This window comes from Amblyomma americanum, chromosome 1 (assembly GCF_052857255.1).
Source record: "Amblyomma americanum isolate KBUSLIRL-KWMA chromosome 1, ASM5285725v1, whole genome shotgun sequence".
In the NCBI taxonomy this organism is placed as follows: domain Eukaryota; kingdom Metazoa; phylum Arthropoda; class Arachnida; order Ixodida; family Ixodidae; genus Amblyomma; species Amblyomma americanum.
In genome coordinates this window covers 9,895,946-9,968,034 of record NC_135497.1, presented here as the reverse complement: position 1 = coordinate 9,968,034, position 72,089 = coordinate 9,895,946, and the positions used below count along the sequence as shown (strand labels likewise).

Here is a 72,089-nt window from a genome sequence, read left to right as displayed (position 1 = left end):
ATATATGAGTGCGAGAAGTCTACATACCGGCATATTATCTAAAGAAATGAATGCTTTATTTTCTGCGCATATTGAAGATCAAGCTCCAGGCATCAAATATCCAGTTGCAGTAAAGGCTGACTTTATCATGACAGTTTACTTTGTATGCCGATAACGAAAATCTGCACCAATTCCTACATTCCATCTGAAGGAAAACGGCAGGAAATCAGTGATGGACCTACTTGTGAGCATTGAGAACAGCTGAGTCGACCTGAGTCGAAGTCGCAAAGCCGCAAACGAATACATCTGCTTGCTATATTGTAATTAGATAGATGGCAGAAGAGTATATATTTGTCTTGATAGAAAATTTATGACAAATACATGTGTCTTTGTCACAAATGTGTGACAAATAACATTTTACATACGCAGCTGTGAAGCTAATTGAGTGTTTTTCATTTCTCATTACAGCTGCGCTCTATAAGATTGTTGGTACTGAAATAAGGAAGGTAAAAGTTTAAAACATAAATAAACCTGTGTAAAGATAAACGTTTACTGAGAAAGACGAGAACGCACAACGCGACACAGTTGTTGACATTAGTACCTATATAAAACCTTTAAAATGTCGGTTAATGACTATTTCTTCTAAATAAATGCCCCGTAAAATGCCTGCTGCTTACACTAGCGTTTAGCTGAAGAAAAGTGTGGATTGATCAATGGAAGCTTGTTTCTGCTAGGTGGTCCCAGCCGCGATTTCACCAACTCCGCCAGAAGTGATGGCGACTGTGCGCATCTTTTCGGGACATCACGGGAGGAGTACTCAGGCCTTCCAAAATTATGTGGAGGGTGTTGGTTTTGGTGCAGTCGACAGTCTCTGCCGAAAGTGGTCGAAACGTAGGTCTTTGTACTTGCTTAACTGACGCATCAGGCTGTTTTTGTTCTCACTATAATTCAGAGACATTCTAAAAAAGCTTCAGTGCTGATGTTCGCACTTCTTTGAGCACTGCTTCCACAGAAAGCTTCGCTATTGCATCCGTGGTGGCCTCGATCATTGGACAAAAAGTTCCACCGCTGGCAGTGTAGTTGCTTGGATGGCATTGTATTGAGGCGTCAATAGCCTCGGCAAACGATCCACAGGTGTATCAAAAACAACAATAACATACTTTTTTTAAACATCTTTATTTTGGTTTGCATAACAATACCAAGGGAGAGCAGGCAAGAGGTGTATCAAAATCTGACGAAGGCCTATCCACCCTGTTAACAGATTGTTTACAAAATAAGTGCAAAAAGCATCGCAGTACAATATACAATACAACATACAGGATACACAATAAAATATGCACAAAAGTTACAATGGAACATAGGCTATGTATAATCAAATTAAATGTAAAGGATGTAACAACATATTACTATGAGAAAATAAAATGCACTAAAGGGATACCTAAATGAATACAGGCCATCAAAGGGACAAACGTTCAGACACAATAGTCTTGAAAAAGAAATATGAAATTCAGAAAGTGCGGCTGAAGTGTTCGGTTAGGCTTCTAGAAGTAAGCTGACCATGCATTGCGCTTTTTAAATTGCTGATTGCTAAAGTTTTCGAGGGCTAAATCCAAGATTTGTGGATAGGTGTGTAACAAGCTAGGTATGAGGTATGTCGGTCTCCCAAAGCTGTAGTTTGTTCGAACATTCGGGACGCTGTACTTCTTGTGACGTAGACTTAGTAGGATGAAAAGTTGGGCTAGTTGGGTTACGTTCATTTTAAAGGAAAATACAGCGCGAACAAAGGCGACAAACGAAGAAGAGGTGCACAACACAAGCGCTGTCTCGCAACTAATATTTTGTTCAAGAGAAAAAAACACATATAAAAGCGACCGATAAAACGGCGAAGTAACCAATCACATGAGTCAATCAACACAAGGAACAAACACAAAAACTGAACAGATAGCGCGGGGAACCCTTTTCTATGACCCATGGCAAATCAGGTATTGCCCAAGAACCGTATCTAAGCATCACATAATGTAATAGAGAGTTGGCTGATGCACGCGCTAATTTTCCACTTTATGACAAAAGCTTCCATAATCTCTAGAGAGATTATGGAAGACGTAGACTTAACTGGAGTGCGCGAAAGTGTCTTCAAAATTTTGTCTGTTTGCGTTAATGAGCTTGTGTACATGATTTGCAAGCTTTTTTTTTTGTAAGTCTATTCAATGGAAAGAAGGCTCTGTTTCAGGAAATGCTTTTTCGTGCTCTCTCTAATGGGTATGTTTGCTATAGCACTTATAGCTCTTTTTTGCAGTAGAAATCTTTTTTTTCGGTTTGTGTTGTGGTTCCCCATACCATTAATCCATACTGAATGTGTGAATAAACAAGTGAATAGTAAAGCTGTCTTTTTAATTTCACTGCTAGCAGAATTCTTAACTTATTTATAATGCCGATAGACTTAGATATCTTACTGCTTAAAAAATCTAAATGATCAGACCGTAGCAAGTCTTCCTCAAAAAACACACGTAAGAAAATTGCCTTCAATCTTAATCCAGAAGCCGTCTGATACAGTTTTACCTGCAAGAATAGTCCATCAGCTTCACTGCTCATGTCAGCACCATCTTCGTAAATGCTTTTCAACACAGTGGCTCCAGACCATTCAAGATGACAGTCAAGAACCGCTCATGAGAAAGACACCATGTTTTGCCTAGCTGTACCAGTTTCAGCTCGAATTAGAGAACATCTTCGATTTTTTTTAGTACACTTAGACGTTTAGGACTCTTACTAAAGAAATAGTAGTGAGACGAGACTAGATTATTAGCCTTTTTGATTTCCTTCGACGACTCTGCAGCACACACTAGGACAATCTAAAGAAGTGACGTCTGCGATGGGCATAACAGAGATGAGGGCTGCATTTCTGCTTAAGCAAAGCCTGTATCCATCCGCGCCAACCAGACAAGTTAGCAGCGCGCACAAATGAACAAGAAGCCATCTTCGTTGAGCCGAGTCCAGACGTGCTCAACTCGTTGAGGATATGCGTGCACGGTTGCAGAAAATAATTTGAGGAGACACTTACGCTCCGTCTCAAGGCTATGATGCGATAGCATAATGGGCTAGTTAATGCTCATATATACGGAATTGGTCAATCCCGACTTTACATTTACATATCCCTGGGAGTCATCACACCACTCTTGGCACAGTGGTGGAGCGGTTAAGCAATATGTCACTGCCCTGCGATGGCAGGTGCTGCCACCGGTGCCACTTGTGTAGCCCAGTTTGCTCTTCCCGAGAGAACAATAATTAATTTAACTGCCACCTGCCACCGTGGTCAGTTTGCTCAGAATGCTGTGAGCAGGTTTTGATGACGCCTCAAGGAGCGCCGCACTCTGGCATGCGTAATTCGACGGATTGGGTTGAAATTTTAGACGCGCATATCTCAAGACACAGGCGCGTAACAAAATTCGTAGCCAATGGAGTAGTCATGAAATGCCACTATCTCTAATTTTTCAATATAAACATGCAGGCTAACTGCAGTGAATAAAAAGTTAATCATTGCATTTAGTTAATTACTGATCTCACAATGACAATCCTCACAATTTGCGTCCGCCTGGCCGAACATCCCATGTACAAAAGCAAATTTTGCATACTGATCTTTGTATTTGTTTTAAAAATGCTGAAAGTCCAACTTTGAGCATGTTCACATTTATTCACCAAGAAGTAACGCGGTTTTGTGGCTTATGAGTTGCGTGCCCCGCTTCGCAGTCTCAAGGTCCTCGCCTCGATTCCCCGCACCTTCGGAAGACTTCTCCAAGAAAAATAAAACGCACAGTGTGCCACGCGTGAACTTCTCCCATCGTGTGGTGCCGACCTCCCTGGCGGCCTTCCGCGCTAGGAAGAGGTCTTGCTTCGCAGGTTACACCTGCTTGTCACCCTCAGCCCAGTGCACCTGGTCGTGGCCAGTACAGTACCATGCCCCATTCGGTGATTCCTGCCCCTTCCGTGCCGCTTCTGTCTGCGAGACTCCGGACATGCCCCTCCTTGCACGCCATTGGGCAGAAACACCAGCTCCGATGCGGACCGCCCCCAGCTGATCTGGAAGACTGGAATCCGCCGTGCACCTATATATTTAAGCAATAATTTATGCCACAAGGCACGCTGTCACAATAAAAAACGATTTTTTTCTTTGCAGATGACATCATTGAAGGTTTTGTGGACCACTTTTCCAGGACGCCGACGAAAGACGCCGGACATCGTTGGTAATAGGCACTTACTTTAAAAGAAAGGATGCTGCAGGCATGTTTTTTCTCATGACCTTAGTTTGATCGTCAGCACTTTTTTCAGCCTCATTGAATCTCATTTCTGAAATTGTCGGCGACTGGCGTCAGATGTTTTCAGCATGTTTGTGTCATTTGTGTAGTCCTGAGGCGTCGTGCTTCGCGGCCTTTTCGCAAAAGGATTCATTGGGCTTGCTGACCGGCTTTTACCAGTGGATGCATCCCCGGAGGTGCACGCACGGGAAGGTGGCCGGAAAGTGTAGGACACGCACACACTCATCCAAAATTATCCTTACAGATAATTGGCTTGGATAATTATCCTTGCGGATAATTGACCCAACGACCTCCAGACCGGCCTCTGCCGTGCTTGCAGCATTTCGCACTTCTTGGAATCACTAACGTGCCTCTCAATAAGTCAACCATTCAGCGTAATATTCCTATATGCAATCATGCAATGCATCACATCCAAGCCTGACGTAGACATTTATCTACTTCACATGCATTTTCGACACCTAGACAGTTTTCAAATGATGCTTTGGTGCACAGCGACAGATGAGTGTTATAACATTTGTCTCAGATGTTTGGTTTGGTTTAACGTCCCAAAGCGACTCAGTGTATGAGGGACGCCGCAGTGCAGGGCTCCGGAAATATCGCACAGCACTCGGGCCTCTAGAATTTCACCTCCATCAAAATTCGACCGCCGCGGCCGTGATCGAACACGCGTCTTTCGGACCAGCAGCAGGGCGCCATAACCACTCAGCCACCGCGGCGGCTGTCTCAGATGTCAATTCTCCTACATGCTGTACAATGAAAGGTAAAAAACAGCTCGACTATGTTGTCTGCTAATTTTTCTTAAGATTGCATGGTTATCCTCAAGTGGAGCTTCTCATAACTTACTGCCTCAGAGCATGAAAAGAATAGTGATTAATAATTCTAATCACTTTGCAATGTGATCAGCTTGTCCGTCACCCTTCGTCTCCGCACACAGGGAACGGAGAAACATAACTGCAACATGCGGGTCCACACAAACGGGTAACTGTAACGGGGTCGGTTCTGGGGCCACTCCTCTTTTTAACCTACATGAATGATATATGTTGCGGTATTTCTTCAAAAATGCGTCTGTTCGCAGACGACTGCGTTCTATACATGGTCATTCATACTTCCGACGATTTCATTGCCCTGCAGAATGATTTATCCTTGATTACCAACTTGTGCAATACTTGGCGCATGGATATTAACGTGAAAAAATCTGTGTGCATGTGTTTTACTAGAAAAAAAAATTCATGACTTTTCATACTGTATTAACGCGGAAACATTGTCAAAAGTTTTCAAACATAAATATCTTGGTGTATACTTTACTGCAAATGTATCCCGGCGTCCCCATATAGATTACATTACCAGCAAGGCTTCCAGAGTACTGAGTTTTCTTCGCATAAGCGAAGAATTTACCGCCCAATGCCAAAGAGCTCCTGTATAAAACAAACATTAGACCAGTACTTGAATGTGCTTGCTGTGTCTGGCACCCTTGGCTGCAGGTAGGTATTCACAAGGATGAAAGAATCCAGAATTTCGCTGTGCGATTTGTTAATGCCAATTTTTTCAGGAATTTTAGCGTCTCCACTGCAAAGAATAACCTTGGATGGGAATCACTCCAGCAGCGAAGTAAACTTCTTAGACTAAAATTTCTCCACAATATCTTTCATAATAAAACTGGCATTAACCGGGAGCATTATCTTCGTCATCCCGACTATGTCTCACCGCGTCTTGATCATGCCCTCAAAATTAAAGAGATCAGGTGTAAAACGAACTTCTTGAAGATGTCCTTCTTCCCCCAAACAATTCGCGAATGGGATAAACTCCCACATGATATTACTACCATTACCTCCCCTGATGTATTTTTTTCCTCTTTGCGAAATATGCATTGTAATTAAGCCGTTGTTTTTTTCTTCTTGTTTTTATTAAAGTGTTGCCTGTATGCTTGTTTGATTGAGTTGCTTGCCTATTTGCTTTTTATCTGCATTTCCTGCTTTTTCGATTGTGTTTGAGTTGTCTTGCCCCCCCCCCCCCCCCCCCACTGTAATGCCTCACGGCGCTGTGGGATAGTGATCAATAAATAAATAAAAACATGTAGCTCGCTTATAATTTCTCCACACCTGCTGCGTGCTCATGTCGATCGACTGGTCTGCTGGTGAAAACGTGGTTCATTTTGGGCATGAAGTTGGGAAATATGTTTTTATAAAACAATTTATAAATCCTAAGAGTGCTCGTAAACATGTACTGCGAACGGCAAAATGTCGGGCAACGGGACCCCGCCGTGGCCGGTGTCGCCGTTTCGGCAGCTGAGGGTTGCGATCGAATGGGCCTAAAGTGTTAGCTCTGGATTCGAGCAACTCGCACGCAGCACAAATTCCGGAGGAATAAATCGTTCTGTCCTTTCCCATATTGTCGAGCGGCAGTGACGGAGGCCAAGTAGCACATATCTGCACACCTACGACCGCGCGGTGCTACCGCCGGCCGTCATGCGACAACGGCTTTGTCCGAAGTTGTCCGAGCGAGAAATTGGTGCTGCTCATAAAGAGAAAACAGCCTACTTAACCAAATCCAGAAACTTCCACAACGCTCTGAAACGTTTACCGCCAACAGAATGCTCGAAGCAAAGCCAGGGGCTTTCCGTGGAGCTCGTAGCAGGCAGCCTGCCAGTGGATCGCAACGGCGTAATGTTTTCGCCGTTCACTACTTGACGGCACTCGGGACATGTTGCATTCCGTTGCTCTGAAGTTGCTGCAGTTTGAGGCAGCGCACAACACCATTTTTTTAGCAATGTTAGCATTAGCATTAGGGAAAGAAAGGTCGAAACCATACATCTGCAACGCGACCTATTGTATAAAGTGGTCTGCAAGCAATGCAACGGCAGGAACGGCCCGGAAGTCTAAATTCACGTGACAGAGCTCAGCCGTGACGCAATGTCGCCTTAATTTGGACGGCACCTATAAAAATGTTACAGCAACATTTGCTTTGTGAAAAATGCAATGTAATGAAGTCAGCAGTTTGAAAACGTTTAGACACAGATAGACAACGGTACAACATTCCCAATTGAAATTGAACACGAGCTGAAAATAATTTGCAAACGTGAAGAAAGTGCACAGGTTGAAAGCCGAACATCCAGCTGGCTGCCGTTTGGTAAGGAAACGAACGAGTGAGATAACCAAGAGCATGGGCAAACAAGTCTGTGAATGCAGTGCAATGCAGCTGTCACATCTTTGCTACACAACCATCAATCAAAAATGCTAACTCTTTTACGGATAATAAAAGCATAGAAGACACAATAAAATATTGCTCACTGCATTGTTTTAATTTTGTAGGTACCCATTACCAACCACTCACGCCTGCTCTTCCTGTCGATAAATAAAACTGTCAAAAAGCAGCAAGCAGCCGTAACTGCTGCAATGACAAGGAAGATGTGCACTGTCAATGCCAGAAGGCATTGTTTCCTCATCCTGCGTAGGAAATAATAGCAGTTTTGTTTGGAAAGTACCCTGAAAGCATGAATTTTCTATCCCCTTTTTATTTAGCTTGCACCGACACGACCCTTTATGTACTGAGCAGCTTTGACAAACATGTGGGCTAGCTGACAGCCACATAAGACTGTAGAACCTTGCTAACTTACAAAACACCAAGGCTCAGAAAGAAAAAGCTGAAAAAAAGGCGTTTCCTTATTCGCACTGTATTTTATATGGTACTGAGAATGTGGCTAAGACATTGCATGAACATTGTTTTTTCTGCTCAGTTACAAACATTCTAGCCTGTGCTAACATCACTACAATGTAAATAATAAAAAATACCTGCACTGTAGAACATGCTCCAAGACTTGCGAAATACTCCACCTACAAGACTGCCATATACCTCTTACATGCGGTAGAGTTTATATCGACCAAACTAGCTGGTCTGTAAGATGAGCAGACAAGCCTTTGAGATCTGAAGACATGTACATCCCACGTAATTAGAGTGGTTGCACACTTCATTTGCTCGGTATGGAAGGACCAGATATCAAGAACTAGACATCTAGTTTTCAAGCACCATCACAGTCAGCAATGTGCCTTGGCTTTTCTTCTGTCCAAAAATGGAGTTTCATTTTCCATTTTGTGTTCACATAACTCCTTGCATATGCTCATTTTGGCTTGCTGGAATGTGCTTTCCTCTGTGAAACTACATTTTTAACTCTGGCCTCAGTCCTCTGCACCTTCTTAGTTTTTGCTAGTGTTCAGCTTAAGTCGTGTACCAACTCGTGCGGATCTATACTTTTCCAAGTTTCCAACTGTCCCATTCCCCCCCCCCCTCCGTCGTGTCCATCACTGAACCCGACGCCTTCAAATCTGCTGCGTATAATCACCATAATTAATCTGCCTATTACACACTTTTGTTAGTCACCCACTCCTCTCTGTAATGTCCACCGGCCCCGAGAGTAAAAAAAAATGATGTGAAATGTGGTCTAAGCTAAGTCTAAGCAAGCATGCATTATGTTCAGTTCAGTTTATTTTACCATGTTGACCAGTAGAGAGTGGAGGAAAAAAAGCTACTAAGTGGAGCTTGACATGCCCCTCACCCCTACACTGGAAAGCAGCGGGCACCAAGGCATACACAACCACTAACGACCACAGAACGTGCCAAGTCATTCACTAATGTTCCTCGCATTTATCACAGTTCATACTGGCTGCTCAGTAATTCATTCCCCATTAGATATTCTGCAAGAAGAGAGTACAATGATGTGTTGTGTTTGAACATGGCACCATAGTACAATGACAATCATTAACCCTGTGCCAACAACACAGCCAATAAACACAACAGGGGTTCCTTCCCTGCAACCGGCGACCTTTGCAGCCATTGTTCGAAGCCCACATTGCATGTGGGCGTTCCATACCCACTACGCTCCAATTTTGTGACACTGCCAACCGCTTACCTCATGGGCAGGATCTTCTGCGCATGACCCGTGAACAGCATGAAATCATGCTCATGAGATACAGAAGCCAAACCAGCGGCTATTTATTGGACACTGTCTTTTGTGCCCTTCAGTGGACACGGTAGCCCAGCTGTGATGATGTCCCCTCACGTCCGCTTCTTCGTGCAGGTTGGTGACAAACGATGTGGCTTTCACAGCGACAGCTTGTGTTTAGCCGTGTGTGTGTTGTCTTCTTATGCCGCTTTTAGCGGATTCCTTCGCATTATGTTTAGTCGTGTTGCAGTGTCCACATACCGTGACGAACTGTATCTGTGAATGTTTTGTTTGTTGTTTTCGCTGTCTGGTGACATCGAGGAGAATCCTGGCCCTTTTTCGGAGGAAATGATTAAAGAATTGCTCGATATGCATTAGACAGTCTTGTAAAAAAAAATGACAGAAATTCAGGAAAAACAAGCAGGGTATGAAGCTGGCTAACGTGCAGGTAAAAATAGGCTGACGACCATCGAAAACAAGTTGCAGGCCCTCGATAAAACCAACAGGCTTGCCAACATTGAAGAGTCTTACTGATAAACAGGTGGAATTTTCTGCTCTGTGCAAAAGGGTTGATGAATTAGAAAATCACTCTAGGAGAAACAACTAATTGTGAGAGGTGTGAAAGAAGATAATGAAACAGAGCACTTGTTAATGAAAAAGGTGGATGACATCTCTGACACCATACTGAAACAGAAACTGAATTCTATTGAAAGAATACATCGATTAGGAAGAAAAAGTCCAAGCAAACTATTCTATAATCCCTAGAATTGCTGAAGAAAGGGATAAAAGAAAGAAACTCAGCAACTGTTACATGCTTAAAGGTACCAATTTTTCTATTAGAGAAAACTACTCAAAAAGAGTTGCCACAATTTGGACGAACTTGTGGGATTCTTTGGTGCAGGAATGCTTCAGAGAGCGACAACGCATGACCTTGTAATCCTTCAATCAATGCAAAAGCATAGTAAACAAGGCCAACGACATCGAATGCATAATGCTTGAACATGAACCTCATATCATAGTAATTTCCGAGACCTGGCTACACAAAGATATTCTGGACGCTGATGTTACCCCGCCCAATTAAATTATACCATAGTAACGAAAGACAGAAATACTAGAGGGGGAGGTGTAGCACCATAATTCCACAACAGAATTCCCTTTACTATTTTTGATGCTCCAAATGACATTGAGACTGTATGGATAAAGATCAGGTTGAACAATCGCACTACGTAGGAGGCGTATATAGGGCTCCCAAGTCTTCATCTGATCTGCTCGAAAATCTTAAAAACATTTATAGAACTGAAACTGCATCCAGACGACAACATAATCTTACTAGGAGATTTTATCCTTCTATGAATTGACTAGACTTCGCACTCACCCGGTGAAACAGAAGCTCTCAGCTGCGAACGCTTACTGCAATTTTCATTTGCCTTCAATTTATTGTAAGTTGTGAAAGATTACACGAGAATCTGTGCTACCTCTTCCTCTGCCCTCGACCTCATTTTTATATCTTTTCACTTGGCTCCCATTCTCCGTAACTGCGAGACTTGCAATGGCCTGTCAGATCACAAAATGGCAATGACATCCTTCAACGTGCCAATAATTTCCACCTCTCTCGAATGCGAAATGATTTTAAACTTTGCTGCAGCAGACGATGTAAGTATTCTAGACACACTCCACTTGGTGAATTCAGAGAATTGCATGAAACATATTCTGGCACTGATGTACTTTGGCAGTATTTCTCTGAGCTGGTTACGTTACGTGTTGAGCAGTACATTCCTATACATTCAAGGAAAGTTAACAAAAGAGATCCCTGCATTATGCAAGAAATAATGCAAGCAAAAAAAAGGTACAGCGAAAGCGTAAGGCTTGCACCATTAACCCTAGCTTTCAACTAAGAGAAACCGTTCAACATAATAGTAAACACTTAAAACATCTAGTGAAGGACTCTCAAAAGAAGTTTTTGCAATATTACCTTATGCAATATTATAACCGAGGCGCCCGAGAAATTCTGGAGGTTTGTAAACCCCTCGGCTAAGTCCAGTGGACTCAGACAGGAACAATCAACCAACCGACCATCTGCTCAAGCCTTTAACACATATTTTTCAACAGTCTACTTTGGCGATCTCCGAATTTCACCTCTCCTGAGGATCGACCAGCCATAAAAACAGTAGTAATCACTGAACAAGGCGTACTGAACCTCCTACATAACGTTAAGATAAAGAAAAGCCCAGGGCTCGATGGTATCCCAAATGTATTTCTTGACCGATACGCAGAATGGAACTCAAAATAACTTACTCTTATTTTTCAGTCTTCAGTCAGTAATGGCTCGTTTCCTGCAGCGTGGAAGCTAGCAAAAGTTATCCCGATATTTAAAAGTGGCAGTGCAGCAGACGTAGCTAATTACCGTCCCACATCACTCATAAGTACATGCTCAAAGTTACTAGAGCTCGTAGTATCAAAGCACCTGCAATCTTACCTTAAGAAATATAATTTATCTAATGCCCAGCACAGTTTTCGGAAAGGGTTATATAACTTTTATGCTGACTGCATTAATACATGACCTTCCCAAAACAAGTGATTCATGTGGCCAGACACATACTATTTTTATGGATTTCGCCAAAGCCTTTCACAAGGTATCACACCCTAAATTATTAACAAAATTAATGCAACATTTAGAAATGAGTCCATCACAAATAGGTTCATCTCATATTTACAGGGCCGTAACCAGTGTGTTCAGATGGGAGAAAGCAAATCTACTCTTTTATGCGTTGCCTTAGGAGTACCCCAAGGAAGTGTTCTGGGCCCCGTTATTTATTTTTATTATTGATCTCCCTGAAAACACTGATGTACCAATAAGGCTTTTTGCCGATGACTGCATAATTTACGACCCTATCAAAACACAAAGCCACGAGGTAAAACTAAACTCAAGTTTGCAAAAAGTTAAAAAATGGTGCGTTGAATGGCAAATGGTCCTAAACCCGAAGAAGACACTCTTAATGGCAATAACTGAGAAAAAAAAGTAGATTGATTTTTCATACAACATAGAAAATGAAGTAAAACAAAAGACAATGCAGCATAAGTACTTAGGTCTATATTTACCCCCGATCTTCGCTGGAATACTCACATAGATTTTGTGTGCTCGAAAGGCACTCTGTAGCCTTAGGCAACACATATACCATGCAACCCCAGAAATAAAATGTCTAGGATATAAAAGATTGATCAGACCAATCATAGAATATGCAAAGCTTGTCTGGACAGCATGCACGAAAAATAATTGCTAAAATATTGACAAGGTCCAGTGTCTTGCTGCCAGGTTTATATTTACAAATACCGACATTTTCCCCACCTTCTGATCTCTGTTCACAGGCTGGTCTACATCCATTAGAGTCGCGTACAAAGCTTGATAGGCGAAAATACTTGTACCAAATTATCCATAATCAAATTAATACCAACAGACTGCAATTTTTCTAAATTCATTCTAACGAGACATCACAGCATTGTCATTCTAAGTTTATTCCAGCCCCATCTTTCTGAACTCATTGTTTTAAGTAGATTTATTTCCCAAGAGTGATTGATGCGTGGAATTCTCTACCTGACACTGCTGTACAATGCACATCTGTTGAAAATTCATGAAAAGCATCACAGACACTCTTGTTGTTTCCAGCAAATCAGATTCTTTCATTTGCAAGTGCATCCAGCATTTTATAGCTGCTATGTAATCTTCTAATTTATTCTGTGCCAACTGCAAATATTTTGTTTCTAAACCCAAGTGTTAACCCCAGGTGTTGTTAACAGCCTGCTTTATTATTATTACAAATATCTGCAATTAGATGTGCTACTTGTTCTTCACTTTTATTATTTTTTCCACTCCTGTAAAAACCCCATACAGGGCTGACAGTATCAATGAATAAAAATTCTTCCCAAAAAAATGCACAGTCTACAGTGCAACCAACAGGCAAATATAGGCAACATTGGCACATATTTAGAAAATATACTCAGAATAACAATGACCTTTTGAGCAGCCGCTCATTCTCCCGCCCCTCGCTTAAAAAAATGAAAAGGGGTATTCTTCAGACGGCACGTCAGAACGATGCGGTTGCAATATTTGCCACAGTTCTACTACGTGTGAAATTATGATATAAATATTAACGCCCATGCATGCAGATATCCAGGATGCGAGGCGGCAGGGCGCGGGCAAACATTGTCTTCAGATATCGACTGATTCCACCTCCTCAGGGTCACTGTTTAACGAACAGCACTCATGGCCCCGTTCACATCCAACGAGCTTGTAACAAACATTAGAGAGGGGTTTATCATGATGCAGCAGCAGTTCGTCAGTGCTGAATTTTTTTGGCGTGATAAACGGAATCATCCACCGAAACGCGTGTCGGCTGTTCCTCGCCAGATTCTTGCGGTCTCACGAGGAAGAGCAGCTTTTCCGTCGGCTTAAGGTCTTCTCTTTCGTGCAGGGCCACTGGCATTGTAACGCACATTCTGCACGTTCGTTCTACTATTCATCGACGCCGCATGGAACACGAAGTACGGTGTACTACGTATGTACTGTACACTCCAATGGGGCGTACGGGCCGCACATATACACACACACTAACGGCACTACAATGCGCAGGACGCACGCAGCGAACAGGGAAGAACAAAAACTGTTCCAAAACTCCAATTCACTCAACTATGGTAACTCTCCACCATAGTGAACTAAAATAGCAGTATTTTAGATACTCTTCACAATTGTCTCCACACTCCTAACATTGCGCACTTGGCGGCTTGGCTAGCGCTTCGACTTTGCCGTGGCTACAACGTTCATGCATCGAAAAAGAAAAAAATCAATGAATCAAACCATTCAGGTTGTAAGCTAAACAAGCTACCGTAAAATTAAATATATCTTATATACTTTTGTCGTTGTGCGCATTTGCCCTTTTGCGACGTCAGCGACGCGAGCTTGGACGCGAATATGCGAATGGCTCTATGAATTAGCCGTGCTGCTCTGTAAATGGCGTGCTTGAGCGCGGCAAACTTGTAGTGAACGTTTATCGGTGCGAACAGTTTAAAGTTTAATCGACTGAAATTGCTCAAGGAAAGTCAGCGGTACTGGATTTTTCTTGTTTCTGTGCATCGCGAGCGACTTTGGCGGCAGCCACACGACATCATCTGTTTTGGCGAACTTGTGACAAGGTGAGCATTTTGTTTTCTCCTCCGCGCAGTGTTCATGTTTGTGTTGTAACCCTGCGTCTCGTCGCATGTTATGTTCACGATAACATCAGCATGACGTGCATGCTCTTTTCGTCTCTATTTTAAGCCCGACCAGCTTTATTTTTATGTAACGTTGGTCGATCAAGAGTAATCTTTTGGATTATAATCTTTCCATGTTGGTACTGCGTGTCGGATGGGCTTTGAGGTGATTCTGCGCACGAGGTGCTCCTCTGATAATTTGTTTATTACCAGAAATAGTCTAGAGGCTTAGAACCATTCATCGCACTGCAACAACGCTGAAAAGCTGTTTTGTGTTCATGCATCTGCTCTCCTTACACTTAACTTTTCAGTAATCAATTCGCGTCGTTCCTTCGGATATGGACAAGTGCCTACTGTTGCTAGGGGCACCCGGCAACAGAGCCCCTGGGAACGCCCAGTGGGTCAGTTGTTTGTCCAGGTGCCAAGCTACCCAAGGTTCCATTCTTGGTTTTTTCTTCCCAGTCCATCAACCTCATGTTCCTTGCAAAGATTACAGTATGTAATCAGGCAGTAAAAAAATTAGGAACTTCGACATTATTCAGGACAGTTCAGAGAAATGCACATAGACTTTCTATGACCTGGATTCAATTCTTCTAGGAGAGTGGCAAGCAGTAGGTCAATGGCACACAAATTTATTTGCCTCTGGTGCAGAGTAAAGAGTGCAGACATTATAAGACAAGTCCCTAGTCCGTTTCATTCTCACTGGATTTGATCAAAGCATAACGTGAAGTGCTGTATCTCCTATACCCTAGTTTCCTTTACTTTGCACAGTAGATATTCACAATGAACAGCAAGGCAACTCCACTCGCTGACGATTATGCCTCCAGCAGCAAAACAGGGAGTACCTTACCCCAATGTGTTATCTTGACATAGACTCCAAACTTCGATGGACAGCTGTGTCCACAGCTGTAATCACCTCTCATGAGAATGCACACGTAAGACACGTAAGGGTCATTCAGTGTATAAATTCTTTTTTTTGTCCAGTAAATCCTTGTACATTATTTTCAAGCCACTGAGTCATTGCTCCTTTCACTCGGCCCACCACGGGCCAGCACTATAGTGTTTAGAAGCGTAGCAGACTGGGCGAGTTGGTGTTCCATAGTAACAATACAATTTCAAACAGCGCTAGACAACAGGACCAGAAAGAGGAGACAAACACGGCGCTGAACTTGCAACTGATTTATTTGAAGCAGGAAGTCAATTTATACATGCAAGCACGGGCGCACACGTGCCAGGTCATACAGGGAAGATCAGATACACACTCACCAAAATGCCACCATACGCACGTGATGTAACTGCCTTGCAATCTACCCTTTATGCAGCAATGGCATTTCCTTCGCTGACAAGACTAAAGACGTTTTGCTAATGCAGCCATTAGATTTTCTGGTGATATGGAATGCTTCGGCGACTTCTCTGGTGGTCTTGTCACAATGAAAAAATAACAATTCTGTATCGTCAAAGAAAGGTACGCATTTACAAAAACTGCAATGCTTAGCCAGGTTAGTGTCTTTTTCCTCCAATGAATTGGCATGCTCCATTAGTCTAATGTTAATGCAACGGCCTGTCTGGCCTATGTAATTTAGACCACAAGATAAAGGAATTTGGTAGACCACGCCCTTCTTGCAACTGATGAACTTATTGCTGTCATTTTCCTTGCAGGCAGTACTTTGTTTAAAGCCATCCTGGTTCCTCTGAACTGCTGCCCCTACCTTACCCAGCTTATTAGGTGCAGAAAAAACGACCCTCACGCCATACTTGGCCCCTACCCTTTTTAAACGATGTGACAAGGCGTACACATATGGCATGACAACTTTTTTCCGGCCAACATTTTCTTTGGGTTGTCCCGAACATTTCAGCGCTTTAATAATCTTATTAGCACCAGCCACAAGTATAGAATCTGGAAAACCAGCCTCTCTGCATCTCTGGGCTTGGACTGCCAGGCTACTGGACATTTGATGAAAACACGATTTTTTGACAGCCATACCAATACTACCCGTCACAGTTCCGAGTTTGACAAGCTTAGAGTGGCAACACGCATAGCTCACTAGACATTTTTCACTCCTGGGAGCGTAGCGCCAGCATACATGTTCAGACAAGAAGGTCAAATTCAAATCTAAGAACTGTAAGACGTTACTCTGAGGGATCTCATGTGTAAAGCTCAGTCCTGACCCGTGCTTAGAAAAAACATCTAGTATGTCAGGCACACATTCTGCACTCTTAGACCTAACTAAAACTAGGAAATCATCCACATACCGAAAAATTCGAATATAACTTCCATTTAAGTCCCTCTGTACTTTCTTATCAACATAACTAAGAAAAATAGTGCTAAGTATTGGGGCAATCTTGGAACCAATACACACTCCCGATTTTTGCTTGAAAAATTTATCTTCCCACTTTATTTAGGTATTCTCTAAATAAAAGGATAGAAGTTCCAGGAAAGACCCACTAGAAATGCCACAATCATTTTGGAATGCACACTCATCGTTTTGGTCTGAGATGCAATTCTGAACGCATTGAAGAGTTTGCTTATATGGAAGAGAATAAAATAAATCGACTACGTCTATACGAAAACCAAAGCAAGAAGCCGGGTTTTCATTCAAGAGAAACTTTACAACTGCCTCCGAGTTTGGCACAACAAACGGGTCAGCCACAGAGAGTGCTGTCAAATGCTTATTGAGGTAGGATGATACCACTATTTGCCAAGTTTGGCGCTCAGAGACTATTGCTCTAAAAGGCACGCTGGGCTTATGTGTTTTTGCTGAGAAGAAAATTTCAAGTGAAGAGCGCTCTGCATCCTTAACTTTATTTGCCAAACTTAGAAGCCCCATGCCTTTCAATAATGAAACAGCTTCTTTCTTATTCTTTACCGGATCCTTATTAGTCACTTTAAAATGTTTGGCTATTGCATCACGTGCCTTGTTGGAAAACTGGTTCTCGGAAAGTACAACAAAGTGGCCTTCTTTGTCGGATTGCACGACACGCAAGCGACTATCACACAGGTAATTCACAAGCGATCGAAACCTATTGCTACGCCCTTTAGGACTGTTGCTACTGGCCACAACGTCAGCACACTCCGATACACACCTTTGTCTGTCCTCAGGCTGAGCCTTAGATGACACATTATGGGCGAAGGCCAACTTTTCAACGGTTCTCAAACCAGGGTCGAGGCTGAACTTAGGTCCAAGGCTCACGGTCTTTTCGTGCTTAGAATCCAAAACGGCGTCCCCGAGGAACAACAGCTTTCCTTCTGCAGGCGTTCTTCTTACCTGTGTGATGGGATTGACACCTGCTCACTTGTTGACTGTGCTACGGGTGGCATCTATTGGTTGCTCAGTTTTATTTTCACTGATGTTTTGAGCGCTTGGTGGTAGTGTAGTTATCCAGCTATGCACACACATCTTTTGAAATCTGAAGCATCCGAGGGAGCATCGAGGGCGCATGACTCGAAGTGAGCTGAGCACAGTCTTTGGTGCCTACTAGGCCTGAAATCCGTTTGCCCCTTCGCTTGAAGCCATTTATGAGGGAAGCTGGGTTTGCTCAGCAGGCAAGTATGCTAGCTGTGCATTGAAAGGTGAAGATAACCAACAGAATCCAACGGCTCAAGAAAACAAGGAGGAGAACATACAGTAGATAGGATGGGCGTCACGTGTTCTCTATTGCATGTTCTCGTCCTTGTTTTCTTGCTCCGTTGTATTCCTTTAGCTATGTCTTCGAACCAACTAGCTACAACCAGTTTTTAATAGAACCAAATTTTTTATGAATTGAAAACTGAACAGTCTGCTACTGTGACGACTCATCGAGGATTGCATTTGCTTCATTCCCAAGTCAGGCATTGGGCGCGCATTGCATGCAGGAAGCTCTTCAACTGCAAGAATTAATTCACACAAATGACTGCATGTTGCACTTGTCAGCATGAGCACGGCCATCACTTTCTTGTGGTAGGACAGGCTTCTGCTTCGGGATTCTTGCTTTTCTTGGCAAACTCCGTAAGCGCAGCACAAGGACATGGTGAAAGCCGGCACTTAGCGCATGCAAACTAGTTTCTCATAGAAAAGCGAAGGTTCGGGCAACTTTGTGATGACATGAACTATAGCCTATGCACAAACATGGGGTGTGAACCCGCATTAGCTGAAGACACCAATGAAGCGTTTCTGTTTTCACGATGCGAAAATGAAAGGTTCTGTAGTGTTCTATTTTAGACGCTAACAATTTCCTTGAAGGAATATTTGCTCTGAAAATGGTGTCTGTTAAACGCAAAAATTGTTTTCGACGGCTTGTTATATTTCGCAGCTTGAAGAGAAAGCCCTCTCTCTCACTGTAAGTAAATTTGGTGCTCCTTTATGCATATATTAATTTCTGCTCATTAGTTGCAATGTGCAGCAAACATATTTTATCGCTGGAGATATTGACTGCAAAACAATGTTGCCTTGCAATATATGTTTTGCTAAAATTTGTATTCCTGCAGTCGTAGTTATGCTTTAGTCCTAACACTAGCCAAGCCATGTCAGATACCTATGTCTTAACGGTGGTGGATAGAGTGCTCTTTAAGAAACTCGCATAGATGGTGGCGGCAGCTTTTTCTCTAGGTAGTAATTAGAAACGTTATAGAAAAAAACAAGAAAATAATGCGGTACTGTCACCAACCGAGAGGTGGCGCTCGCTTCTCTTAAGGATTAAAATGGGCACAGAATGGGGCCGCCACTCCAGACCCAGTTTATTCCTTCCTTCCTTCCTAACTGACCCTGTCTAAAAAAACTGGTAGGGTTTTAACGTAGTTAAACTGAGCAGACGTGCGAAACCTTATGTTCATTGCCGCCTCTTCTTTCTGGCATATGCATGTGCGCACAACCGCATTTCTCGCTCTTCTGTTCACATCGTCTCTACTCTGCGGCAGCTGTTATGACGCCCTCCTCCCATTAGTTACAGCTAGCACGAGGCTCCACTGAACTTACCCAAGCTTCCTCCCTTTGCCTGCAGCTTTCGCAAATTTCCTCCGAACTAACCTAAGCTTACACGAGTTACTTCGAGGCTTCACACATGATTATTGGTTGGTTTTGACACCATTAAGTAGTACTTTTGCACTAAAACATTGGCTATACTCCATCCCAGCTGTTCCTCACAGCACTACCGAAACTCCGATGAGTGCACAGACAATGTTATGACCAGTTATGTCACAATTTTCAGAGGCTATGCTGCACTGCCATGCACTTCGAAACGGCGGTGTCCCACCCTTTTCGGTGAGGTCGTCTTGAGTTTAATTGACTGACGAGAAGATTTTTAAATGCAATTTTTTGCAGCATAGCCACAAAAAGACAAAGACTCAGTTTGTGCTGAGAACCAGAATTTGATGGAGTTGTTCTCAGTGTAAAAAAAAAAAGTTAAATTAAGCTTATAAAACTTAACACTTAAATATCGCAGTTAGGCACTTCGTTGTAGTCAGTGATTTGAAGCTGGAGGAGAAAAATCGTCAGAGTGCTTACGTGTGAGAAGGCGTAAGCCCGCCCGCTCAGTTTGTGAACACAGTCACCATGCACTGCGGCGTGTTGTAACCCGAGGCCGCGCAGCTGCCAATTCTACCTCTGTCTGGCTCTACGTATATCCGGCGCTGCGACGCTTCCCCGGATCTCTGATCCCTTCTGATCTGCCCTTTAGCTTCATGAGGTAGTCGCCACTGTACCGTGGCCAGCGCTCCGCCTTAAGGGTATGATGCGATAACTAATGGGTTAATGCCCATATATGCAGAAGTAGTCTTATTCTACTTGATATTCATAGATCCCTGGGAGTCCCCATACCACTCTTGACGCGGTGGTGCGCCAGTTAAGCGGTGCGCCAATCCCCTGGGATGGCTGGTACTGCCACCAGTGAGACATATGTGATCCATGTTGTCTCGAGCAATCTCGTGTGGCCAGTCAACATTTATTTAACCGCCACCTGTCGGGTTGCATGAGGACGCCATTCCTCAATGAGGAATGCAAGCCTATGCCATTAAAAAAAATGTCGCTTCAGTGCACGCTATGAAGGTGGTTGGACAGTGAAGCTGTAACCCATTGCTATGTCTCTTGAAAATTTACACACGCGGCTCTACAGAGCGAAACCAGAGGCAAGGGAAATGTATTTGAGTTTTAAGCTGTATGCCTGATTTCAAAGGAGATAGGCTGTTTGCATTCAGTTTTTAGCCTCACGTTTTTGCTTACGACAACGACACGAAAACGCAACCGTAATCTTTACCGGGAAACACCAGGGGAGAAGTAAATAGCTTCGCACTGTTTGCAGGTGCCGTTATCATACATTATGTGGTTTGCGCTTCACACGAGGGCTTTGAATGACGTCGACCCCTTTTGAAGCAGCCGCAAACATAATGTTTACCGGAACGTGTGTGCCATTGTTGATACGGGCCTTATCATCAGACATGTAGTTTTGATGCTTGTTTTGTTTTTCTTAGCGAAAAGGTGTACTGAGCTGTATGCCTGATTTCAAACGATTTTTACCCATTGTATTTTTCATTGTTCACATTTTATTTATTTTATAGATCTATATAATTCTTTGTTTTCGTTCATTACGACTGCTTTATAATCAATACGATATATGATATCTATGCCGTTGGGTACTTTTCCACTCGGAGTAGCGTTCAACTTTTAGCCAGGCGTTTTTTGCTGGCAACGACGACACGAATATTTCCTTGGACGGTAGAGGTATACAGCTTTGCTGTTAACGCTGTATTAATATTTAAATTCTCCCTAACGCGATTCTCGTTGGGGCGGCAGTGCCAGTAATTCTGGTTCCCCGGCCGCGAAGGACCGGAACAGCAACGAGCGATGAGTGCACGCAGCAACACCACCGAGGAATCGCTGTTCCGTCAACGCCGTACAGCGGCCCGGCTTCAGGGGCCGCCGGTCCCCGCAGCTGAGGTGTGACGAAGCGTCGAGGGTGTGATGTCATTTCATCTAGAAGCGCTGAAGCAGCCACCGACTGGTTCCTAGCCGCAGTCCCGCGAGCTTGACCAATGAACGACGCTGCGTTCGAGAGCATGCCTATCGCCGTATGCATAGAGTGCCACCGCCGTTTTTATTCTTGTTGTTTGTTTTGTGCCCAAGCAACGAAAGTTCATGTTATACCACATTAACATCCTGGAAACTTTCGTAACACGCCGCGGTAGCTCAGTGGTTAGTGCGTTCGGCTACTCATCCGGAGTTCCCGGGTTCCAACCCGACCGCGGCGGCTGCGTTTTTATGGAGACAAAACGCTAAGGCGCCCGTGTGCTGTGCGATGTCAGTGCACGTTAAAGATCCCCAGGTGGTCGAAATTATTCCGTAGCCTTCCACTACGGCACCTCTTCCTTTCTTTCACTCTCTCTATCCCTTCTCTTACGGCGTGGTTCAGGTGTCCAACGATATATGAGACAGATACTGCGCCGTTTCCTTTCCCCAAAAACCAATTATCATTATTATTAAATTTTGGTAAATGCAAAAGAAATTAAAAGAAAACACGACTACAAATAAAAATATTAGGAAAGCGTTATGATTGTAATAATAAAAAAACGTGCTTCTTTTCGCAGCTTGCAAGTCGAATGAACGATGATAAGAAAAAAGCCGAGTTGCGCGTGTTCCTTCGACTCGAGCACTACGGCCGTAATTCTGCAGCCGCCAGTGGCTGAGGCGAGACTCGCTGTTGGGGAATTTCTCTTCCAGGGACTGCGACGAGTGAGTCGTGCAAGGTGAGCACCGTTTGTTAGTTCTGCGCTGTCCCGAGCGTTCGTGCTGACTTAGCAGCATTGCCCGTCGGCAAATTGTCGCACATCCAGGCACAGCGAGTTCGATCGCCACCCTCACAATCTCATTGAGATGCGCTGCCTCGTTTGACCACGCACGACAGCGTCTTGAGCATTTATCACTGCGCGCATTGCGCCACAGTTGTCAGAAGCTGAAGGTTTTTCAATGTTGGTAAGAAAAAGAAAAGCGCGCGCTACAGACGTTCTGAAAAGGGACCTCGCAAACATGTGGTCGACACGGCCACTCTTTTTTAGATTCGGCCATTGAATTCGGAGTGTCGCCCTCCAAAAAAAAGAATTCGTAGTTATCTCGTCGTCGAGGGTGGATGCAATAATTAAATGCACTGAAGGAAAGGCGTATTATATAAACGAACTGCTCATAGACGGTGGTAGCCGCACGGGAGTCTAGAAGAGCCTCCCTCATTAACCACTTTTTTGTTTTCTTAGCATTTATTTGCTAGCCCAAGCGCGCTCGGCTTCTTCCGCCGCTTTTTGTGTGCGGTGACGCGCGTGACCAGCGCTCGCCACGTGCCGACGGAGGGGCAGTGGCTCCAGCACGTGCTACACAGAACGCTGGGTCGTTCGCCTCAGTTGGACGCCGCCGCCACTTCGTCGATTAATTCGTCGTCGCATCTTGTGGTCGCGGTTGTGCAGTAAAACCTTCATTTCTTCAAATTAATCAGGAATCCAGCGCGACAGCAGTGAGTTCCTCCTCTTATTCTTCTTTCACCCCATTCATCGCATTCCCCGCGCCGCGTTTGAGGCGTCCCCCGAGAAGTATTTTCTTTCCTTTCCTGAAAACCATTTCTCCTAGCGGTCTTTGCAGCACGAACGGATGAAATATTCTCGGCCGAAGTAGCCGCGTTTCGATGGAGGCGAAGCGCGACGGGCGCACGTGTGCTGTGCGATGTCAGCGCACGTTAATGAACCTCAGGTGATCTGAGTTAATCCAGACTACTCCGCTATACGGCGTCCCTGATTGACGCTGTGTCGCTTCAGGATTTCAAGCCCACAATTTTCAATTAATGATGAAGACGATGATATGCGATGCAGAGCGTGAAAGTCTGCGGTCATGGCAGAGTGATTTAATGCAGCGGAAGCCAAGCTGCTGCTGCATAACAAGACCAAGGTAACATCTACTCGACCTTGCTTCGCGGCGTGTTCTCACACCTAATATGAGCTGCAGTGCAACCAAAATTATGAAATTAGAGGGGGCACTCAACCTCCGCCTTGAGGGTATGACGCGATAGTGTAATGGCTCGCATTCCGGGGGCCCTGTTTCGATTCCCTACCTAGATCAACTTTCTACTCTTTTTTATTTGTTAATCCTTCCGGGATCTTTCGCTCACGGCCAACGTCTCCGACGCCGCGCGAGCCGGAATCGGCTGATGCTACGTACGATTAAACGGACGCGCGCAGCGCCAAAGCACGTAGAAGCACTGCCTTGCCGAAACGCGCGGGACTCAAGCTGCAGTCGTAGTTCGTCGGCACATTGTTCTCGACAAACCCGATGCCACGAACGCCAGCATAGCTTCCGCGCCGAACGAACGGGCAGCAAGCCGCAAGCTTCGTGGTGAACGCGCCTTGGATGTGCGCTGCGTTGTTCGCCGCTCACCGCGTGATTCCTGCGTGCCTGCACGGCCCCACTACGCCCGAACGCGACGAGCGGAAGGCGCTAGGGTGCCTGGAGGAAGAACTGAAAATTGGTTTTTGGGGAAAGGAAATGGCACGGTATCTGTCTCACATATCGGCGGACACCTGAACCGCGCCGTAAGGGAAGGGATAACGGAGGGAGTGAAAGAAAAAGGAAAGAAAGTGGTGCCGTAGTCGAGGGCTCCGGAATTATTCGGGCCACCTGGGGATCTTTGACGTGCACTCACAGCACAGCACACGGGCGCCTGTGCGTTTCGCCTTCATCGAAACGTTGCCGCCGCGGTCGTGTTCGAGCCCGGGAACTCCGGATCAGTAGCCGAGCGCGCTAACCACTGAGCCGCCCTGGCGGGAGCCTGGATCCTTGAAGCCTCCGCTTTCAGGCTGGGGACACCCTTTGTGCTACCCTGCGCCGCCGTTTCCCCCTCGCAGCGGCATGTTCGGACCCACGCGTCAGTTGCGTGCAGGGCGCTATGGGTCTGGCACGGTTTCTGTGCTGTCGCATGGCGAGTGTAATCATGCTACTGATCTGGAAATAGACTGTGCATACTTGTTTCACTTGTGACAGTAGTGTTTTGGCAGTTTTGAGCGTATTTTAAGCATGATGCACTCGCTTCGACTACACGACAGTCAAAAAGTTATGACGGACTGCTGTGTTTCTCAGTCAACGGCTGCACTTTAAAGGGCCGAAGTCACCTGGTGTTCCTTGATAGTGATAATATGAAATATATTATGATCACCGAATTCCATAGAATTATGCTGCTGTGTGAGTCATTATAGTCACGGGCGTACCTGAAATGCACACCAAACTTTATTACGCTTGAATTAAGAAATCCTGTTCTCCATCAGTATTGAAAAAAGAAAATTTTGTTCGGTTGGCCACCCCTCCCCTCCCTCAAAAAAAATCCTGGCTACGTGCCTATTCTCTTGAGTAAATTGTTCTTAAATGTCAGTAAACATTCACCTTCGAAATTCCACCCTGCTCTAGGGCGTGTCCTGGGAGCAAGCGGACGTGGACCGGTCGGCCGTACTCCAAGCAGTGCTTTGGTAGCAGAGAGCTACAGCGCTGGCATGGCCACTCGTGGCGCTGGCACGCAGCCGCACTCAAAACCTGGCATTGGCGTCGCAACGGGACCAGAAACATGCTGTGACATGGGCCAAAGCGCCCGCGTGCGTGCCATCCAACTTCCTGCGCTGGCCACTGTTCGGGACTTTGTGAGTGCTTTCGACATTGAGTTTTAGGTCTTGCTACCGAAAAAAAACACAGGACGGCAACGTAGTTATCAGACAAAACATGAGACCAAAAATAATGGCGTCATTGGTGCGAAAATAGTCACCTAACACTGCTTCCTAACCAGACATTTAGACAAATGAGGCTTGAGGATTTGGCTGAAGCAATACCTGCGGCTTGAAAAATGATGATGGATTTTGTAACACGAGACGGCATCCAATGGTGTAAAAAAACTCTGTGCAATATCCCAGGACATGTCCCGGCACATGACCGGTGTATTTAATGAGTACTTCTCAGCCCAACCATTTCAAACTTTTAAAGCTGCATAAATAAAACACAAGGAATTAATCGCACTAGATTGTTCAGTTGGTCGAATTGATTCAGATGCATAATGAAGAAGCAGTGCAGAAATATGATGAAGGACAAAAGGGGCATGACATGGGTGTTGACTATCAACTCCTGGCTTTGCATGAATGACATACATATACCTCAACATAAATTGTGGAGGGAACCAATAAAACCAATATCAGGAGTCACCAAGTCATCGAGTGTTTCAGCTCGCAAGATGGCATATAGCTGCATACCGTATTTACACGATTGTAAGTAGACCTATTTTTGAAAATCTGAAGTGGGGGGTCGACTTAAAATCGAAACCAAAGCATCGCACCATATATAAAGGCGAGACAAACGAAGTATCAGGCAAGCTACAGCACGGTTGCATTGTTGCTGCGCAGCTCCGTCGCATCGCTCTTGATGCTGGCCTTGAGCAGCTGCTATGTCAACATGCAGAACCGGCATCCCCACCTCGCGTGAGCCAGAGAATGGTGGCCGTTGATGAGCACTCCCCACATGTGACCTCAGATTGCATCTGCTGATAAGCGACGGTGGCGGCCCGATAATGCATTCGCATTCTACCGTTAATAGGCGTCCAAATTTTTTGTTTCCTTCAACCGTGCACTCGGCGCTGAAGGGAGCGTCGATAGTTAATAGAAGGGCTGCTGTTTCAATCGCGGCGGCACCGCCACTTGGAACCGCAGTGGTGCCAGGGAGTGTCTGAGCCGACGCCGCTCATGCGTAGTTTATCTTTGGCTCTGAAGCACTTTGCTGCTGGCCGCGCTCCACAAGTTTTTAAGGTAGTGCTTCGTCATTTGTGCTCCGTGTCCGGTAAGCGACTGGTTCTCGTTCACGGCTACATTCAAGATGTACCGTATTTACACGATTGTAAGTCGACCCTCCCACATCACATTTCTGAAAAAAAAAGACTTGGAGGTCGTTTACGCTTGGCTTTTAATAACAGAACGCGGTACCAGTATCCTACAGCCTCCGCTTATTGCCAGCCGCTAACAGCTTCTGCGCACGGGACCGTCCGTGGGCACATTCCAAATCAAAAATGCATTAGTCATTGGACTACTCATGTATGCTTGCGCCATTGCCCTCACAAGCGCTGTCGTCATGATTGCTGCTGCGGTCCCCAGCTCGTCGTTCTAACTTCATCGTGCAGCAAAATCCCACACTTCACAAACAGCCACATCACGACATCGTGCAGAACAGCTGAAAATTTTTCCTCGCTGCAGCTGCCACACCTGTATCACCCGCTGCGAACGTTGAACATGCGGCCTGGCGAGCAGTTTGTTTCTTAGACGAAAAGAATGACAGCCATCTTGAATGTAGCCGTGAACGAGTGGCAGTCGCTTGCCCGACCTGGAGTACAAGACACGAAGCACTATATTAAAAACTTGTGAAACGCGGCCGGCAGTAGTCAAATGCGTCAGAACCAAACAGAAACTACTCGTGAGCGGCGTCGGCCCTTACAATTAACTATTGATTCTCCCTTGAGTGCCGAGCACGCAGTTGAAAGTAAACAAAAAAACTTGGACGACCCCTATTAACCGTAGAATGCGAATGAATTATAGAGCCGCCGCCGCTTATCAGCAGATGCAATATGCGGTCACGTGTGGGGAGTGGGCTGGCACTGGTTTGTGCTTATCGACAGCCACCATCGGCCGTCTCGCGCTGGGTGGGGATGCCGGTTTTGGACGATGACGTAGCAGCTGCTCAAGGCGAGCGCCAAGAGCGATGCGACGGCTTTATTTACGGTGATAAGCATTGGTTTTGATTTTAAGCCGGCTTTCCACTTTGGATTTTCAGATTTTGAAAAATAGATTGAATTACAGTCGTGTAAATAGGGTACCATAGTATCCAAAATAAAGAAACGTATTACCTCCCGCGGGTAATTCAAACCCTCCAGTGCGATCACACTCTTGCTTACGATATAAATATATGCTGCTCCGTCAACGCACGCCACCCGCACGCGGTGAAATACTTAGCGAATTGGTGCTAGCATGCTCGAACTCGAATTGGTCACACATGACTGAAGCACGTTTATATATGCAAAGTAAAGTAATTTCGGTGAAAAGTGAATTGGGTTGAATAAGGTGGGATTCGAAACTGCGACCTAGCTTGGATTGTGAGACGGGCACGCTACCCATATAGGTCACAAGTGCTCAACGGTTTAAGCGGCATAGAGGTGGACCTGATAATTGCGTTGTGGTCTTTGACTTGATGTGGTGTCATAAGGACATGCACCCATGTATGCATAGCTAATTGTGAGTATGCTATTTAGTGATTAGGTAATTCCGCCACATTCGATTTTTGAGATGGTTCATTGTACTTCAACGGTTTGATGCGTGTGTGTGTGTGATGTATCAATGTGTACGGTGTGATTTGGGCGTCACTAATAGAGGAAAAAGGAGAGGTATAAAACTTCCACGAGGCTGCCAAGTGTGCTGCCACATGGTGATGTGATAATACTTTACATTAGGTCTCGTCTGGCTGTTGTGGCTTCGTTTGTGGTGGGGATTAGGCTGTAGTTTCTGCTACACTAGAAAAAAAAGCATCTGGTGGAAAGTTTGCATCCGCCGAGGGGCTCTGCGATCCCGTTCGCCTGCAGAAAAAGTGGAGCCCCTCGCCTACTGCTTGGCTTATCTGGTATGAAATGGCCGGAAAAATGAGTCTTACTCCATCTTGTTGTGCACTAAAAACATCTTCTCTCATAGCGCTCTTTGGCCAACTTTGCCCCTGCGCTATTGAAATTCATAATCATTATCAGAGCTCGGTTCCGCCATACTGTACCAGACAGAAGCCGTTTACATTACAGGGACCCACGCATAGAGTGGCCGCTGTGAAAATAGCGTATAGAGGCGTCATCATGACAGACTGGAGTTTATATGAGCTGCAGCAGAAGGCTGTAGGAAATTCGCAGGCACAGGGTGGCCAGAAATTGTTAATTGTTTGGTACAAGGCCGTAGGATGGCGTGAGCGGTGTTCGATTACGTAGGCTCTTTATGTTTTTCATCTTTTTTAGTCCAGTTGAGTGAACTTGGTTGAGGATGATGGTGTTTTTAATTACTACCCTATAATTTGTGCAGATACATTTTGAAAAATTATGGACATGCACAAATTCATCTGTAAGGGTGCGTGATTATTCAAAACTCGCGAATAACGGTTTGAATATTCTATTTGATCCGCTGAACGAATCAAATAGCGCATTCTGAAAATTATTCGAAACGAGTCGACTACGTTTTCAAGTTTTTGAATACTTGTCGAATAATTGGCGCTAACTTCGATAAAGGCGGGACGTGGATTGTTTCCAAAAGGGGTCCAGTCCGGCGCCGTACAGCATGCTTCCACAATCGATATGCATAGGTAGGGAAGCTTCAGCGGCAAGACGCGGTCCGTTCGTGTGGCTGCGTCCACGATACTGCTCAGACATGGCCTCCAAGGTTGGGCAATGCGACATGGCTGAGGCAGATTTTGTAAGCACTGCCTTAAATCTGGCAATCCATGACTAATACGTAGCTCTCACCCCTCTCATGCAGTCAGATGTGGCATTAGTTTATTCCCGGTCATCGACAATAGCAAATTGGAATTCTTTCATGCGTACTACATGATGGTCACAGATCTACTGTGCTCACTTCGTGTCGCGTACTCCTTTGTAAAGATCAGTGCCGCCCGCGTATTTTGGCAGCTATAGTTAAAAGGCTGTAAATTTATAACGGGGTACCGCAGTGCTGCTAGGGCTTCGCTATGACCCACGATTATTCGTTTTGCACGAATATTCACGCAAGTTCCGTATATTCGTGGACTACTTGATCCATATTCAATTTGCTTATTACCTACACTATGTATATTTGATTAGATTTTGAAAGAGTACTATTCGCACAGGCCTCTTCCGCGTGTCATTTGTCTAGATCTGCCCCTCGTAAAGACTGGTAACCTACACAAAGCACTGTGGGTTCGCGTAATAAAATCAGGTTTGTTGGTCTTGCCGGTATTTAGCTGAAGTCAAGACACACAACGCTTGTGATAGCGTTCTCTGCCGAGCTCAGCGAAGCTTCTTGCAAACGCGTCAGTCAGTCGACGCAGCGGCCATGGAGTGCCCAAGAGCTCTCTTCGTTTGTGCAGCTCACCGTGTCCCTCATCACCCGCACCTGTGACACTGAGGCTGGGATCCGCGAAAGCACCTCTGGAGGCCCTGCTGTATTTCCAGCCGCAGCATTTCGGCTCTTTATGACGCGCCACACAGCAGTTGGCACGGCGGTCGTGTGCTGTCGCATGGTGCTGCACAAGGGCAAGACAACTGCCTACGCCTGTATGTACTCGTCACCGTACATCGACGAGCTGCACCGCGGTGGCCGGGAGGCTCAGCTGAGCTGTGTTGAATTTGACGTAGATTAATTATTTTTAGGTGCTTCTAAGAAAAGCACTCCTAATAATTCGATGTATGATTAGGTGTGGCATTTGCAGCCATCATGGAGTCCAGTGAATAAAACGACAAAATTTTATTCAACACTGCTGTCTTCTCAATGTCGCACTTCATTTAATACCTGAGCCTGATCAAAATGTTGGTACTGTTGCCGAGTCACTCCATTTCATTCCGTTCTTTCCATCCTTTCGCAGCCTCACTTATAAATGAAAACTACTGATAACTGCAATCCTTTAACCGAGCATCTAGTGCAGAGCTATAAACCATTTTGCATTGTTGGGTCTCACATGATGCCTTTGCAATGAAATGATCACGACTGCATCTTGTTCGTTAAAATCACGTGTGATGTTTAAGCTGTCATTACTAACTCAAAAGAGGTTTCATAAGAAACTATTCTGTGTTTTTTTTCTACGACCTGCTTTAAGCTTGTACAAATCAATATATTGACCCCACGTGTACAGCGTTTTTGAATAGAACACGGCCATGTTGATGAAAGCCGTGCAGAGCATAAAATTTTGTGAACTGACAAAAAAAGACCAGCTCTACTATCAAAGAGTAATAAATCAACTGATGTTTCAAGGAACGTGTATGCCCATCGGTTCAAATGGTGAGATATGGCTATCCTGTAGCCTCGGTTTCAGATGAAAGTAAAGATAAAAGACTCTCGCTTTCTCAAACTCCATACCGGGTATGGCAGCTAATCCGAGACATTGTGGCTGAGAAGCACACGCAACCGCGCCCCGAAGGACAGGCCACTGGGCGATGTGCACTATGTGTACATACCCTTCACATGCCGTCGCCTATGGCACAAGGCTGATGTGGCGCGCCGTTTATCGTCTTGTTGGCGGCATGGAAGTAGGCACAGGTCAGCGGCTCTCGGTTTCTGCTCAGGTGTCATGTAAAACAGTCAGTGACAAGTACGCCGGCCAATGACACATGCTCCTCGGTGCGTCGGTTTTCAGCAGTATTGTTTTGGTTCAATGCACCCTGAAAGCCAGGATTCCTTGCATGTCACCGTTGATGAGAAATAAAGTTTACATTATTCCAAAAACTAAACGGGCTATTACTACCGTCCAGTCGCGAACCTCTTATTAAAATGGGGTGTCTAAACCTAACAGTTCATAAGTTTCTTTTTAACTACCTGTTTACTACTTACTATGGATCACCGAGCGCCGAGGGTAATCTTGTTTTCAGAATTTGCAGATAAGAGTAAAGTAGGCACGCCTCCCAATGAAACTGACTAACGTTTAAATTTGAGTGGGTATTTGTTTACCGCTGAGAGGCAAGCACTGGGCAAATTGCTGGTCTTCCTGTATAGTCCGCAACGGGGATGTATCGATGTGGAAATTAAGGGGTAACCTTAGCGATTCTCATGCGTAAATCCGAGAGCAAGTGTAATCGGCTCAGAGAGTCAGTCGACACATAAATCGTACTGCGAGTAGGCAGTGGCATCCGCCTACAAATTGGGGAAGTTATACGCCTTTCGTTTTCTCGAATCCAGAGGAAGGTTTAAACTGTTTGTTCTGAGGAAAGGCACATAACTGTCTTTTTGGGTCAGCGGGCACTGAATCGCGCTGTGAGGTACCGTCTGCCAAAACTCAGCGGGCAGCCATGCTGGTGCTACCCTCTCTGTTTGACAGCACTCCAATAGCGCGAAATTCTTGCCGCACATGCTACTTGCTTATCATTCAAGGAAGGAGGGCAAGAGTGTGGGCTTAGCTCACCCAGTTTGCACTCGCAGTAGGGGAGCAGCAGCCAGCGCTGGAGACTGAAAGCGCCGCCGCTTTTCCAAGAGCTTGCTCCCGCTGCCGTCTCAGCTGCTCGATTACTTTTGGCAAAGATGGTACACCCATAGAAAAGGGGACTCATAAAGAGCGGACACTCCCACTGATGAAAAGAATGGCTGCGCAAATCAGGACACAGACAAGTAAGGGACATCACATGCGCACACTACCAACTGTTTATTCTATGGAAAGGTGGCATATTTAAACAATTCCGCTCAAGCATGATACTCATCCCATTATCACTTCGAACCCAGCACGTGGTATGAAAAGCCACTACATCAGGTTAGCAGGCTATATACTGCTGATTAGACTAACAGATATCTCTGATCAAAGGAATTAAAAAACAAAACAAAGGGGTCATCTCTTAGCAAAAGCAGTGCCAAACATGTGGTGTCTTTTTCTTGTCTGTGTCCTGATTTGCACAGCCGTTCTTTTCATCATGCACCAACTCGCCCCTCAGGCCGTTATTCTGAACTCCCACTGACCTCCACTAGGTGGCTGGATGCCGCATTCCCGCTTTCCGAAGTGGGCGCTGTGAAGCCAACAGAAGTTGGATAGCATGGCGACATGTCCCTGAAGTCCGGTGTCTGCTATGAATTTCATTGCAAAAATAGTCTTTTGTTCTCAGGTTTTCCATTGTTCACGTGCAACGTCTGCTGTTTTATCAGAGGAATAAGCTGAACGCGAGAAATGTGAGCATTGTTTGGAGAACCCTGTAATTTCAGCGAAACCGAAGAAAACAAGCATGCAGGTCTCACCCGGCCGCGGCAAAGGGGTACGTTGCATGAAAAACCGCGTTCTTATTTGGTTCTTGTCTTTCCAAAGGAGCACTGGTGGAATGACGATGAAGCCAAGGTCTTCTTAAAACCATATTTTCGTGTAGCAAACAAAAGGCGATTGATGGCGGAAATCCTGGCAGTCGTCCCTCGAAGAGCCGTGCTGCAGTTTCGGTTTCGAGTTTCAGGCGGCCGATATGTCTCGTCTCAAGGAAAGAACTCAGGAGAGGCTGTTGCATCACATTATTTGAAACCGGCTCCCCTCTGCATTCCCCCTACTTGCCTGCTGTCTCGGTACACTTGCGCATGCGCAGCAGACAAAATGCCGGCAACCAGAAACTCCCTGTAGCCCTTGCAAAAGCGCATGACTTCTGGCACACTTTCTGACATTGGATAGTGAGGGCCTCTCCTGAGGTTTCCTTCCTCCATGCGTCTCTTCGATGGCGGGTGATGTTCATCACTTTAGGGCATTATTTACCTTCTAGACGTGATTTTAACCTAACTCCATAGCACAGGCACGTTTGGCAGCTGCACAGCACTATAGAGAAACAAATGACAAGAAGGAGGAGTGCTGCGGCTTGTGCCTTTTCCGATATGCACAGTGCGAAAGAAATTGTGGACGAGAAAGAGAAACGGAGGACAAGTGCTGTTAGAAGTCAACTGTACCAAGCGTCACGAATAAAAGGCCATTCAAGCATACTAGATACACTCCGTTGGAAAGGCAGTACCATTTCTTATGGAGGTGCTGATGTGAACCAGAATATCGTCTGAACCTCACCAGATAGTAGCCGTGCCCTCGCTCCGGTTTGATCAAAACAATTCGGTTAAGTGGTGATTGCAAAATCGTCTGCATGGTGAGGGTTTCCACCTATTCTTTCTTAAATCTATTCCCCATTGATGCTATAGCTTGGGCTCAGAACGTGGGAACGTGCATCGCAATAAAGAGCATACTTCGCGACGCCAGCGCAACGGGACGACGCAGAGCTACGAAGACAAAGCTCCGTGCATGCTGTGTGTCCTGTCATCTGCTAGTGTCGCCCGCCCCATTGCAATGCTAAAGCTCCTCTATTGTCGTGGTCGGCAGAAAACCTCATGGAGCGTCTTTATGCAATGCAAGGAACCCTTATTTTTTAAACGTCTCTCCCAAAGAATTTGCTGGTCATGCTGTCGACGGCGCAACACGTAGGAGTTCTCCTGAAAAAGACAAGAACAGCGAAAATACAAAATGCCGAGGTCAACTGGAACTGAAAAACCGTGCTGAGGTCCAGCTTTGTGCACTGTCAAAGGCTGACAGCTTTCTGGCTTCTGGGTCGAGGCCGTTTACTCCCTGTGGCTTCACTTTCGGGTGCCCGATGCGCCATCCAGCCCCCTAGTGGAGTTCAGTGGGTACCCTGGAGTGGCTCAGTAACCGAGCACGGAAACCAGTGAGGCACCGCGGCGGGTCCTGTATTAGAATGGCTCGATGGTCTAGTTAGAGAAAGGGAGTAGGGGAGGAAAGATCATATTTGGTGGTCCCTAGGTCCCTAGCCTGAGCGGAGCTTCAGCGCAGGATCCAGTTGATGTAATCCTTTGAACTGCAGTAAGGTCCAAACCATGGTCCGAACATCTGGGTAATGTCTTGGGCGAGGATTTGCTTCAGTCCAACACACCACAACTGGAGGTGACACGCAACACCACTTGAAGTACTCAAAAGGTGTGACTGAACTGTAAGAGCGGGTGGCAGCGCTTCAGTCCGCAGCTCTCGGGAGCACTAAATTTCATTTAAGAATGGACCTTGTTTCAAGCATGTCAAGGCCGACTCCAAAATAGCACTGCTCAAGCATGAAGCTACAGAGTAATAGACTATTATAAATGAAGCCAAAGCTCCCATTACCGGGAATCCCCAGTCGAACCGTTGAACGTCGTCTCAAAATGGCAGCAAACGTGACGCTGCTACCAGCGCTGGTACTAAAATTTTCATCACGAATGTATCCTTACACATCAAGGAAAAAAACCTTCCGAGCGCTGTGAGCTGGATCCAGAATGCCTACGTGGAAGCAGCAGCTTACCTGTCAAAAATTGCCACAACAGTATAGGCAGTGCTCATAGCTGGTTATGTGCGGCATAAACTGCACGGATCTTTTGATATATGGGGTTTAAACATAAGCTTCTTCCTGGCGCTAGTGGAGGGCTCAAGATTAACTTAGGCCCTTTTTTTGTACATTTCGCTTCCGTCGAGGTGCGGCTGCCGTACGTGCCCAGGTTTTGATTCTGCAGCCTTGCACTCGGCAGCAGAACGTCTTGATCCAAATATGTACAGGCATTTTGCACATGCCGGCCATTCATTCAATAGCAAGACTAGTAAAATTGTCATTGAAGACGGGAGCATATATATGTACTTACTGCAAATAAACTAAACCACCACAATTATACGTCCGCAATCTCAACTACATTTTGAACAGCTACATCTGCACATCTCACCACTTTCGTGATAAAATCTATAAAAACACGTCAGTTATCGTCAGTGGCATATCAGTGACCGGACAGCTTTGGGCCTTTAATGGTGATTGAAAGCCGGAACTGGTGAGCTCGTTCAGGTGGTTATAAGGAGAAGGCGGCTCCTTTCTACGACAAAACCCGATTGAGGGCCGGAAAGGAACACTCAGCAATGGCTGTGGTGATCGGTAGCTACAAGTGATGTTCGACAACATCCTTCAACTTACTAGTGACAAAGTGAAGAACAACGAAAAGCGAAGAAAAAATGCTGTGGATCTCAAATCCTCTTTCAGTCGTCGAAAGATATTCCACTCTACATCGAAATTCCTCTAGCGTTCTTAGTCGTACGGCAAGCCGACTGCTGGAAGGACTTCTCTCCAGTTTACTTTCTCTTGCTTTTGCAACAGGCACACAGAAATATCGCAGAGTTTTAGCAACACCCTCTAAAAATCTTAAGGCCGTCTGGCTGTTCCTCCCCCCTCCCCCCCCCCCTGAGCTACATCACTCAAAAGAGGCCTACACAGAAGTTTCGTGCAGCACGTTTCGAAGCGACTAGCGATGCACGGGTGTTGTAAATGAGGCCAGGAAGGTATAGAATGGTTAACTCCACCTTTTCGGAGAAGTCGGAGGTGGGGGACTATGGCAACGACAATGCGATCGGTTCTGCAAACACGTGACACTCCTTTGATTGCCTCGAGTCAAGCAAAGCCGTGGCACGTCGCAACATGCTTCCGAACGCACTTTTTTTCTGTACATTGACATGCATGCAGAGTCTACGCCTTGTGCTCCGCTTGCGGTTGTGTGTCCATCGAGGTGATGTGCTGGTGCCTTCACTGGAGCGGAACCTTATTGCGCTCCTGCCACGATATGCCTAACATGAGCTGCTTACTCAGTTGCCAGACTAATTACAAATCGGTGCCCAAGAAACCACTTTTTCAGGTTTCCCTGGGGTAAAGAACAGAACGCCTTGATTAGGGCTACACCACGAGCCAATTTCGTTGTCCCCGCACTTTAAGTTAAGATGTTTGGAACGTCTTCAAAGAAGCTTGTTAAAATTGTAAGCAGCGAATGCAGCATTTCAACAGATAGCTCTCTTGCCAAGTTACAGCTGCTATTTAAAAAAATTGAACTTCTTTCTAGGTTTACGAACTTCACTTTATTGAGGCCGGCATCGTGCGAGAGCCGTCCGACATCAGCACTTACAGAGAGCACCACCATTGCACCGCTTTCACACAAGCGCAATCCCGTCAAAGAGGGCAGTGTGCCAGTCTGATCTTTCTAAGTCATGCACCTCAAGGGATGTCCCCGACTCGAAGTGAGCGCGCTGAGTGTGCTGCTTTGAAGAAAGCGCTTGAAGAGTCTGCCAAATTATTAAATAAAGAGCAGGAAGCGGATGAGATTGCATCCGTGGTGGCCTCGATCATTGGACAAAAAGTTCCACCGCTGTCAGTGTAGTTGCTTGGATGGCATTGTATAGAGGCGTCAATGGCCTCGGCAAACGATCCACAGGTGTATCAAAACTTTTTTAAACATCTTTATTTTGGTTTGCATAACAAGACCGAGGGAGAGCAGGCAAAAGGTGTATCAACACCTGACGAAGGCCTACCCACCCTGTTAACAGATTGTTCACAAAATTAATGCAAAAAGCATCGCAGTACAATATACAATATAACATACAGGATACACAATGAAATATGCACAAAAGTTGCAAATGGAAAATAGGCTATGTATAATCAAATTCAATGTACAGAGTGTAACAAGATATTATTACAAGAAAATAATATGCACTAAAGGGATACTTAAATGAATCATCATCATCATCATCAGCCTTACTACACCCACTGCAGGGCAAAGGCCTCTCCCATGTCTCTCCAATTAACCCTATCCTTTGCCAGCTGCATCCACGCTTTGCCTGCAAGCTTCATAATCTCATCCGCCCACCTAACCTTCTGCCGCCCCCTGCTACGCTTACTTTCTCTTGGAATCCACTCCGTTACCCTTAAGGACCAGCGGTTATCTTGCCTTCGCATTACATGCCCTGCCCAAGCCCATTTCTTTCTCTTGGTTTCGACTAGGATGTCATTAACCCGTGTTTGTTCCATCACCCACTCTGCCCGCTTCCGTTCTCTTAACGTTACACCTATCATTTTTCTTTCCATGGCTCGCTGCGTTGTCCTTAACTTAAGCTGAAATATTTTCGTTAGCCTCCACGTTTCTGCCCCGTAGGTGAGTACCGGTAAGAATATGCTGTTGTACACTTTCCTCTTGAGGGAAATTGGTAAACTGCCACTCATGATCTGCGAGAATTTGCCATATGCGCTCCACCCCATTCTTATCCTTCTAGTTATCTCCCTCTCATGATCCGGATCAGCTGTCACTACCTGCCCTAAGTAGACGTATTCCGTCACAATTTCTAGGCTCTCGCTGCCAATTGTGAACTGTTGTTCCCTTGCTAGGCTGTTGAGCATGACCTTGGTTTTCTGCATGTTAATTTTTAGACCAATCGATCTGCTCTGCCTGTCTAACTCATTGATCATGATTTGCAGTTCACCTCCTAAGTGACTCAGCAAGGCAATGTCATCAGCAAATCGCAGATTATTTAGGTATTCTACATTTATTCTTATTCCCAACTGTTCCCAATTCAGGCCTCGAAATACCTCCTGTAAACTTTCGGTGAACAGCATTGGCGAGATCGTGTCTCCTTGCCTGACGCCCTTCCTTATTGGAATTTTATTGCTGACTTTATGGAGGACTATATTAGCAGTGCAGTTGCTATATATATCTTCCAGTATTTTGACATAAGGCTCTTCTACCCCCTGATTACGCAATGCCTGTATGACTGCTGAGGTTTCCACTGAGTCGAATGCTTTCTCGTAATCAATGAAAGCTATATATAGAGGTTGGATATATTCTGCGCATTTCTCTATCACCTGATTGGTAGTGTGAATATGATCTATTGTGGAATATCCTTTACGAAAGCTTGCCTGATCATTTGGTTGATTAAAGTCTAACGTTGCCCTGACTCAATTAGCGATTACCTTAGTAAATACTTTGTAGGCAATAAATGAATACAGGCCATCAAAGGGACAAACGTTCAGACACAATAGTCTTGAAAAGAAAATATGAAATTCAGAAAGTGCGGCTGAAGTGTTGGGTTAGGCTTCTAGAAGTAAGCTGACCAGGCATTGCACTTTTTAAATTGCTGATTGCTAGAGTTTTCGAGGGCTAAATCCATGATTTGTCGATGGGTGTGTAACAAGCTAGGTATGTGGTATGTCGGTCTCCCAAAGCTGTAGTTTGTTCGAACATTCGGGACGTTGTACGTCTTGTGACATAGACTTATTAGGATGGAAAGTTGGGCTAGTTGGGTTACGTTCATTTTAAAGGAAAATACAGCGCGAACAAAGGCGACACACGAAGAAGAGGTGCACAACACAAACGCTGTCTTGCAACTAATATTTTATTCAAGAGAAAAACACATATAAAAGTGACCGATAAAACGGCGAAGTAACCAATCACATGAGGCAGTCAACACAAGGAACAAACTCAAAAACTGAACAGATAGCACGGGGAACCCTTTTCTATGACCCATGGCAAATCAGGTATTGCCCAAGAACCGTATCATAGCATCACATAATGTTATAGAGAGTTGGCTGATGCACGCGCTAATTTTCCACTTTATGAAAAAAGCTTCCATAATCTCTAGAGAGATTATGGAAGACGTAGACTTAACTGGAGTGTGCGAAAAATGTCTTCAAAATTTTGTCTGTTTGCGGTAATGAGCTTGTGTACATGATTTGCAAGCTTTTTCTTGTAAGTTTATTCAATGGAAAGAAGGCTCTGTTTCAGGAAATACTTTTTCGTGCTTTCTCTAATGGGTATGTTTGCTATAGCACTTACAGCTCTTTTCTGCAGTAGAAATGTTTTTTGTTGGTTTGTGTTGTGGTTCCCCATACCAGTAATCCATACTGAATTTATGAATAAACAAGTGAATAGTAAAGCTGTCTTTTTAATTTCACTGCTGGCAGAATTCTGAACTTATTTAAAATGTCGACAGACTTAGATATCTTACTGCTTAAAAAATCTAAATGATCAGACCGTAGCAAGTGTTCCTGAAAAAACACACCTAAGAAGATTGCCTTCAAACTTAATCCAGAAGCCGTCTGATACAGTTTTATATGCAAGAATAGTCCATCAGCTTCATTGCTCATGTCAGCACCATCTTCGTAAATGCTTTCCAACGCAGTGGCTCCAGAGCATTCAAGATGACACTCAAGAATCGCTCATGAGAAAGACAGCACGTTTTGCCTGGCCCTACCAGTTTCAGCTCCAATTCGAGAACATCTTCGATTTTTTTTAGTACACTTAGACGTTTAGGACTCTTACCAAAGAAAGAGTAATGTAACTAGACTAGATTATTAGCCTTTTTGATTTCCTTTGATGACTCTGCAGCATACACTACGGCAAGCTGGAGAAGTGACGTCTGCGATGGGCATGACAGAGATGAGGGTTGCATTTCTGCTTATTAAGAAAAGCCTGTACCCATCCGCGCCAACCAGAGAAGTTCGCAGCCCCCACAAATGAACAAGAAACCATCTTCGTTGAGCCGAGTCCAGGTGTGCTGAACTCGTTCAGGATATGCGTGTTTGCAGAAAAAAATTTGAGGAGACGCTTAAGCTCCGTCTCAAGGCTATGATGCGATAGCATAATGGGCTAGATAATGCTCATATATACGGAATTGGTCCTACTCGACTTTACATTTACAGATCCCTGGGAGTCATCATACCACTGCTGGCACAGTGGTGCAGCAGTTAAGCGACATGTCACTGCCCTGCGATGGCAGATGCTGCCACCGGTGGCGCTTTTCTCGCCCAGTTTGCTCTTCTCGAGAGAACAATAATTAATTTAACTGCCACCTACTCGATCGCGAGGCCTACTGACCAGGCGCACTGGTCCCTACTAAAGCCCCTCAGTCCCCACCGGCTGATGCCCCGGTCCTGTGGATCACGATGCTGACCACGTCTTCGGAACGCGGGCCCTGTGTACAAGGATGCTCCAGCGCTGACATCCAGCTAAGGCGACGTGGCAGCACCGAGTCCCTTCACCTGATTCTCCTCAACACTCCTTTCATGGAACAGCTGTGTCTCTTGAAACAACGTACTACCTGGGTTTTTGTCTGTACTCTGCGTCCGAGATAGTGTACGAACCACCTGCGTTCGGTAGCAGGACTGTATGAGTGCGACTTTGTGGTTTAATCGTGCGGACCATTAGTGTGATAGGACTGTGGTGTTTTCTGTAGCGTTATCTTGGTGTATGTGTAGTGCACTGTTTTGTTTAACTAAAGCCGCTGTTTGGGCTTGTTGGTCAGTGAACATGTTTTGTGAACAGTGAACAGTGTTTTGTTTGTTGTTCACTCATGTATAAAGTGCGTCTTGAGTTTCCCCTTCGAAGCCTTCTCTCTGCTTTACAGGTGTACACACAGAGCGCGTACCATTCCACAATGTAAGCACACTTTCGTGTGACAGGGTGCAAGGCTTTTAGGAACACCTCTTTAGCTACGTGGTCAGTGTAAACTCTAATGCACAGCAAATGGCTGTATAACATTCCAATGCAGATTGCACTCAAAATCGCATGAGAAGAACCAGTGGGAATGTTACAGGGCTCACCAATAGGTAAAGTATGGTTGGATGTGGGGAAATCCTTCTTGAGCACCAGTTTGCGCTGCCACTTTCCATAAAGCCAGAGCAGCTCAGAAACTGCAGTGGAAGAAACACACTCAACATGTAGAGTAAACACTTAGTGTCATATTTTTGATGAACAGACATTGCCACATATACAGAACAGGTAGGACCATTCAATCAACACTACCCATATTGACATTCCATAAGCATTACTTGTACCCTGCTATTTAATCCTTCTGCCTCTGCATTACAAAAAAAAAACATGAGGGGAGGAACTGGGTCAAGAAATGTGCAGAGCTAAAATTTTTGTATAAAAGGTAACACCTGCACATCATTACACTTGTACTCTTTAAGCAGTTTTTATACAGTTGCAATACACACACAACAGTTGGAAATGTGTAGTCATTTACTAAGTTCACTCAGTACGAATCCCATCGCAACATGTCACAATGACTGAAGTGACACCTCCTTCCTTTTCTGAAAAACAGAAGTGCAATACCAGCCTCCTATTAGAGCTGCTCTTTCTCTACCCAGGCAGTTACATGCAAGGCACCACAGCAAAATGGACACGGGGACAATGCTTGTGAACTTGATTCATTTGATCCTTGAGAAATTCTTGTGTCCTAAGCGCGCCAATTAAAAGGTGGCCCTGGTTTTGCAGACGTAGATTCCTATGAATCTCAAGACAACCGGGGTATGAAGATAAGAATTCATGGAGGCAGGTCCAGTACCGACTGTTCTGTAGCTTGAAACATTGAGACAGAAAATTGCACAACACAGCTGCGAGCCCTGAAGATCTTCTGAAAGGCTACTATGCAGTGCAGGGAGCCAGAGAGTAAGTAAGGGGTGCTGTTGCACTTGACTGCCGGAGGCATTGATGCTTTTTCATTAGGCATCTAGATACTAGGTAACGGTCTCCATGGCACTTGATTCAAACGGTGTCAGTTAATAACATGCCTGGATGAAAGAAGTGTGCACCACAGCATTGCAAAAGGGTGCTGTACCAGGCTTATTTTGCAGCAGGAGGCCGACCCCACTTGCAAAGATGATGTGGCGGGCTAGAGACCTCCAGCGGCAGCAGCAGTTTATGTCTGCTATTTCCCTCTGTTCAACGAACAGCTTCATGCTTGATCAGCCTGAACAAGGGAGCCTGGAAAGGGCACTCACTTGGCTGTGACTGCAACGGTTCACTTGAGCACAAGGCCTGGGTTGGCCGAGTCTGTACATAATGCGGAGCTGGTCGCGGTCTGTGCAGACTGCAAGAAAAGTGATGACTGATGATCACCACTGTGCGGCTATACTCGTTGTGTCCAAAAGCTGTGTTGGACATCTGTCAGTAATTTGCAGCTTGGTGTAAGCAAAATTGCAGATCAGCAGACATTTGTGTTGTACGTTGTAATGACTTGGTATTGCCATTGTGTTAGTCATTGATGGATGCATTCACGATTGCTCAGCTCCATGAGTCCCAAGCCAGGTGCCTGCTACCTCGTCTGATACCGGTCGTTGGCTGTTCTTCGAAGTTTACTGTTGGCAATGTGAACCAGAAAGCAAACTGCAGCTTACATTAAATGTCTTCGATTCGGAGCTGAACAGTTTGCTTGTGACAGTTTGTGAACAGTGGCAAGCTGTAGGATACATGTCGCTTGTATTTGTGGGAAATATGGAACCAGGTACTGCAGGTGACGACATTGGTGAAGGGGCACTGCAATGTTCTGCAAGTTCTTTGGCTCCATGAAAAGTATTCGACTAGTGGCAACGTGCAGCACTACAAGGTTGTGGGGTGCCATTATTCCAAAGCAGTGAAGACGTAGCTACACCGCAAGTTTATAAAACAGCTTGCCATTTGCAGAGACATAGTTTGCGGGGAAGTATAATTCCACACTTTCCCAATAGTTCTTCCCATCCAAAATTTCCAGCTTGCCATGCAGGCTGCCAAGCAGGCCAGCACAACGTTAGTGGATGTGCATAATCCTTGTCACGTGAGGTTGAATGTCCCAAAGTTTCATACAGACATAAGCGACGCAACAGTGGGGAGCTCCAGATTAATTTAAACCGCAGTGGTGGCAAGTTCTGTGAAGATTAAATGCAAAAACGCCTGCGTGCTGTGTTGTGTCAGTGCATGTCAAAAAACCCCAGATGACGTCAACAGATTCCAATGAGTAGATGTAGCTCAGAAGCACATCAGAAATAGGTGTCACTGTCACTACAGTACCCACTGCTACGAGCACTGCAGGTAGTACTGCATGTCCTACGGCCTGCAGTACTCGAAGCAGTCCCCATTCACATGGCACTTTGTACCACAGTGATGGCACGCGTAAATGATGTGCCTGGTTGGCACCCTTGAGAAAGGAGCTAGGATGCCTGGTCCATACACCTTTCCCAGGCTCTGACGAGGATCTCAGCCAGCTCCTCCACTCCTTCACCAGCCGACAGATGGTAGCCATCACCAGCAAAAAGGTGCCTCTTTGGTGCTTTAGCTGCATCCGGGAAGCAATGCTGAAAATAAAATAGAATTTGTTCAGAAATAGGGCGAACTGAGGCAATAAATGAAACATGGTATGGTATCAAGTTCAAGCTCAAGTTCAAGTTTATTTTCCTTTCTTACAAAGGAGGAGCCGGGACTAAAAGCTGTGGTAACAGCTTGACTGAAGGTCCCGACTCCTTGAGACAGTGGCAGTACAGAAGGAAGGCAAGGGTCACATCATTTACATCAATTTGTAATGTCATGGGTATCCGATGCAGATCCACATTTACGCGAAGCGCGAACACACATGCAAAACGAAAGTCGCAATACACACATGTACTCAAAGCAAATGTTTTACATCACTAAAATATACAAAAAAGAAGAAAAAAATCAAGTCTGCTTCTTTCACAGATTGAAATTGTTTCGGCAGTAGTCACGGATATTGTGTTTTGAATTTCTGGTAATATCAAAATTGTCATGGATTAGTTTGTTTAGCAAGAGGGGAAGGTTGTAACTTAAGGACTGGTTCATAGAGTAAGTTCTTGGTGTTGGAGTGATCCAAGTTTCCTTGTATCTAGTGTTACGGCAGCTGTTATTTTCTCTCAGTTGTCCAAGTACAATAAAGGGATTGTCACGTTGTTGCGAAGAGTATTTATAGCATAATAGAAGCCTGTAAAAGTATAACGCAAAGATTGGAAGGATATCATACTTTATAAAGATATTTCTTGTGGGGAAAAGGAATGGCACATTTGCTATGGATCGGACGGCTTTTTTCTGCAGCAAATGCAATCTATGAAGATTTGTTACCCCTGTTGTTCCCCAAACCAAGCTGCAGTATTGGATATGACTTAGTACTAACGCGTTGTAGAGCAACATCTTTACCCTTACTGGAAAAATATGTCCAAAGCGACCAAGTATACCTAGAGCTGTAGAAACTTTCGAACAAATGTGTTCTATGTGCGCATTCCAAGTTAGGTTGTGAGAAAAGATAACGCCCAGTGTTTTTACAGAAGTCACAAGCTCTATTGGTTGGCTGTTTAAGGCTATTTTGAGAGGCCTAGATATTTTCTTTCCCTTAGGGAGGTATAACAGAATTTGTGTTTTTGACGGATTTATGCGCAAGGAGTTTGCATCTGCCCATGAGTGCAGTTTATTAAGGGCTTCGCTTGTTTTGCTTTCAACCTCGGCCTCGGAAATACCTGTGACAAAAAAGTTGTGTCATCTGCAAATGACACAACCTGAACATTACTAGCGCTGTAGACGATGTCATTTATATAAACTAAAAATAGCAAAGGCCCAAGAATGCTTCCTTGGGGCACTCCGCATGTTATATGGAGGGTAGGAGAGGATGCTGTGTTGATATCTACATATTGGGTTCTGTGAGATAAGTAAGATTGTAATGGGGCTAGCGCTAGGCCCCGCACACCATACCTTTCCAATTTAAAAAGAAGAATATTATGATTTATGAGGTCAAAGGCCTTAGTAAAATCGATGTAAATACCCATGGTGAGCTTGTTTTCACTGAATGCCTTAATTATAATTTCTTTTTGAGTTAGAAGTGCTGTCTCTGTAGATCTTTTCTTCCTGAATCCATGTTGAAAATCTAGAAATAAGTGATTTTCGTCAAAATAAGAAGTCACTCTGTGATGTGTTATTTTCTCGATGCCCTTGGAAAACACAGGCAGTATAGAAATCGGTCGGTAGTTTGTGAATAGGTTCTTATCACCTTTTTTAAAAATGGGTATCACTCGAGCAATTTGCATTCCTTTAGGGAAAACCCCAGTAGAGAGAATCAAATTATAAATATAGGTAATAATCGGGCACAGTATGTGAAGTACATATTTTACGGGCAATATCTGGAAGCCATTTACGTCCAGCGTTTTACTATTCTTCAAGTTATTGATGGAAGAGAAAACCTCAGCTGTTTCAGTCGGGGCCAAGAACAGCGAACTTATCCTATCGTTTCCTCGCACGTACTGAGCGTAGTCTCTAATGGTACTCCCATCGAGTTCATTATCTTTCGTTTGCTGAATAAAAAAGTGATTGAAAGCATCTGCCAATGGAACACCGGAGAGCTCTTTTTCCCCATGCCTGAAGGTGCCAAGTGTAAGCGTGGGAGTACCGGGACGCACCAAAGAGTTCAACTTGCGCCAGGCTGCATCTGGCCGCAGTGTAGTTTCAGCATCGAACATATCTATTAGGTATGAATCCTTAGCTTTCCTCAGCGTAGACGTAAGTTTATTCCGGTAGCTCTTAAATTCTGCAAGTATATTTAGATCTTTAGTTTTTACAAATTTGGCATACAACGCATTTTTATGCTTGACCATTCTCAGGTGTTCTCTCGTTAACCAAGGTTTTCGCGCTCTCTTTGGCTTTTTTACTTGTGTTACTGGAAAATGCTGGTGGTATATTTTCTTAAGTATACTTATAAAGATAAGGTACGCTGTGTTGCTCTCACGGCATTCATATACTGCATCCCATGTTTGTTTTTCAACATCCTCGCGGAATGATTCAAGACGCGAAGATGTAATAACTTGACGATATGTGGGCTTTGGTTCATTCCACTTGATGGGAAATTGCTTGTCGACGAATAAAAAGGTTCCCAGATGATCACTTATACCTGTACAAAGAGTGCCAGCAAATTTAGTGTCTGTGTTAACGTTGGTAATAAATACGTCCAGTAATGTAGAACTTTGTTCTGTGATACGCGTTGGGTTGGTGATTACATTAGATAGGCCATAAGTAGAAAGGGTAAGGCTCAAGTCTTTCTGGTAAGGAGTAGGTACAATCATGTTCACATTCATGTCTTCACCTATGAAGATCTGTGCTCTTTGCTCCGTCACATATTCTAAAAGTTCTTCAAGGAAGGCCAAAAAATGGCTAAAGGTACCAGATGGCGGTCTGTAGACCACGCAAAACACATTGTCAAGGTGTCGTAAGGTAAGCACTTCAAAATCAGGAGTGACAGCACAGAATTTCTCTTCGGTATCACACAGCAGGTTATCTTTTACCAGGATAGAAACACCACCGCCTCTTTTGTCGTGACGATTTCGATAGAAGCATTGATAACCAGATGGGCAGAATATAGCCGCTTCGCGTTCATACCATGTTTCAGTGAGCATGAGCACAGTGAAAGACATTCCAAATACTTCTAGCAAAGCATGCATTTCATTATCTTTGTTTCTTAAAGATCGGACGTTCTGATGAAAAAAAGATAGGGCAGGTTTTTTCTTTTTGACCAATTTATGAATTTGCTGTGGTAGAAAATCCATGTTTAGAGCATACAAGCTGTACAGATAAGCTGGAACATTTTAAGCAATCCTAGAGAGCTGATCCTTGCTAGTGATAGGAATAACTGTTGATGTTTCAGTTTGGCGAATGTAGATTTTTCCATTCTTGACCCAGGCGTATTCCCATCCTCGTTCCTTTTTCGCAGCATTTACAGCACCGAAGAGGCGTTTCATTGCCGGACACAGGTGCTCATTGACAAAAATTTTATTATCTTGTTCTATCGCCAGGTCACGAGCCGTTAGCCTGTGCTTTCTTGCTTTTTCTAAGAAATAGTTGCGCGGAGCTCTGTGAGTAAACTGCACAATTATATTAGGGGAGGTAGAATTTCCGGCGGTCTGGACCCGATGGCAGACTTCAATGTCAGTGTCCTAGGGTTTATGTCCCAAACTGACTAGAGCTATGAGGGCTCCTGCAGTGGAGGGTTCCGAATTAACCTCGACCATTTGCAACATCACACAGTAGCACATGGGTGCCATTTTGCCTCCACCCAACCTGCGTCACCGGGCTTGGCGAACGCCCTAGGCACTGAGCAACCAGCGCGGGGAAGCATTTAAAACATCACAACAGTATAGAGCTACAGCAAAATTTCACCTTCATGGTACATTTTCGAAGAAGACAACACATGAACAGGCAGAAACAAAGCAGACCACACAAACACAGCACTTGCTTAAAAGAGAATAAATTTGAACACGTGAAACTTCTGCCATATAAAACACGTATGAGATCAAAATCTGAGTACGCCAGTCCGATCTGGAACCCAGCTCAGATACACCTCATAAATGTGCTCGAATCAATTCAAAGCCATGCCGTCAATTTCGTGCATCATATACTCTTATACCATCAGCGTTTCATCTCTGAAGGTCAGCCTTGAAAGCCTTGTTAAATATTTTGAGGCAATGATGCTATTCCCCCCCCCCCCCCCCCAAGATGTCTTCACGGCACAACATTGCGAGCAAACCGCCCACTGTGTCTGAAGGAAGGATGCCTCGGCCGCTTCCAAGAACAGTTGGGAAGCGCCCATTAGTCCCTCCGAGGGAGAGCGGTGTCGATGTGTGAGGGCCAGTTGCGCGGAGGGTACGATCGCGTGGAAAGGTCAGAAAAGCCAGACACTCAGCGACCCTGGAGAAGCAAGGCTCTCGTTTCGACGCTCTCTGGCCAGTGCTTCTTTTATCTCTGTATAGTTGCAAATAAATCCCCGTTCGTTGTTTTTCACTGTATTGTTCTCCCGTACGTCATTAAAAAACGAACAAGCCTCATACTTTGACGCCGCATTGCCAGGCTTTGTTTGGTGCACAAAATTCTTCACAGTTCACTCAATCAAGCACCTTACATTGTGCATTGCACTCACATCTCTCACCATGCTGTGCATACGTTTCAAGTAGAGAGAGAGAGAGAAAAACTTTATTGTTGGAGAGGAAGTCGGGGCACGCCCCTGGGTCTCCGCACGACCCCACTGCACTTAAGTGTTTATGTCCCTAAGGTCCATAACACTTCAGGTAGCTCGGCCTGTTGCTCGCACAACGTTTTCAGAACCTTTTTTTCCCCCGAGCAATTGTGGACTGCAATGCCCTTCCCCTTGAAGTCGCCACCGTCACGTGCGCATTTTCATTTCTTGAAGCCTTGACAATGTATTTTCAAAGGGAATGCCTGTACCTAATTTTTTTTTTTCAAATATCTGTAACCCCACTGCTCATATGTTACCCCCAGAGGTGGTCTTTGAAGAAAACAATGTGAAGTGAAGAATAAATGTCCGAATATATATTCATGGCAGGTCACCAAGCAGACATGCTAGGATAAATACTAGGATAAATGCCTGAATGTGTCTCTTAGCTAGGTGAGCTCTGCATCATGATAGCGAGCATATACTGGTACAGTCACCACCTCCTGCTGCAGTCTTCTGATTTTCTATAGTTTTCTGCTCCTATTTAGTTTCATGTTTTTGAGAATGAATCTGCAAACCGACATATGCACCCACTGGTACTACAATGTGCAGTCATGCATCCTTCAAGGTCGGTTATAACCTTGCAGGCAGGCCCACTGAGTTTCAAAATGACACCAGCTATTCTATCGAGCGTACTACTTGCCGTGAGAGACAAGACCCTGCACTCCTCTGAACACTCACCCAGTTAACAGATATCATGATTTTACATTTCTTACCCAGCATTTTAGGTGCTGAAAAAACCAACCTTAACATCAGCCAACCTCTTAAGATTGTGTGGAGAGTTTGAAGGTAAACAATGACAGCAACAGTGTGTTCTGCCTTTTCTTAAAGCTGTCAGCAAACTGCATTCCCAAAACGTGATGGCTGCAGCACATTTTCTTCAATGCAAATGAGAATATAAGTTGGGCAACTGGCACAGGTCACCCGCATACATAGCTGCTTAAAACTTTCGTCCATTTCGTCACGGCAAGACCTATTCAAAGAAATCAAAGTAATACCTAATCAATGTCCTTTTCATGATATTGCAATGCGCGCCACTTAATAGTGAAAGTAATTGTGTCGCCATGCGCTATATCATGAGTTCTTACTAAGAGTTCGTGAAGTGAGCACAAACCGTGTGGTATACTGCATTCAATCATTTCTCATGCAGCAAGCAGTTGAGCTAGTACGCCAACAAGGTGGAAACTGCCCATGATTGATGATTGTTTTGCAGTACCTGAGGGCGCACGCCTCAATTCGCAACTGTTTTGCTCTAAAAAAATATAAAGTGCAAATTATACAGTACTATATGGAGGCTGAGATGACAGCAGCAGGGGGCGAAGACTACGTCAATGTATGATCAGTTTCTCTTTTACCAGGAGGCCGGCCACATGCATTAAACAACTTTCCCTAGACTGTTTGTCTTTTGTTCACCACAAACAAACGGAGATTTCCTGTACGCCAAATAAATGTTGTTGCAAGCCAGCACTATGTTGATCTGGTCTTATAATAAACTGCACATCTCCAACAAAAATTTTAATTTTAACCCGTTTCAAAGCCGACTCATTGGGAACGTTGGGTTAAAATTAAAATTTCTGGTTGGAGGTGTGCAGTTTATTATAAGTCTTCAAAGCCAACCAGACAGACAAATCTGTCAAAATGTTTAGCTTTCAATCATCTGGTCTTCTACTTGACTTTTTGTGCTCTGTTCACTCCAAAGGCGTACAACAAGACAAGCATGTCGGTAGTCACGAACAGCTTCAGATGAACATGGATGTCATCCGCTTAAGCGTAGCCGTCAGCTTGCGGTTGAGCAGCTGCCCTAGCAAAAAAACCATAGGAAACCAATAGCCTATCGGATTATTCACACCTATGGGTGTGTTGTGTACTGGTCTTACAGGCTTGCTGGAATATTGGTCTTATTGGCCAAATAGTGTATTGGTACATACCAACAGGCCTATAAGACCAGTATGCTGGCACACAAATAGCTGTCAATACGTGCTCTGTCATCACACAGTACACGGGCCTCTAGAATTTCGCCTCCATCGAAATTCGTCCGCCACAGCCGGGAACGGAATGTGTTCCAAAAAAGGGGACCACAGGGTAGTAACAAATTTTTAAGACACCCAAGTTCATCATCATCAATATTATCAGCCCAACTATGCCCAGTGCAGGGCAAATTCCTCTCCTATGTCTCTCCAATTAACCATGTCCTTTGACAGCTGCTGCCACCGTATCCTGGCAAACTTCTTAATCTCATCCGCCCTCCTAACTTTCTGCCGCCCCTTGCTACGCCTCCCTTTTCTTGGAATCCACTCAGTTGTCCTTAACGACCAGCGGTTGTCCTCCCTTCGCATTACATACCCTGCCCAAGCCCATTTCTTCCTCTTGATTCCTATGCGTAAGTCTTGGCGGGGATGTGACGAGAGGTCGATCGTCTACAACTAGGACATCATGCTGCTGTTCCGCGGGATTAACCGTCCCCGTGGCGTTTGTGGTTGTGGTGCAGGGCACGAGCAGGCCGTCGCAGTACTGCATCGTGTGGGACGACTTCAGCTTTACGGCGGACGAGCTGCAGAAGCTGTGCTACTACCTCTGGCACAATACGCCCGCTGCTCGCGCAGTGTGAGCATCCCGGCGCCGGTCTACTACGCGCTCCTGGCCGCGTACCGGGCCAGGAACCACGTGATGAGCAAGGTGGACGTGTCTAGCTCGAGCAGCGACTCGTTCGGGGGCAGCGCCGGCTCCGTCTCTCCCAACCCAGTCAGTACGTGGGGGCCGTCAAGGGGCTCGAGTCCCTTCCCAACGCCATGTACTTCGTGTGAGGAGGACCACTGCCTGATGAGCAATGCTCAGTTCACTGAGCCGTCATGACGTCATCATGCCATACAAAAGTATGGCATGGTGGGTGTGTAACGTACCAAAGTGCTCATGGGATATGAGGTATTGACGTGGAGGGCTCCGCATTAGACTTGAACACCTGCTGGTTCCTTAGCGTGCACTGCCATCGCATGGCACACGGGTGTCTTCCCATAGCCACTGTGCCATCACGGCGGGTCAGTTATAGGAACAATGTAAGCTATGTGCACAAGAACCAACGTCTACACATGAAGGCTCATTGACAAAAAAGTGCGCTAGACAGTGCCGTTAAGAAACTTAGTCTCGTTGGCAAACAAAACGCGGGACCTAAGGTGTGAACAGGCTGGTTGCCCACAGTTAAAGCCATCAAAGCTACTCTATAAAATAATTATGCGATGTTTCGCCGAAATTGCGAAAATTCCTGGAAGCTACTTTACGTGTCTTTCGAGAGGCGTTGCAATCCCTGCGGCGGCCATTTTCGAACAGTCTACGCTATTTTACCGCGGTAGCAATTACTTTAGCTTCGTCCTTCTCCAAAACGACGGCCACGTAGCTGGATTCCACTTAGTTTTCTCGCGGCGCAATAGCGCAGATGGTTCGAATTGAGCGCCGTATAGAGTTTGTAGCGCCTCGCCAGCTGACGTTGCATTTGCACTCACCCTTCTAGGCACATCGTGTGCTGTTGCGGTTTAGCGGGAAGTACGTATTCCGCACTTTGCAAGGCATCCCCTCTTGCCCTTGGCTAGGAACTCGCCGTTGGCGGCGGCCACCAAAATGTACTAAGAATTTCTTATTAGCTACACAATTGATTTTGTGACCTATGCCGCGGCTGAGTTTTTTTGTGGTTATCACCTAGTATAACGACATCTTAAGGTACTAAAATTCCAGCATTTCCTGCTGTCAGTTCAATCCTGTTGAGAAATTTACTTAAACGATTGCTTGAACAACGTCACATAATGGTCACGACACGAAACTTTATTTGTTTTAATAGTCACATAAGAATACAGTCAACAAATTTTCACGAGGACATAATTTTTAGAGTTTTCATATTTCTTAAAAATTAGGCCAAAATGTCGACTTGAAATTCGCGAGATTGTTTTGAAGGAAGCACATTGTTTTTACTTTCAATTCCTTCCTTCCTAGGAAACACATTGAACGTCCTTGCAGTTCAGCGTTAATCTGATTTTATTTTCGAAATACCTGGCCTAGGTTATGTAGGAACGACTTTCCACTCCTTCAATTCACGGTAAATTTCAGCGTGTCTTGCCACGTGTATGAGCTTCATACGTTTTGCTGTTAGGTCCAGCATTGCGCTCACTAGAGTACGGCCTGCTACGATGCTTGTGTGGGCGCATCATACAAGCATGAAACACTCTCGCGGAAGAGGTGAGGGCCTGCCTCTTGCACTTATCGAAAGCTCGTGAATATAACGCGATAGCGTTAAAGGCCCCGTTTTTCCAGAAAATCTGGTATTAGCCTTGTCGGTGTCATGAGCGAAAAATCACGGGCATGGCTCTTGCAGGTGGTCTAATAATAATAATTGCTTTTTTGGGGAAAGGAAATGGCGCAGTATCTGTCTCATATATCGTTGGACACCTGAACTGCGCCGTAAGGGAAGGGATAAAGGAGGAAGTTAAAGAAGAAAGGAAGAAAGAGGTGCCGTAGTGGAGGGCTCCGGAATAATTTTGACCACCTGGGGATCTTTAACGTGCACTGACATCGCACAGCACACGGGCGCCTTAGCGTTTTTCCTCCATAAAAACGCAGCCGCCGCGGTCGGGTTTGAACCCGGGAACTCCGGATACAGGTGGTCTCCAGAGAGCAACCTGTTGGAGGCTGGTGGGCCATCAAGGTGACGTTAAGGGTTACGCAATCGCGTCATACCGGTAAGGCGGATCTTGTGTCCCCTCCAATTTTTCTTAGCAATGAAAACATAAAATGCACGAGTATTTAAACTTGAAAAAACTGGCCAGGGCGTAATTTGATCATGTACAGATCAGGAGAATGTCCTTCGATGTAGTTGTGTGCAGCCTTCGCGTGCATGTCTTATGTTATTCGTGTGTTCTTATGTTATTCGTGTGTTATTCCCTGACAGTCCTACTGACAAGACCTTCGCAGACATAAAGAAGGTACTTGAACAGCACTTCAGTTCCAAGTACTCAGTAATATTGAACGTTGCAAGTTCAACAAACGCACGCAGCAGGAAGGAGAATGCGTCAAGGAATTCATGACTGAACTTAAACATCTGGCGCGTAATTGTGAGTTCAAGGCGTTTCTGAATGATGCTTTGAGGGATCGCCTGGTGGCAGGATTGCGCGACCAAGAGACTCAGAGGATATTGTTCGCAACGGAAAACTTAACCTTTGAAAAAGCTTGCAAGATTGCGCTCGAAAAAGAACTTGCTGCGAAGCAAACAAAGGAGCTGCATTGCCAGGCAGAATGCTCGGCCGACGTAAATGTGGTTCGAGGAAGAGTGGAAACGAAAGCCAGGCTGTCAGGAAGAGGAAAAGAAAAGGTGCAAAATCGGACAGTTTGTTATCGCTGTGGAAAAGGGCACGATTCAGACAAGTGCTGGTATCGCAACGCGAAGTGCCGCGCATGTGCAAAGACGGGGCACCTACGAACGATGTGCCAACAGAGAAAAAGTCGTCCGGTGAACTACGCTGAAGCGACGGACGAAGAATCTGATGATTCTCAGGCATTTCACGTCGTGCTATGCACGAATGATAAGAAGCGAGGCTATAAGGTTTCCGTGCAGATTGAAGGGAAGACCCTTCCTATGTTTTTGGATACGGGCGCAGCTGTCACGTTGATGCCTGAAAGAGTTTTCAAGCAATGGTTTCCGCATATTAAATGCAAGCCAACCAAAGCAGTTTTGAAAACGTATACAGGTGAGCCTGTAAAGCTGCGAGGAAAGGCGACCATGACCGTTGAGCATAACGGCTGCAAGGCTGAACTTCCACTGCATATAGTAGAGGACCAGGGCAAGGCTATGCCTACACTTCTAGGCCGGGATTGGCTTGAAAAGTTGCAACTTGACTGGAAAACCGTCAGTGCTATCACAGAAAACACTGATGTCGATTCTCTGCGAAAGACATTTCCAGAAGTTTTTCGTACAACACCAGGAATAGTCCGCAATTTCGAAGCCAAAATAGCCATAGACCAGAACTGTACGCCTGTGTTCTGCAAAGCTCGGTCTATGCCATTCGCTACTAAAGAGGCAGTCAGCGAAGAACTTGGTAAGCTGGAAAGTCAAGGCATTTTAAGAAAGGTCGCCAGCAGCAAGTGGGCGACGCCCATCGTACCGGTTCCGAAGCGTGGAGGTGGAATCAGAATTTGTGGAGACTACAAAGTAACAATCAATGCAGTACTCAAGACTGATTGTTACCCGCTCCCGCTTCCTGAGGATTTGTACTCAATGCTAGCCGGTGGTAAGGTGTTTTGTGTGCTGGACTTGTCCTCTGCGTACCAGCAAGTGCCTCTCAGTGAAGATTCCAAGCCACTGCTCACGATAAATACACATCAGGGGTTGTACGAATTCCAAATGCTCCCATTTGGAATTGCGAGCGCACCAGCTTTATTTCAGGCCATGATGGATAAAGTACTAGAAGGAATTCCTAACGTCGGGTGCTATATAGACGACGTCATCATCACCGGCAACAATACAGAAGATTGCTACACAACTGCCACAAAAGTTCTGAAAAGACTTAGCGACCACAACATAACGCTCAAAGAGGAAAAATGCAAGTTTTTTCGTGATTCAGTTGTCTACCTAGGGCACAAGGTTTCGAAGGAGGGCATCTATCCCACCGCTGAAAAGATAAAAGCAGAACGAGACGCCCCGGAGCCCAGCAACATCACAGAACTCAGGGCCTACTTGGGTCTTCTAAACTTTTATGGCAAGTTTTTGCCGAATTTGGCAACTGTGGTAGCTCCTCTTTACCAGCTTCTTCAAAAAAACCACAAGTGGAAATGGACGAAACAGTGCAAGAAGGCATTCGAAACAACTAAGGGAATGATTTTGAACAGTGAAGTGTTAGCCTTCTATGACGTCACAAAGCCACTTGGACTTAGTTGCGATTCTTCCGCTTACGGCTTGGGAGCTGTGATTTTTCATGAAATGCCAGACGGAACGGAACGGCCTATCGCATTCGCGTCTCGTACTTTAACAAGCAGCGAACGGAACTATGCTCAAGGGGAGAAAGAAGCGCTCGCGCTCATATTCGGCTTGCGACGGTTTCATCGTTATCTGTATGGGCGCAAGTTCAACCTATACACCGACCATCAGCCGCTTATCGGACTTCTTGGGCATGATAAACCACTGCCATCTTTAGCAGCTGCACGGATGCAGAGATGGGCACTGACGCTAACAGCATATCAGTACGATCTCAAGTTCAGGAACGGCAAGAAAATGGAAGTCGCTGATGCACTGTCACGGCTACCGCTGCCGACAGCCTCAGGCAACGACGAGCCGGAGTGTTTGGCTGTTTTTGACGCAACCCCGCTGACAGCTAAAGAAGTCGCTCGAGAAACGAAGCGAGACCCCCTTCTAACACGCGTTTTAAGCTACGTTCTTTTGGGATGGCCAGAGCATTACTCTGAAGAGCTGCGACCGTTTTTCACACGGAAAGATGAACTGTCTGCTGAACAAGGATGCGTAACTTGGAGCAATCGAGTGATTGTGCCGAGAACCCTGCAGGAACATGTGCTCTCTCTGCTGCACGAAGGACATCCAGGGATGACACGTATGAAGATGTTGGCACGGGCATACGTGTGGTGGCCTTTCCTCGACAAAGACATAGAAGAAACCGTTCGGAATTGCCATGTTTGTCAAAGCACTCGGCCAGCAAAGTCGGCCGGGCCTCTGCAACCATGGAGGTATCCAACAAAAATTTGGGAAAGGATTCACGCTGACTACGCTGTAAAAGACGGCGTCAATCTGCTAGTAGTGGTCGACGCATATTCTAAATGGATTGAAGTGTTCGGCATGACATCGACAACTACCGCTAGAACATTGGAAAAACTGGACACTCTCTTCGCGGCCTACGGCTACCCCGAAGAAGTAGTTACCGACAACGGCCCGCAATTCACTTCGGATGAATTTGAACAGTTCATGAGGCACAGGGATATCAAACACACGAGGACACCTCCGTATCATGCAGCTTCAAATGGAGCCGCAGAGAGACTCGTAAGAACGACGAAGGAAGCGCTCCTAAAACAGGTTCTGCACGATAAAAATGAGAGAGTAAAGAGTACAGTACAAGACCGACTGAATAAATTTCTTTTTTGTTATCGAAACACCCCACATTCGATGACTTTGCGGACGCCTGCTGAAGTTTTCCTCAAGCGTCTGCCCCGAATTACTTTGTCTCTTCTCAAACCAAGTTTTGCAGGGGACATGGCGGAGCGTCAGAGACTAGACACGGAACAACGTAACGACCGAAGAGGATGCGCTGAATCCTTCTCCGTGGGCGATGCAGTCTACGTGAAAACTACACGTGGTGAGCCTGTATCGTGGCTTGAAGGTACTGTTGAACAAGTTGTCAGCCCAGTCACGTACATGATTAGGGTTCAAGGCCGACTACAGTTCACTCACGTTGATCACCTGCGGACCAGAAAGACCAGCGTATGGACTGAAGCCACCAATCATACGACAGCACTAACCGGTCAGGAGAAAGATGGGGCGAATGGTCTAGGAGGTTCAGAAGATCCGCGATGGGTTTCCGAAGATTTGTCTTCTCAAGAGGTCTTTTCCAGGTCCCTGGATCGGACAATCGAAGTGCAGAGCCAACCTTCTCCAAGAAGAGATCCAACTCGGGGGACCTCTTCAGAGCCAAGGGTGTCCGCCGACCAACACACTCCTCGGGCCCTGCTACCAAGACCACCACAGGACCCACAAGCAGTGGCAGGTGGAGGGCGTCCAGAGCGCGGCGAGACCAGATCTAACGGCACAGCACATGAGGAGCCTACCCCTACAGGAAACCAGTCATCAGCAGTAGCATTGCGACGAAGCACCCGTGCGCGAAACCCTCCCGAGAGATACACTACAGAAGACTTCAGGAAGAAGAGATAGTAGTAATTAAAATGACTTTTGTTTCACTAAGAAGGGAAGAATGTGATATGTTATCAGTTCAAGCACGTGCCTATGACGTAGGACCGTCTCGGCACATGCTATAAAAGCAGAGGCGTCGTGGAATAAAACACATTCGTTCCTGCCCTCGCTCGTGCGTCGTGTCTTCTCTCGGCCACGAGCCATCTTCTCGGGAACAGCCATCTTCTCTTAAATTGCAATTTTGATTATTTTAACAATAAACCACTACTAGCAACTTTGTTCATAAAAGTTGGTATTCCTTGTGCAATGACGAAATTCGCGTTCAAAGTCACCACGAATAGCGTCAAGGCGATCTCAGTGCTTTTGCAAACCACACATCTCACCCTTTTACCCAAGTCTGATTTGTTCCGTGGTGAAATTATAAGCAGTGAAGCAGACATGAAACGAAGTATTTCAGCAGTAATTTAGTTAAGGAAGTGACTATCGTCCATAAATATGATGAAGAATTCGGCGGCGCGCCGATAGCAACAAACGTGCTCGGTGGTCATCGAAGAGGAACCTTCAAGATAAGGCGCTAAAAACAACTACAACAACCCAGAATAATGTCGAAATAGTTGCGCCTGGCTGCATTCCTTCTACATAACGCTGATCACATCTCGCATAACAAAGTGATACTCCCGCGCGCCAACGGTTTTCAACTCGAACAAACGAGTAGTACAACAGTTTTGCGGCATTCCTTTTGTCAAGGAAGCATCGGACGGATGCTTAAACAAAAAGTAAGGTCAACAGCATCATAGACAATGCAAAATACATGCTGGCAGCGTACACAATGAGAGCGCAAAAAGCTTTTCACCGAGGCCGCGTCGTCGAATCGCCGTCCACACTGGTACACGGTCACCAGGCTTGTATTGCGTGTGGTGACGGAGGAATACACGGAATGCGGAATGGCCGGCCAAAGTGCGGAAGGGGAGGTGTTCCCAAGGTGTGTCAAAAGATGACTCACACTCATCTGTTCTGGCTAGGCTAAACCAACACTGCTTCTATCAACAGGCTGTATACCCCACCCTGTCAAAATGTATTTTCGCAGAAGAGATGCGAGGGAGCTTAAGGGGACCCAACCGGGAAATGTGCATTTCCTTGTGGCAGCTGAGTGGTGGGTTACTGGAAAAAGCTCCATTCTGTGACCACCAACCCTTGAGAAGGGTTATCCCTTTGTGCTTCCTTCTCCCTGCTTTGGCAGGATATAGAGAGAAAGTTCTCGGCCCTACTTTTTGTTCGCGGAACAACATACTTTCGTGTCGCGGTCGAGGAGATGTCGCTGTAGAGTTTACACACCTGGAGGGGTAACAGAAGTTCCCTCCTTTTTGTGGTACCTAAGTGCAGCCATCTATCGACTGAAAAAGTTCAAATCTGAAATGCCTCGTAGCTGGTGAGCCCTCTTAAGGTTCCTCGATGCCAGCTACGGCACTAATGCCTTCGGCTCTGGCGCCGAGTCGTCCCCTGCTGATCGGCAGGCGGCCGACGACCTTGTCCCGCTGAAGACATTCCTTTGCAGTCAGCGGAGACGGAAAATCCGATGTGTGGCACTCGATGGAATGCACATGCAGCGAGCTGCGCACGCGGAATCACGCGCCCTGCACGTTCCAAGAGGTGCGGGGTCCACTGGGCTCAGACCGGAGAGCCCTGGGCTCCGCCCACTTGCACATACGGGGTGTCACTGCACTGCTGTTGGTTAAAATTTGGCGAGAGCAAGTTTATGAAAGCTCCGCCCAATTATCGGAGGGGTTAAGAACCCGCTGGAAACAATGACTTAGGACGAGCGCGACGAGTCTCAAGCTCGACCGTTTTTAACAGCCTTTTTAAAACTGCCCTTTCTATGCTGCCCTTTGCTCACCTAACTTTTTATGTTGATCCCGTCTTGAATAAATAAGTTTGTTTGCCAAGAAGTTGAAATTGCTGCCCCAACCGGCAACGTGTCGCCAAACGAGCGGAGGAAGACCGCTAATCCCTTCGTACAGCTAACCGCCGTGTATTCGATCACCGGCCAGCGTGCCATCACCATCCACCACTCGCGACGAGCGACCGACCAGCCTAAACCGGCCATCCCATCAGAAGGAGGGCAAGAAAGTTAACTGTGTCCAACTGCAAAAGCCTGCTTTGATTGCGTTCCGCACACTGGATAGGCAGCGCGCCCTCCCTGCCACCCTGGGAGGTGGCATGCATTTAATGGTTGATCGCGATAGATTGATCACCAAATGAACGCTGCGGCCTAGCTATTGCTGCAGTGCCGCATGTCAGCGACAAGGCTGTCAGCGCTAATGCATTCAGGCCACATCTCTCTTTCACCACCATCACATGTATCAAAGCACGAATGAGTCGTCCGCATATCCAGGGAGCCAGTTATGCGCCCTTCCTTTGCTTACAGCCATCGCATCTAGAACATTGTCAACGCCACCACCAATGAACACAGTGAACGCCGACATCTTTCGCTTTGTATATCCTGGATTAGCTGAGCTAATCCACATTAATTTTTTTCGGCACAGCACTGTCAGCGATGTAGTACATCAGAATACAGCCAAAAGGTGCTATAGCTAGCAGGCCGGTTAACTAATATTGAATAGCTAACGTTTTAACTATTACTGTTAGGTTACTTAATTATTGAAAGGTGTGTAGCTCACTGTAAGTAATATCCATATCAGTTTTTACAATTTCCAAGACGTGGTTACCCCGGCGCTGTGCCCAAAATTTTTGGCTATTTCGATGAGTTACGTACGCTGGAGAGGTTGGTTTCCCTGAAAGCTTCCCGAAATTGCATGCATTTTGGCGCGATGTATCCAGAAGGGTGGCGCCAAAACCGTGACGCTGCTGAACACTCTCATGGTTAGGTCATGCGTAAGCATAAATACCCCGAATGCAGATTTGAGAGCCGTCGCCTTAGCTCTGTTGGTAGAGCACTGGACGCGTAATTCGGAGGTCGTGGTTTGACTCCAACCGGCGGCATTTGGTTGTTTTTCCTCACCTTTTTAATTATTTATCTTTCAGCGATAAATAATGCACTAGTAATTTTATCGATCAACACCATAGTTTTAAAGTAAATCCCCTATGCTCCTTGTTTTCTGTGGATGTTGGCTTCATCCATATATACAGGGTGCTTGACCTAAGACTTTACACAATTTTTAAAAATAGGCTTTTTAAGCTAGAAAACCACAGTTTTCAGCATAACGCTGTCAGCGGTGTAGTACGTCAAAATGCAGCTAAGACGTGCTATCAGGCAGGTTATCTAATATTGAATAGTTAACTTTTGAACTACTGCAGTTACACTCCTTAATTATTGAGAGTGTAGCCCACCGTAAGCGATATCCATATCAGTTTTCAGAATTTCTAAAACGAGGTTGCCCTCCCGCTGAGCTGTCAAGATGCCTTATGTACACACATACTATTCCGCGATGCAGACACACATTCTCATGTCTTCGTATACGCCGCAGCCGAACACGCTTCGTGTTGGTTGGTCGGCCTCAAATAAAGCTCGCCCCGTGTTAAACTGCACCACACTCTGGCGCTATGCACTGCACATTGTCCTCTTCAACTTCCATCCGCTCCGTCCGGCGGCACTGCCCGCTCATCGTCGTCTTCTACGCAGCGCAAATCCATGCTTTCACACTGATTCGAGCATAGTAAACATCTAGTTTTTTCTCGTTTCTTCTCGGGGAAGGGTGGGAGGGGGGGGGGGGGGGGGCTCAAGAAAAGGGTAGTAAAGAACCACAGGCAGTCCAAACCAGTCTGGAGCCCTGCACAATGGCGCTTGATGCTCTATTCCTTTCTGAAGCGAAAATCTTCACTACGCTAGTCAACACCGCGCGAGCCGGCGTATGTCGGAGCACGAGTGACGTTACGCACGGCGCAGTTTCTCTCTCTCTCTCTCTCTCTCGCTCCCTAGTCACTAGTGCGCATGCGCCACTAGTAGCACCGAGCCACAGGTGTACCACCGCTGCGCAGCACAGCGCCTTTCCTCAAAATCCTACTTTGAATTATCAGTTTTCTCTTTCTTCTTTCCCTCCCTCCTTTATCCCTTCCTTTACGGCGCGGTTCGGGCGTCCGCCGAGATATGTGAGACGGTTACTGTGCCATTTCCTTTCCTCAAAAACCAAACAGAACAAGTGAGCCAACGGCGTTCATGGAGTTCATTGGCGTTGACAACTTTGCAAAGGCCGTTCATTTTCACGAAATGAAAGGCGCACAATCGGCTCCGCGCGTAAGTGGAGACCTCAATCTCGCTTTCATGTACGTGGCGTTCGTGTTCAACTGCAAAAGCCTGCTTTGATTGCGTTCCGCGCACTCTATAAGCAGCGCGCCCTCCCTGCCACCCTGGGAGGTGGCATGCAGTTAATGGTTGATCGCGAGAGATTGATCACCAAATGAACGCTGCGGCCTAGCTACAGCTGCAGTGCCGCATGTCAGCCACAACGCTGTCAGCGCTAATGAATACAAGCCACATCTCTCTCACCACCGCCACATATATCAAAGCACGAATCAGGCGTCCGCATATCCAGGGAGCCAGTTATCCGCCCTTCATTTGCTCAAATCCATCGCCATCTAGAACATTGTCATCGCCAACGGCAATGAACACAGTGAACGCCGACATCATTCGCTATGTATATCTTGGATTAGCTGAGCTAATCCACATAACTTTATTTTCACAAATATTTACTATTTTCCTACTTTAGAGGCAAAACGCTAAGGCGCCCGTGTGCTGCGCGATGTCAGTGAACGTTAAAGATCCCCAGGTGGTCGAAATTATTCCGGAGCCCTCCACTGCGGCACCTCTCTCTTCCTTTCTTCTTTCACTCCCTCCTTTATCCCTTCCCTTACGGCGCGGTTCAGCTGCCGAACGAGACACATACTGCGCCATTTCCTTCCCCAAAAACCAATTATTATTATTATGCTTTAGTAATCCGCGGCTGCTCTTTCAATTACGACGTAAGAATAGGATGCTGCTTGCAATGTTGGCTCTTTTCCGATAAAGGTCAACTATATGCAAATATTAATTTGAAGATAAAAGAAGCATGTGAAATACAGAGATATTTCTTGCAACTTACGCCCAAGCATTCACGAAGTAGAGCAAAAACTGCTGCATTTCTTTAGAATATTAGTGCACTTATGAGCGTTCTATGTAATAAAGAGAACCGCATAGTCGCCAGGAATGTTTGGCTCAATTCAGCGGTCGCAACGTTTCAGTCATGTCCGCCTATTTTGTATAGAAATATTGGCTGCGGTTTAAAGAGACTATTCAATGAATAAAAAGTCGCTTGTAAATGTTTTCGATGTTTAGAAATGATGCTAAGAAGCATTCACACCAAGTATGAGTCTTCGGAACTGAGCCGCAATTTATTATGACTTTTTAAAAACCGTGTTTTTTTTTAATTCGCGGGCCGATTGGTGTTCTCGTAGTGACTGATTTTGAAACTAAAATCGTGAAACGTGAAAAAAGACTTCACTGTACCCATGACGTCACCAGGCCACCACACTCTGTCATTCGCTGGAGCCACGGCAGCCACGACGTCACGGGCACACTTCCGGTAGCCGTGAAAATCGTCTGCTCGTGCCGCCGCGCGACCCTCTCGGGCAAGCGAGCCAGGGCATTGCATTCGCGCATATGGTTTCAATTTTCCTCTGCCGCCGCCTCCTTCTGTCGGGGGTTCCGGAGCCACTCGCAGTGGCTCGCCGAGTCGCTACTGTCGTCGCTGGCGTTCAGCCGGTCTGGCCCATCGCGGCCGTAAGAGCGAGCAGCCGCGCCTTGAGGTCCGGTTCCATTACTGCTCATTACACCAGACGAGGGATGGGCAACATTTCGGAAACGACCCGGGTCTAAATTGGAGACACGATCGCATTGGCCATAGTCAAAATATGCTTGTCATCTGACTTAAAGCTCTTGCTATGAGAGCAGAAAGTTGGGCTAGTTGGTTGAGTTCATACTGAAGAAGTGGGCGCGGAAAAACAAGGACAAGCGAGACAAGCGCTCGTCTTTGTTTGTCTCTCTTGTCCTCGTTTTTCCCGCGCCAACTTCTTTAGTCTGTTGCTATGAGATCGCCAAGTGCGAAGGTCACTTCAATGTCATATACGCACACCGGACTGAAACTCAAGTTTTGCCTTGAATAGATAATGCAGAGTAGGCCACACGACCCTCAGCAGTACTGAACCCATTTTATGCGCCTAGGACACTCCTTCAATTGTTAAAAACGTGGTTACATTTAGCTGGGCACCTGCTCTATTTCCATGGAGAGCGAGAGAAAAACGTTGGGCAAAAATTCATCCCTTTACTCAACAAAACATTGGCTAAGTTCGAGCACATACAGTAAATACACAACTGTAAAATACAAGCATTTGCGATAGACATGGTTGTACACAAAGATGCATATCAGAGTAAAATGCATGAAAACAGACAGGAATGTCCGCAAAACGATGCGGTATGGAATGTTACTAGCATGACGGATTTATCTCTTTCAGACACTCATTGAGTTCTGCTATCGAGAAAAATCTAAAATTTGCATGTGTGTACCCGCCGCGGTGGCTCAGTGGTTAGGGCGCTCGACTACTGATCCGGAGTTCCCGGGTTCGAACCCGACCGCGGCGGCTGCGTTTTTATGGAGGAAAAACGCTAAGGCGCCCGTGTGCTGTGCGATGTCAGTGCACGTTAAAGATCCCCAGGTGGTCGAAATTATGCCGGAGCCCTCCACTACGGCACATATTCTTCCTTTCTTCTTTCACTCCCTCCTTTATCCCTTCCCTTACGGCGCGGTTCAGGTGTCCAAAGATATATGAGACAGATACTGCGCCATTTCCTTTCCCCAAAAAACCAATTATTATTATTATGTGTGTAACTCTTGCGTTAGGAGTCGAACAGTCAACCAACACATACATGAGCGCCTATGGGAGCCGGCCCGCCTTGCCAGTCTGGGTCCTTTTCGCTGGCATGTTCGGGCCCGGAGGTGCGCATGGCGTCATTGCCAGTATAATGCTATCACGCTGTTCACAGGTGCCCCGCCGCGGTGGCTCAGTGGTTAGGGCGCTCGACTACTGATCCGGAGTTCCCGGGTTCGAACCCGACCGCGGCGGCTGCGTTTTTATGGAGGAAAAACGCTAAGGCGCCCGTGTGCTGTGCGATGTCAGTGCACGTTAAATATCCCCAGGTGGTCGAAATTATTCCGGAGCCATCCACTACGGCACCTCTCTCTTCCTTTCTTCTTTCACTCCCTCCTTTACCCTTTCCTTACGGCGCGGTTCAGGTGTCCAAAGATATATGAGACAGATACTGCGCCATTTCCTTTCCCCCCAAAACCAATTATTATTATTAATATTGTAACGTGCTTCCACAGAACCTCGACGGAAGAAGCAGAAGATGAAGGACTGACCCGCGGAAAAAGAGGAAGAAGAAGAGAGAGCTGAAGGACGCTGCTAGGCTTCCTGCTTCCTTCCTGCTTCGACCGGTCCCCTCTTTGAATAAACCCCCGTGCGTGCAAAGCACGTAACAGGTTGGTGGAGGTGCCGGGTATCGACCACGGAGCATTCCATCTACCGAAGGAGCCGTAGACTCGCAGGCTTCCCACCACTGCCATCGGACATGCCTGGAGACGACAATGCTGAGCAACCCGGACTATCCACAGCGAACAACTGGCCACATTATCGAGAGCCCCGCACATTTTTTGGAAAACCTGAAGAGGACGTTGACGAGTGGCTGAAACACTACGAGCGGGTGAGCAAATACAATCGATGGAACGCCGCTACTAAACTGGCTAACGTTGTGTTTTTCCTTGCCGCCACTGCCCTTGACTGGTTCGACAATCATGAGGATACACTGAATTCATGGGCTACCTTTACGACCGAGATAAAGAAAAATTTTGGGGATGAATCGGCAAAGAAGAAGCGTGCGGAACAGACATTGCTTCACCGCGCGCAAGTACCCGGAGAAACTTGCACGGCATACATCGAAGCCATCTTAAAGTTATGCAAGCTAGTTAACTCCAGAATGCTTGAAGAAGACAAAGTCGGCCACCTTCTAAAAGGAATTGCGGAAGATGTTTACAATTTCCTGATTAGCAAAGAGAGCCTGAGCACCACCGCTGACGTTATAGAACATTGCAGAACATTTGAAGCTCTTAAGCTGCGTCGAATCACCCCTAAATTCGGAAGATTGGCCAATGTCACCTCTATAGCCAGTGTTGAAGCCAGTCCTCCAAATTCTATGGCTGATATGATTCGAGAGATTGTGCGCGAGGAATTGTCCAGATCCCGGGATACCTTCTGCCACACACAATATCTGCGGCACAGTTCTGCACCGGAGGAAGATGTTGCCGCCCTGTCGACTCCGTGGGCTCCACCCAACGGCACTTTGCCCATGGACGATCGGAACATTGCCCAACGTTATCGCCACCAGCCGACAGAAAGGAGGCCCACCTACCCAGAAGACGTGGTTCGTCAGCAGCGAGATCCTGGCTTCAGCCAACGTCGCGACTTTGTTCGCCAGGACTCTTATGGCGGTCGCTGGCGCTCTCAACCTTTGTGCTACCGGTGTGGCATTGCAGGGCATATCGCTAGATATTGCCGCCGTCGTTTCCCAACTTCTCAAGACTGCCAACCCCCGGCGAATACTTACGGGCAACTGCACACCGCGCAGCAGAGACCCCCAACGTCCTCTTGGGACCCGTACCGTCCGAGCAATTTGCGGAGTTCATCACCCGCATCTGACCGCAGTGTGACGCCGCCACCTCAGCGCCAACGGCGGTCACCTTCTCCTCGACGTCGTGCATCCCCTCCGCCTCCGGGAAACTAGGAGGCGCGGCCGATGGAGGTGAGGCCGCCGGCGAGTCGATGACGTCCAATCTACCTCTGCCCGTGTTTATGTTGAAGAACAAACTGGAAGTGTTTATTGATGGTGTGAAAACAATGGCTCTTGTGGACACTGGTGCTACCGTATCCGTTATGAGTTTGAGGTTTAAGAATCGTTTAGGTAGGAAAGTGATGTTTAGTGGTGACCGTGCAGCGTTATTCCGTGGTGTCGGTGGTGAACCTTTGGTTCCACTTGGTGTGTGTGCTTCGGATGTTGTTATTGGTGGTCTAACGTTTAGAACAGAATTCGCAGTGCTACCACGGTCAACGCATGATGTGATTCTTGGGATTGATTTTCTGCAAGAGTGTGGTGCAACTTTAGACTGTCGTACGGGAGAAGTTGCTTTGAATTCTTCGTTACTTTCAGCTCTTGTGGATAACTCGACACCGGATTTTGGAGCATTTGCGGTGGAAGAAGATACTATTGTACCAGCTTTCTCTGCAGCATTCGTGCGGGTTTCCTCTATTCACAATCAGTGCGAATCTTTTGAAGCTGTGGTAGAGCCTACGACACTCGCCTGCTCTAAGAAGAGTATCGTCGTGCCTCGTTGCGTCGTTCCCGTGGTGAGAGGCCGTACCGAGCTGTGGACAGTGAACCACTCTGAAGAGCCAGCTGTGTTGCCCCGGGGCCTCAAACTCGCCCGTTTCGAGGAAGGTGTGTCAGGTTTCGTCGCGGCGTTAACCAACTCTGTCAGTGAGCAGCACGTGAAAAGAGATATGGAGACCCAAGTTAAGGCTATGATTAATCAGGCTCTTTCCCCAACCGAGCGTCGCACTCTAGTGGAACTCCTTCTGAAACACGTGTTCGTGTTCGACTTTGCCAAAGACGATTCAACACCACCGCCTACCAGTCGTATTCATCACACGATCAACACCGGCTCCGCACCTCCTATACGCCAGAAGCCCTATCGAGTCTCAGCCACTGAACGTAAGTTAATAGATGACCAAGTTCAAGAGATGCTAAAGCGAGGCATAATTCGAGAATCCTCCAGTCCTTGGGCGGCTCCAGTTATCCTTGTTAAGAAAAAAGATGGCACATGGAGGTTCTGTGTTGACTACCGTCGCTTAAATACGGCCACGAAGAAGGACGTCTACCCGCTTCCACGTATAGATGACGCAATTGATTGTCTGCACTCCGCTTCATACTTTTCTTCTATTGATTTGAGATCCGGCTACTGGCAAATCCCCGTGCACGCTGCAGATAGGGAAAAAACGGCATTCATTACACCAGACGGACTTTACGAGTTCAACGTTATGCCTTTCGGATTATGTAATGCACCTGCAACATTCGAGCGGTTCATGGATACAATCCTGCGTGGCCTCAAGTGGCAAATTTGTTTATGTTATCTGGACGACGTTGTAATTTTTGGCAAAACGTTTAGTGAGCACAACCGCCGTCTGGATATTGTGCTTGATTGCATGGAACGAGCTGGCCTTATCCTCAATTCCAAGAAATGTCATTTTGGGAACCGTGAAACAATTGTTCTTGGTCATTTAGTTGATAAAGAAGGTGTTCGACCAGATCCAAAGAAAATTGAAGCTGTCAAAAGTTTTACGGTGCCTCAATCAGTGAAAGAGCTGCAGAGTTTTTTAGGGCTCTGCTCGTACTTTCGACGCTTTATAGCTAGGTTTGCGGACATCGCTTACCCACTCACGTGTTTGCTGCATAAAGATGCACCGTTCAATTGGACCAGCGAATGTGACGCAGCTTTCCGGCATCTGAAATTTCTTTTGACCTCGGGCCCCATCCTACGCCACTTCTGCCCATCTGCACCAATTGAAGTGCACACTGATGCAAGTGGTATCGGTATCGGCGCTGTACTTATACAACGCCATGGTCACGATCAGCACGTGGTAGCATATGCCAGCCGTTCGTTGAGTAAGAGCGAAAGAAATTACACGGTTACTGAGCAAGAATGTCTCGCCGTTGTTTTCGCTGTACAGCGCTTCCGCTCCTATCTGTACGGGAATACTTTCACCGTCGTGACCGACCACCACTCGCTTTGCTGGTTAGTGAGTCTTCGTGACCCCTGTGGCCGGCTTGCTCGATGGGCTTTGCGCCTACAAGAATTTAATTTCACTGTCGTGCATAAAAGCGGCCGTAAACACTCAGATGCCGATTGTCTTTCCCGTTTGCCGCTTCTAACGACTGAGGACGACGCAGACAACTTTGATGAATACTTGTCGTCACTTTCACAAGCCTTCCCCGATCTTCAAGTTTTTCGAACTGAGCAACGCAAGGACCAAACATTAACCTCTTTGTTTGATGCCGCTCAAGATTCTGTAAAGAATACTTTTTGCATTCGCGACGGTTTGCTTTATAAGAAGAATTTCGCTTCTGGAGGAGCACGCATGCTTCTTGTCGTACCCGAAAGCCTACGCATCACAGTTCTTGAAATGATGCACGACGACGCCACGTCTGGGCACTTGGGAGTGACACGCACACTCCACCGCACACAACAACGATTTTACTGGCCTAACATGCGTTCAACCATCCAGCACTATGTAGCCAGCTGTGTGCAATGCCAGCGCTTTAAGCTGCCGACTTCAAGTCCACCGGGCAAATTGCGGCCAATCACACCTCCAACAGCCCCGTTTGAGCAAGTTGGCATTGACCTCCTTGGACCTTTCCCACGATCCTCTAAAGGAAATCGATGGATTCTTGTGTGCGTAGACCACTTAACCCGTTATTGTGAGACAGCCGCGATACCAGTTGCTACTGCGTCTGAGGTATCTAACTTCTTCCTTCGATTCGTCATTCTTCGGCACGGCCCTCCTGCAGTTCTCATTAGCGACCGTGGACGTCAATTTACAGCGGACGTTGTTGAAGAACTTCTCCGCCTCAGCAGCTGCAGTTTTCGCCACTCCACGCCATATCATCCCCAAACGAACGGTGTGGTAGAACGCACTAATCGTACGCTCACCACCATGCTTGCCATGTACGTCGCTGCAGATCATAAGGACTGGGATGGCGTACTCCCGTTCATCACTCATGCGTACAACACCGCGCAACATGAGACAACTGGCTACAGCCCCTTTTACCTGCTCTATGCTCGCTCGCCTCGCTGCGGCCTTGACACCATGCTACCATTTTTCATCCACGATGAACCTTCTCTTGCGACCACACTCTGCAGAGCTGAAGAAGCTCGCCAGCTTGCCCGCGTTCGAATTTTATCTTCGCAAGAGCGTTCCAAGAACCGCTACGACGTCCAACACCAAGAAGTTTCTTATGTTCCTGGTGACATTGTGTGGTTGTGGACCCCTCTACGCAAGCGTGGTCTGTGTCAGAAACTGCTATCCCACTACACTGGACCATTTGTTGTGTTGGAGTGCATAAGTGACGTTAATTACGTTATAGCACGACTAACTGCTAGTGGTCGACGGTCACGCCAATCTCAGGTGGTGCATGTAGCCCGCCTCAAGCGATTCCATCCCAGACGGTCTGTTTAACTCGCCCGACGGGCATCGTCTGCGAGGAGGGAAATGTAACGTGCTTCCACAGAACCTCGACGGAAGAAGCAGAAGATGAAGGACTGACCCGCGGAAAAAGAGGAAGAAGAAGAGAGAGCTGAAGGACGCTGCTAGGCTTCCTGCTTCCTTCCTGCTTCGACCGGTCCCCTCTTTGAATAAACCCCCGTGCGTGCAAAGCACGTAACAATATTATTATTGTTCCCACTTAATTTAAATAAGTGGTGATTGCCTTTTTGCTAGACGTTAATATAAACAAATGGACGACAGAAAAGGTAAAGTTTTCACTGTTCCCGGAAACGTGATTGTTCCACGGCAGCTTGAAGTGCGCTGCAAATATGGTGACGCGGGCTACCCACTTTTTAGAATTGAAGTATACTATGCACGTATTAATTTCGTATTTACGAAAGTACACTTTAAATGCATTGCCAACATGCCATTTCTCGAAACGCGATTTTTAGCTCTACCTGTTCAACGGCAACGCGTACAACATACGGTGATCAAAAACTAAGTTATTTGATTCCGGATTTCCTCAATGCGCATCCTGAATTAGCTGAGATACTGTTTACTGCCACCAAGGTGAAACGACTGAGAAGAACACTTAGAGACATTTTCTTAAATGAAAACTAAATACCATGCTGTGCTGATAATTTCGTTCGCCTTCACTCCGGATCTTTACCTTCACTGTGATGACTGTTTTTCATAACACCACGCTACTGATCCAACTTATTGTTTCTTATGTACCTGTATTTTTGTGTTTTTCATGCCCTTTCATATCATGCAGTTTTGATGTTTCTTTTGCTTTGTAATTATTGTGCTTATGTTATGTTGTTTCCGCCGCAGCCAAGGGGGGCGCGGCCCCGTCAGGCATGTTCTATTGCCTTTTGTCGCGTCCCCCAAGGCATTTCTGTAACGGAATGTCTTCAATAAAGAAAGAAAGAATTGGGCTGCAAATACGTTTACGCGGACAGCTCATTCGTTAGAATTGAAGTGTACTTTGGACGAATTAATGTTGTATTTGTGAAAGTACACATTACATACGTAGCCAACATGCAATGGTCACTGCTCGAAACGCGAAATCGAGTACTAGATTGTTCTACGGCAGCTAAAAGTGTGCTTCATATATGATTAAAAGAACTGCCTGTTTGTTAAATTGGAGTATAATTCAGACGAATTAATTTCATATTTATAAAAGTACACTTTTAATACATTGACAATTAAGATGCTAAAACCGTATGCATAATTTTTCACGTGTTTGAAAAGTGCTCTAAACATGTTTTAAGTGACGTATACTTCGAATGAGTTAATTTCATATTTACGAAAGTACACTTTTAATACATTGACAAGATGCTAAAACCACATCCATATTTTTTGACGTATTTGAAACGTGCTCGAAGCATGCTTTAAGTGACGCATACGTCAGACGAATTAATTTCATATTTACGAAAGTACACTTTTAATATATTGACAAGACCCGACGCGGTGGCTGAGTGGTTATGGCGCTCGGCTGCTGGCCCTGTGGTGGTAGCGTTCTTTTATTAAAATAATAGTAAAAAGGAAAGAAAATATTTTTGCTAGCCCCGGCATCTGCCATCAATAATGAAGCACCTGAGCTGGGGCAGCGGAAATATAGGATAGCAGGCAGAATGGAGAAATGAAATGAAAGAGGTGAAGGAACAGGAAGAGAGGATAGGGGGAGAAGTAATATATACAAATTATTTACACAATAAGAAATATGTCCAGGTTGTGCGCGTGATTAGTTCATTTTAGAGGAATTAAAACACACGCGCACAGCACTGTGTTGACAACAACTGGAGTGGGGCGTCCAGTTATTAATCGTTCAAGGTAGAACTCGCGGAGCGTTCGGTCACTGCATGTAACTACCTGGCGGAGAACAGACGGGACGTCAAGCCCGTGTGTTCGAGGAATGCACAGAGGCTCACCAAGTTTCGCTCATGGGTGCGCGCACTGCCCAGCGGCCGCAATGGCGTCTTGAGGGAGTCTGGTATTATGCCCAGCGCCCTACAGGCCGCAAGCATATCGCGACGAGCATCGGCGAACGCGGCACAGTGAAGGAGTAGGTGTTCTAGTGTTTCCACTGCACCGCATTCGTCACACACATAACTCTTCGCGGTTCCATGACTCTCCCGTCGTTCCCGGGCCACACGCAGCCAATGCGCGCGCGGAGGATCATTACACGTTGCGACCTTGTAAGTGCGCGACAGCCGGTGATACTGTCGATGCGCTCACCTCCTGCGATGCGTGGGTCGGGGTGCTGCTTTCGGAGATGGTCGTGGATGGCCGCACGCACGTCCTCCAGCGCAAGGGGCAGATCGCTGGCAGGTAGTCGGTGTGTAGCGGTCGCGAGGTCGTCAGCTTCTTCGTTGCCGGCGATGCCGCAGTGACCGGGCACCCAATATTCACGCACAGCACAACCTCTCTGCGCGAGGCGCTCGATACGCGAGCGAATTTCCCGCACTAGCGGGGTACCGCGGCCGTTAGATTGCAGGCGGCTGAGGGCGGCGCGGGAGTCGCACAGCAGAGCACTCCTGGGCGGCGGAGGGCCGAGGGTGAGCAGCAGGTCCAGCCCGAGCCGGATCCAAATCAACTCCGCCGTGGTGGAGGGGCCCAAGAAGGTTGCGTGTTGCTGGCTGTGCAGTCGCAGGGCGGGGATTGTAGCCGCCGCTATAAGGGAGCAACTGTCGCGGGCCACTGAGCCGACGGTGTACACGGGGAGATGGTCCTGGAGTTCATCGTGTATGACGGCTCTGGTCAGCTGCTGCACAGCACAGAGGGGTGTGCTCCGCTTTCCCGCAATGCGGACGATCTCTCGCTGTACCTCCGAGGCAGCAGGCCAGGGCGCGCAGGAGCCGTAGGGGGGTGGGCCTTGTGTCAATTGCTCATACTCGAGCAGCGCCGCGTCCATTCTTGAGCGCGGGTGCGAGCGCATACGCTGCAGCAGCGAGCCGCCGTCCGGTGCACGGTGAAGCCGGTCGATGTGATTCAGTGCCCTGCGCGCTGCTTGGAGCTCAAGTGGCCACGCTCCTGAATCG

The 72,089-nt window shown here is 46.2% G+C and overlaps 1 protein-coding gene across 1 annotated transcript; it reads left to right on the top strand.

The window, feature by feature from the left end:
* The first annotated feature begins 24,921 nt into the window (after positions 1–24,921).
* On the top strand, positions 24,922–50,648 carry LOC144115648 (uncharacterized). The gene is made up of 4 exons (XM_077650128.1): positions 24,922–25,102; positions 29,583–29,846; positions 50,284–50,357; positions 50,399–50,648. The coding sequence occupies exons 1-4, from the start codon at positions 24,959–24,961 to the stop codon at positions 50,646–50,648; spliced, it is 732 nt and encodes a 243-aa protein (XP_077506254.1). The 5' UTR covers positions 24,922–24,958.
* The last annotated feature ends 21,441 nt before the right edge of the window (positions 50,649–72,089 follow it).

Coding starts and splice junctions, on each gene's coding strand:
- LOC144115648 (XM_077650128.1), top strand. CDS start 24,959: ATGGCCACTCGTGGCGCTGGCACGCAGCCGCACTCAAAACCTGGCATT. Junction 25,103..29,582: donor TGGCCACTGTTCGGGACTTT/GTGAGTGCTTTC, acceptor TCGTTTGTGCAG/CTCACCGTGTCCCTCATCAC. Junction 29,847..50,283: donor TGAGCTGTGTTGAATTTGAC/GTAGATTAATTA, acceptor GTTGTGGTGCAG/GGCACGAGCAGGCCGTCGCA.